Here is a 72089-nt window from a genome sequence, read left to right as displayed (position 1 = left end):
GAGGAGATGCGTGGAAAATGGGGAGCTGTGCATCGGTTTCTCTGGGTGCACACAGACGATGTGTCAATATCTTTCATGCAGCCAGGGCCTTGTGTCGATTTCCGGTGCGCGGACATGGATCCTCTTCGGGTTGCGGGGTATTTGGACACCCAGAGGACGATGCAGAGAAATCCTGGGCATGCAAGACGAAGTCACAGGAGCTGTGTCGATACGGTGGGCGATGCAGGGAAATAGCTGTCGCACGGCAGGCGCTGCATAGATTCTTCTCACAGGAAGTCGGGCTGCGTCGTTCAAGCTCGGCTATGCATTGATCCAGTGGGCCGTGCATCACAGTTCCGGTCGCAATGTGGGCGCTGTGTCGATCTCCTCTCTGGAAGCCAGCCTGCGTCATTCCGGTTCGGCGTGCAGTGATTTTCTCACCGCCATGCAGGCTGTGCGTCATTTCTGGCAGGCTGGATGTCAAATGTTCGCCGCACAAGGAGTTCTTTGCAGGATGAAGTCTTTTTGGCCCTGAGACTTCAAGGAACAGGAGGCAAGCTCTATCCAAGCTCCTTGGAGAGCACATCTCAGCAGAGCCAGAGGGCAGCATTGCAGCAGGGCAGCAGGGCAGCAGCAGGGCAGCAGTCATTTGCAGAAAAGTAGTCAGGTGAGTCCTTTGGGCAGCCAGGCAGTTACTCTTGGCAGGTTGCAAGTTCTGGTTCAGAGTTTCTTCACCAGTAGTATCTTGTCCAGAAGTGTCTGAGTTGGTAGGGTCAGAGGCCCTGTTTAAATATCCAAAATGTGCCTTTGAAGTGGGGGAGATTCAAAAAGTGGCATTTCTAAATTAGTAATATTAAATCCAACTTCACCAGTCAGCAGGATTTTGTATTAACATTCTGGCTATACTAAATATGACCTTGTTACTCCTTTCAGATCAGAATCTACCACTCAAACACTATATAAGGGTAGGCCTAATGTTAGCCTATGAAAGGAGCAGGCCTCACAGCAGTGTAAAACGAATTTAGGAGTTCTACACTGCCAGGACATATACACTACACAGGTATATGTCCTGCCTTTTATCTACATAGCACTCTGACCTATGGGTTACCTAGGGCCTACCTTAGGGGTGACTTATATGTAGAAAAAGGGGAGTTTAAGGCTTGGCAAGTACTTTTAAATGCCAACTCGAATTGGCAGTTAAACTGCACACATAGGTCTTGCAGTGGCAGGCCTGAGGCATGGTTAAGGGGGTACTTATGTGGGTGGCACAATCAGTGCTGCAGGCCCACTTGTAGCATGCATTTAATCTACAGGCCCTGGGCACATGTAGTGCACTTTATTGGGGACTTACAAGTAGATTAAATAAGCCAATTGGTTACAAAATGATGTCACTATGTTTTAAGGTAGAGAGCAAATGCCCTTTAGCACTGGTCAGCAGTGGTAAAGTGTGCAGAGTCCTAAAACCAGCAAAAACAGTGTCCAAAAAGTGGAGGGAGGCAGGCAATAAAGTTAGGGGTGATCACCCTAAGGCTGTCAGGTCTAACACATATCAAGTAAATGTTCAAGCAACTTGATGGTGCTTAGCATCTTTACAAGTCTTAAACGATCAGAAAATTAAATGCACAAATTAATGATGCTGAAAAAACATTTTTAACTGATGATACTAACAGCCACGAGTCCCTTGATGAAAAAAAAGGTAATAATGAGTGCTAATAATTCAACAAACGGTGAAAAGCCAGGACGATAATACAATATATCACAAAGGAAAAATTGTTCATCCTGGAGGAAAACCGGAATTAATTCAGAGAGAATGAGGTCCATTAGGTCCTATAGTGGTTACTTTATCTGGCACTCATCAAAGGGAGAACTCACTTTTCAGCACAGCTTCCATGGCCAACAATCAATTACAAAGCAATTTTTTTCATATCAAAACCCACAAGACCGACCACAGACTCAGAGGAAATGGGGCAGATGTGACACACAACAAGGAGCATGATGTACATCAGGCACACCTTTCAAAAGGTGCACGTGGCCAAACAGGGACAGTGAACCACATTACAAAGAATGCATTGCCCCCAGTGCATCTGCAAACTTGTGCTGATCTTGAAGCAGCATTTTCAAGTGAAAATGAATCAGCTGCTTCAAAGCAGCTCTAAGTTTCACAGTTCAGGTAGCATGCCTCCTGCACTTTGAAGAGGGATTAGTTATCCTCCTGCAGGAGGGTGCACTGAGTGACTGCACCCACCTGCGGGGGGATGCCTGAAGGGTCCAGGGGACCCCCTTACTTGCCTCCAGAGGGCTGCTTTTAGGAGACGCACTGAAAGTGTGCCATCTTTGTGTGACACACTTTCTATGCGCCTCCTAACTTCATGTTTGCCTCTGCCCAGTGGCCCTAATACAACGCGTATGCTGAGTAAAAGTTATTCCTTCATTTTCATGGGGCCACACCCCCATGCAAATGAGGTATCAACCTATCAGTATTACAGAATGTGACTCACAAACATCTGTGGGTCTTTCTGTAATACCAATGCCATTGTGCCCAGGGGCAGGGGATGGATGGGGGAGTTGGGGGCACAAACCAGGTCCACATGTGCATTGCACCCCTAAACTATATTTACGAGTGGTAACTAATGACACTAGCTGAATAAGAATACTAAATTCATTTTTAGCCCTTCCCCCCTGAGCTGTATTCCGCTGCAGGTATTTGGCCAACGTTGTTCCTTGTCCCTCCCCATTGTAATTGCTATTCTGATACCTAAAATTCTTTATTTTTTTCTCAAAAATAACAACTTCAACACTATACTCGATGTGTAAAGGCTTAATTTACCCTCAAATCCTTTACCAACCTTCCATCTTATGATCAAAGAAAAGTTGCTCACAAACACGAGGCATGTTCCTATTTTAGGACGTTCTAGATGTGGTTGATGATTTTTTACAAGTGAGTGGTACAGAATGCTGTTTGAGAAATCTTGAAAAATGCAACACATGTAATTTCATTTATTGTACTGTATGTCCCCAAGGCCTACAATATACTCCCTTAGCCGGCCTGCACCATCATGCACAATGCCATGAGGACTAGCACCCTGGCTTATCTTGCAAACAAGGTCTCCATCTTCGGTGGCTCTTGGCACATTCGGAGCCAGGATACCATCAGAAAGTATACTAAGGCCTGATGTGTAAAGTTTCCAATTTTGAAAAGTGGTTGCAAACTGTGCACTGAACTTTTGTAAATGTTCTAATAGGTCAGTTCACAAAGTTCTGAATTGTATTGAATTAATGAGTCACAATCCAAACTACCTCATCAATATTCTTGATGTAAGTCACAAATTACAACTCAATATGATTGGATTCTATCACAAGGATGGTTTTCTAAAGGTGCCAGAAGACCACCATATCTGTATTGGCATTTAAATAAGGAACACTTTTTTAATGCAGCCCTTCTTCTTTTAAAGGAAATTAGGTTTTTTTGAGGTGTGTTTAAAAGTTGACAGAGAGTTAAGAGGTTCCTGGTGGGATGCAGCCCTTTAGTGAATGTGTTAACACCCCAACGTGGGAGTCCATAACCTTTCAATGTTTTGCGACTGGATTAGAGTTGTAAAATAATAATACATGCTATAATGAATGCTACTTTGAATAGGCATATTTAGGTCATCCCTTACAAATAACGATTTCTCATGCTTTTCTAAGCCCAATTTTAATGCCGTAACATGTTCCTGAATCGCACATGTCCACAAACCCTATGGTTTTGTTAATTGGAGGCTTTGCTACTGCAAATTGACTATGTAAATCAGGCCCTAAGAAGTACAAAAAAGTCAAACAAAGTAGTAGGACTTTTTCATCTACGCCTCTAGAGTTTGGGACAACATCCCCATATACATCAGGATCACCCTAGACCTGCTCCACAAATACATTAGCAGTCTACAAAATAGCTACTTCTCCTATCCCTATTTGACTGTATGCTTGCTTTTGACCCTTTATAGTGCCTGTCAATTTACTAGATTTGTAATATAGAAGTACCACATATATGCATACTGGTTTGTTTTTAGACAACTCAATTTGTGAGACTTTTACTGTCAGTGAGCATCACTGAGTCTTGCTCACTTTAAACGCGATTGAAGTGGGTTGAGAGTACTAGCTGGCAGTGTCTGCCTTTCAAAAAGTGCCCACTGCTGTACAGTTGAAGTAAGCAGCACTGGGTTAGTTGCACATGCATGTGCAAGTGGGTTAATGTCCAGCTCACCCTGCTATCTAGGCATATGTAGCCTGTTGCAGTAAGGACCCTCCAGGAATTGTTGCTGACCTGGGGTCAGGAGGGGCTTTTCTTAGAGGTTTTCGAGAGAGGTAACCAGGCAGCTGTGGCAGTTACGAGCATGGTTTCAAGCCTCATAGAGGTCTTTCAACAGACCACTTCAAGTTGTCATTTTAGAATGTCCCAAGATGCTGTGTGGGAGGGTTGACACAGGGGTGGAATGATGATGTGTGATTAAACAGGGGTGCCTACCTTCTGAAATTTCCACCCCCAATTAAAAACTTATGCAAACGAAAGAAAAGGAGGGAAAGAATTTTTTTTGCAGCACCATCAAGAAGAGCAAACCCCTGCCTAGGATGCACCCTGGATGAACTCTGTTTATTCACCTCTCATTTGTCAGTGGTCCTGACTGGCCCTTGGTCCTGCTGGGAAATCCTAGACTAGAAAGGTTGCCCTCAAAAGTCTGATGACTGGGCCTTTACCGTGGTAACCTTCATCAGAGAACATACTATGACTTCTGTTATCACAAGGGTTGCCTTCAATGGCTATGGACACTATGGAATATCAAGAGTGCAAGCATGGAAGGGACTTTGTCTTTAGGGCAGCAGGGCGCTGCTGGAGATGCTGCTGGAGATGATCCAGGCTGAGGAGAACAGGTCCTAAGGAGTGGCAGCAGTAACATAAGGAAACCACAAAAGTAACATTTAGAGGCCAGGAGGTCTGTAGAGACCCCTCCTGGTGCCTAAAGGTTCCACCAGGAGCAGAGTAGCACCCAGCCTCCAAATTATCCAGAATATTGCTGTGCAGTCCATAGTATTATTGAAAATATTCTAAGGGATAAATAAACATGTTAAGAAACTATACAAGGAAACCACACAGGGAAACCACAAAACCTCAACTAAACCAAAGATGTATTAGTGGTATTTACTAATAAGGCCATATCATAAGGTCACCATATGGATGTCCAGAGTTATTTAAAAGGGTCACATATGATCTGTTATTGTAAGCCCTGCATTAAAATGTGCCTTAAAACTCAAACAATCTAATAAAATCCACCACATTTTGACACATTACTTAGTATTTATACTAGAAAGCAGAGTCACCTTGTTAGAAATGGGGTCTCTGGTTGGCAGTCAGTGTGCACTCTTTCCAAGCCGGGACCCTCACTCCAGTCAGGGCAAAGGAGGAACACACCTGGTTAACCCCCACTCACCCTTGGTAGCTTGGCACGAGCAGGAAGGCTTAACCCAGGAGCAATGTGTAAAGTATTTGTACCAACACACTCAGTAATGCAATGAAACACAAAATGGACACCACACCAGTTTAGAAAAAAAGGTAATATTTATCTAAATCAAACAAGACAAAAAGACAAAATCCAACATACACAAGTCAAAATATGAATTTGCAAAAGAATAGGAGCCTCACTCCATGAAAAACAATGGAAATGTTGATTTCACGCAAAGTACCTGGTTTGATTAAAAAAAAAAAAAAACGCATGGGTAAGCGTGCATCGTAAAAGTCAGTGATGTGTCAGTTCCTTACTCAAAAGTGAGGCTGTGAGTCATTTTCTTCTCCGGTCGGGTCAGCAATGCATAGTTTTTCACACTTGCAAGAGAGCGATGCGTCGATATCCGGACAGGGCACCTCGGATCTGTGCCGATTCACGATGACTTTGACGCGCAGTGACGATGTGTGAGAAATCTGGTCGCACAGTGTCAGAAAACCACGTTGCCTGGGGTTTGCGTCATTATCAGCAGCCGCAAGCGGGTGTTGGTCGTTTCTCTAGCAGCGATGCATTGATCTCCCAGTTGAGATGCAGGTGGAGCATTAATTTCAGTCACGAAGCGGGTGGCGCATCGTTTATCAGCCGCATTGCAGATGGTGCATCGATAATTTCCCCGCACAGAGTTCTGTGCATAGATTTCAGCTCTTGTTCTACCAACCTCACCTTTCAAGGGCCCATGGACTGGATAGGGCACCACTTGGCAAGGCAGGAGTCTGCCTCAGCAGAGAGTCCAGGTGCTGACAGAGGATGTCTTTGATGGCCCTGAGACTTCAAAACAGGAGGCAATTTCAGTTCAAGCCTTTGGAGATTCTTCTTCAAGCAGGAATGCACAACAAAGTCCAGTCTTTGTCCCCTTTCACAGGCAGAAGCAGCAGCTGTAGGATAGCCCAACAAAGCACAGTCACAGGCAGGGGCAGCACTTCTCCTCAGCCCTTCAGCTCTTCTCCCTGGCAGAGGTTCCTCTTGGTTCCAAAAGTTATATAAAGTCTGGGGTTTTGGGTCCACTACTTACATCCCTTTCTGCCTTTAAAGTAGGCAAACTTCAAAGGAAAGTCTCTGTTGTTCACAAGATCCTGCCTTCCCCAGGCCTGGCCCCAGACACACACCAAGGAGTTGGAGACTGCATTGTGAGAGGGTAGGCACAGCCCATTCATGTGTAAGTGACCACTCCTCCCTCCACTCTAGCACAGATGGCTCATCAGGATATGCAGGCTACACCCCAGCACCCTGTGTCTCACTGTCTAAAAGAGATGCACAAACAGCCCAACTGCCAAAATGACCCAGACATGGAATCCAGAAACAAGCAGAGTCACAAAATGGGTTAAGCAAGAAAATGCCTACTTTCTAAAAGTGGTATTTTCAAACTAACAATCTAAAAACCAACTTCACTAAAAGATGTATTTTTAAATTGTGAGTTCAGAGACACCAAAGCCCATATTTCTATCTGCTCTCAAAGGGAATCTGCACTTTCAGAATATTTAAAGGCAGCCCCCATATTAACCTATGAGAGAGATAGGCCTTGCAATAGTGAAAAACAAATTTAGCAGTATTTCACTGTCAGGACATGTACAACACATAAGTACAGGTCCCACCTTTAACATACACTGCACCCTGCCCATGGGGCTACCTAGGGCCTGCCTTAGGGGTGACTTACATGTATAAAAAGGGAAAGCCTGGGCCTGGCAAGTGGGTACTAGTAAATCAAATATGCCAATCAGGAACAGCCATTGTACACATACACTTTACACAGGAGCACTTGCACTTTAGCATTGGTCAGCTGTGGTAAAGTGCCCAGAGTACCAAAAACAGCTAAACCAGAGTCCAGCATACAGTGAAAACATGGGAAGCAGAGGCAAAAAAGACAGGGAAACCTACACTAAGGATGCCAGGTCTAACACACCTGCTAACTGGAAAAAGTGGATAGGGCAGTTTCAACTGGACATGTTTCCAAAGCTAAACATACTGAGAACACTGATGAAAATGCTACACAGTGAACAGGCAGACATAAGAACATAATGCACCTTCCGCTTAAGGCAGTAATAATTTGCCACCCCTACTGGCTACAGTGTTACAATGGAGGACCGATGTGTAATTAGCTAAAAATTACACAAGCAGCAAGTTTTAACTTAAGACATAGCAGCAACTGAATGCCAAAAATCTACTGAAGTGCACTCTACACAAGTGACATGGAACTACTTCTTTGTGGTACACTGAGGGGCCCCTTGGTTTTCCCCAAGGTATCCTGAAAACAAAAAGGTGAATGTTACTCGGGCCCCATCAGCTCCTGGTCCCTCAGGGGGACTAGACTTTGCTAGCTGCTTTCTTGGGCCAGTCATGTAGGCATGATAGGACCTTTTATTGGTAGCAGGTACAATTACAAAGAGAATGAAAGGGGTTGTGGAGGTTTGATGACAATAGTGTACATGTTCTCATAATTTGTAGGGGTCATGGATGTTATATAGACCATTGTCTGGGTTGCAACTGTATGTATGCCTGAATTCAAACTGAGGGATGATTTCACCCTATTTTGTCAACGTAAATTAGTTCTTTGTTGTGTTGGTGGTATAATTGGCAACTTGAGGGATGTATGTTTGAATACATGAACTTTTTAATCCCAGTTAATCTACTCTGTGATTCACAGTACTGTTGTCACCATGTTATGATATTTGGATAAGTGAAATTAAATTGTATGTGTTTGATTAGAAGCAATCTTTCTCATAGATGATTAGGTGAACATCAGTTGGTGTCTTTTGATGATCTGCTTAGATGTTGTTTTAAACAGTGGTTTTCCTTAATTGCTGTAAATAGTTGCTTTCTTGTGTGCCAATTACTTAAAGGCCTGTTCATAACACAATGTTTGATGCTGTTTTTTACTATCACTTTTTCAAACCACTGTACCTCTCCCAATTGAATGCTGAATTATCTAAATGGGGTAACACACCTATGTTTAGCTAGCAGACCTTTTGTTACACACACGTTTATGTATTATTTATTGTTTAATGTTTAATTTATGTTTATTTGTTTTATAATATGTGTCAGCTTCATGTGCCCTTCTGCCTCATCACTGGGCTTTTTTTTAATTGTTCCATAATATATTAGAATATCTTATTGGTATTTTTTCACATTGTCTATTCTAGGCTATTGATTATTTTATAATTTAAAGTAATTGTGCGACATTAATGATTGAATAATTATTTGAGATTATATTCCCCTGGATACCACATGTTATATATATACATTGCCTTTTCCAGCTTCCTAGTATTTTTTGGCCTGCCTTTTATTGCTAAATTATATTTTATCAAGGTGGCATAGCAGACTTCATTCTACTTTGCCTTTCACCATCTTTGACACTGTCATTCTATGTTGTTCAAAATGCTGGCAGAAATAAGAGTGAGGGGGCTTGTCTAAGACTTGCTTCACTAATGTCTAATAGTCAGGCATCAAGAAATGCTCATACTACACTTTAGAATATTAGATATTTAGTGTGTGGAGTGCTGCAGTGTTCGTCTCTCTTAGTCCAACCCCATTCAATCTCTATGTAGTTTATTTGGCTGTACTCAGGGCTACAAGAGTTCTACATGTGTCATGCAGATGATACGTAAATAATAGTAAAACTGAAAGGGGCATATGACACTACACACACAGGCTTTGCAAATGGATTAAAGGAAGTGGTAGATTGAATGTGTTCTAATTGTCTGATGCTAACCTCAGGCAAAACTGAGGTATTGATTCTAGGTCACTCTCCATTTTGCTATTCCCCTAATTGGTGGCCTACGTGTTTTGGCAATGCTCGATACAGGCCCATGATGTCAGAAATGTATGAGTTATCATGAACCATTCTCTTTTGCTTCCTTCCCAAGTTTAGAACTTTACATCCTACTGCTTGCATAAAGATCCAAAGGAAAAAACTGCTGTCTATGTATCGGCTCATTGGTCTGTTAATCTTGTGTAATTATGCCAATTTCCTATATTTGGGACTTCCAGCATACCCGCACCAATGTTTCCAATTGGTGCAAAACTTGCAACACGTTTGTCACCTAATTTGCTGTGACACATTTCTGTCTCTTGTCTTCTCCACACGTTATTGGTTACCGGTTAAAGTGTTTAATAATTCTACTTCCTTACTTTCCGGCTACATTTTCTGACTAATTTGCTATGACACACTCTGGGGGTCATTCCTACCCTGGCGGTCTATGACCGCCAGGGTAGGTGACGGAGGAAGCACCGCCAACAGGCTGGCGGTGCTTCCGGGGGCATTCTGACCGGGGCGGTAAAGCCGCGGTCAGAAAAGGGAAGCCGGCGGTTTCCCGCCGGCTTCCCGCTGCCCCAGGTAATCCTCCACGGCGGCGCTGCAAGCAGCGCCGCCATGGGGATTCCGACCCCCTTCCCACCAGCCTGGTTCTGGCGGTTTTCACCGCCAGAACCTGGCTGGCGGGAACGGGTGTCGTGGGGCCCCTGGGGGCCCCTGCAGTGCCCATGCCACTGGCATGGGCACTGCAGGGGCCCCCTAACAGGGCCCCACATAGATTTTCAGTGTCTGCGTGGCAGACACTGAAAATCGCGACGGGTGCAACTGCACCCGTCGCACCACTTCCACTCCGCCGGCTCCATTCGGAGCCGGCATCCTCGTGGAAGGGGGTTTCCCGCTGGGCGGGCGGGCGGCCTTCTGGCGGTCGCCCGCCAGCCCAGCGGGAAACTCAGAATGACCGCCGCGGTCTTTTGACCGCCCGCCCGCCAATCTAGGAATGAGCCCCTCTGTCTCTTGTCTTCTCCACACATGTTGTTGATTGCCTTTTAAGAAGTTTAATATTTTCAAAAATCTGTGTACTTGTTTCAAAACTTTGCATGATCAAGACTCTGCCTATGTTAATTATTTGATCTCATTGGACACACTCCAAAACAGGTTATTTATTGTGGAATGCAGCACAGCAAGTAACATACAGAGAGTTCTTTAGCATTTTGATTTCTCCAGGCCTAACGCGTTTCGGACATCTCCGTCCTTGTTAACAGGCTAAATGCATGGGTTCAGTAGATCAATTGCAGGCACCTGATCACTCAGTAAAATGCCAGTTTTCCCTAATGGGCCTGTGAAGTGAGTTGCAAAGTGCATCTTGGTAAAAGTATTCTGCACATTTTTATTTCATCCCCAGTGAATTGCTGAAGCCAAACAAAATGTTAATCACACTTCAGTGGGCAAATCCAAAGTAAAATTACTGGGAAGCAACACAGTAAATCACAACAGTGCAGTCTGACCTTTTCATAGGTTTGTGAAACATGAAATATACAGCCTGTGACATTGTGCATGAAAGGTAATGATATCACAAGATCATAACAGCATAGTCCACTGTGTGTCCCCTTCCTACATTCGGTTGAACTCTCCTGTCCGACTAGATCTCCTATCACTGTTCTTTGCAAGAACATTGGCAGTAGCCCCAGCAATATTGATCAACATCGAAAATAGGAGCAGTAACATAAGAACACTAAATGCTCCCATTCTGATATTCAGAACCAGAATCTCAAGTTAGGCTGCTGTCCCTCTTTCATGTGTCACACTATATGCTTTTGAAGGCATGGCGAGAGTAACTAGTAATGAAATACTTGTATAATGATGCAATGATAGATGGGCAATATTTTGGCACTCTAGCACCTCAGTGCTCTGTAAGCCGACTGGGATGATCTTCCGACTGACCTCCTACCTTATTCATTGAGTCACAGCATCCCCCCACGGTACAATCAACTTACTAGGCAGAGAGCAGCATGTCCAGTAGGCAGGTTAAAAGCCATCCGTGTAAGAGAAATCTACCTTCTTCCGTGGTCTTGGAACATGATGGACCCACGTGGTGCAGAGATCTATGGTGCACTTGGATTATGTAGCGTAAGAAGTATCCGGGCTATTGCCACTATGAGTAGGGGGTGGAGGATTAGCAAATCATGCCTCGTCATCATTCTTGTCCTATGCTGAAGTCCCACTCACACCAGAAACCTATGAAATAGTCTAAGGGCCCAAAAAACACCAAGGGCCAGATTTAAGAGCCCTTCGCGCCTCCTGAGTCACATTAGCGTCATTTTATTTTTACCCTAATGTGGCCCAACAAGGCTAAAATAGCTGCGCCAGATTTACAAAGTGGTGCAATGCATGCATTGTAACCCCTCGTGCCACATTATGTGTGAGCCAGGCAAAATGTATTTAAGCGGGCCGAAAAAATGGCACAAAGAAATCTAACAGAAATCTAAAAGATTTCTTCACGTCATTTTGTTCAGCACTTTTAACGCCTGCTCAGAGCAGGCCTTAAAAGAAGACACACTGTGTTTTCAATGGGCCTCAATGGGCTTTGCAGGATTATTACCAACATTTTTTACACTTGCTAATCCTGCAAAGCTCCGAACAAGCGTTATAATGTTTCCCTAACTACCGCCATGGTGCGCCATGTCTCAGATATGGCCCACACATGGTGGCATTAGGGGTCACTAAGGGGTGCAAGAAAAGTGGCCCTGCACTAGGTGCAGCACCACTTTTCTTAAATCAGGCCCTGAGGGTCTATGGGATGGGAGAAATGGCCCAAATATGTAATTGAATAGTTCCATTGTGCCTGACAAACCACCAGTCATTGGTGTTGCAGAACAATGATGTGTCAAAAGAAAGAAATGCCTAAAATATAGACGAAACACATAACAAAGGTGTGCAATGTGCACTCAGATCACTGAATGTCAAATCTAGACCTGTCAGCGGTAGGGTGCTCTCCCCCCCAAAAAACTTTTTTGCTTTCACTCTCCTATTGTCTTTGCTGGCTTGTACTACTATCATTCAGTGCTAAAGTGCTTGTGGTCATTTAGATGCTCCTCGTAAAGTTTTAAACAATATACTCAAGTCTTCCATTGCAGCCTCTATGTAGTTTTAAACTACAGGTGAAAAATGACAAAATAACCCCCTGGCCAAGCCTCAGACTTTCTTTTTACTACATTTAAGACACCCTTAAGGTAGGTCCTAAGTAGCCCATAGGGCAGGATGCATTGTAATTAGCCGGGTGGACATGTACTTTTACATTTTACATGTCCTACTAGTGAAAAAACTCCTAAATTAATATTTCACTGCTATGGGGCCTACCTCTCCCAGTGGGTTACCTTATTAGGTTTAATAAGTGCTGATCTAATGGATTTTTAATTCACAATTTTGAAAATGCCACTTTTGGAAAGTTGGTATTTTCTTGGCCCAGCTATTTTGTCCCCGTGTCCTATTCCTGGGTCTCTCCAATGAGTGTAGTATGCAGTTGGACTTTGTATATTCCTCACAGACAGCCACACATTAGAGGGATTAGGTTTGCCCAAATGGCAGAATGAGGGGACAGAGCTGGGCACAGCCCCACTTGCAAGTCGTCTGCTTTCACACAAAGGACTTCACACTAGCCCATTGTGCCAGGATCCTGGGCAGGGGAGACATACAATTCCAAGCACATAAAAGGGAATCTCTAGAAACGTTTCCAAATTCAAAGAAAGCACTAGGTATAAAAACCCTCAGACCCATTCTACTGTTCACTTTTTGAACCTGTGGAAGGACTCTCAGGTGACTGCCTGCTGCTGTGACCTGCTGTGTACTTCAGAAGGCTGCTGTGCTGTACCTGGAAAGACTGTTTTGCTGCCTGAAGCCTGCCTTGAACCCTCAGAGGCTTGTCCTGCCTCTTGAGTCCTGTCTCACTGTTTGAAATCAGGACAACCAGAGTGACACCAAACATCTTGATCCTGCACCTGGACCCAGCCTGAGTCTGCCTTAACCCTTGAAGTGGTGCCCCTCCAGTCATGGATGCATAAAAGTGATGCTAAAGGTGCCCAGATAGCCAAAATCTAGAATTTGGCTAAAATGTGCTATGGGAACTGAGAGGAGACCATGGCTTACCTACTCAACGATCCACCCAAGTTGCACCACCAGTCAGTCTCACTTCATGGCAGCCACCACTATGTTCTTCTCCTACGGAGGAAATCCTGTTTATTGGCTCTTCACAGAAGAGGTATCCAGTCTTATGGAGGCCTGGTCGGCTACAGACTACAGCTTCATCCTGCTGGAGATCTTTGACTTCCAAAGAAGAGACTAAGGTCCTGAATTAGATATTAGCAGACAGGTTACACCTTCACAACGGTTACGGGTTTCCCGTCTGCGGAAATCTAAATCCCATTATGGGGGTTATTCTAACTTTGGAGGAGGTGTTAATCCGTCCCAAAAGTGACGGAAAAGTGACGGATTTACCACCAGCCGTATTACGAGTCCATTATATCCTATGGAACTTGTAATACGGCTGGTGGTATATCCGTCACTTTTCCGTCACTTTTGGGACGGATTAACACTCCTCCAAAGTTAGAATAACCCCCTATATCTCTTCTAGGTCCTAAGTCTTAATGAAGAAATCTTTACTGCGACTTTCACCATCGGCTTTTAGTCATATTGGGGCTGGGTCCCTTTTCCCTGTGAGTGATTGTGGGTGCCTTAAAATAACTCTTTCCTAGTTTTTGTTAGGGTTTGTACACAGCAAAGAGCATGTCCCCTCTCACTGCACTAGTGGGTTCTGTAATAGCTCCCTTTTAAACTTACTATTGAAAGCCTTTCTTGTTATCTCACCTTCCCCCCCCCTAGGCTTCTGTGTATGTTGTTTAATGTGCTGTTTTGTTTACACATTGGGCCTTGCTTTTACCAAGGCTTCTTTAAAACACTCCTCCCTAGGCCATGTGTTAATACAACTCATTTGCATAATAACTGAAACTCTGCACACCTTTCAAGAACATGTGCAGCATGTGAGGACCACACCCAGCTCTTCAAACCACACCCAGCTCTGCACACCTTCCAAGAACATGTGCAGCATGTGAGGACCACACCCAGCCCTTCAAACCACACCCAGCTCTTCGAACCACACCCAGCCCTGTCTATAAAAGGCATCCCCCGAGCCTCACCCAGTGCTTGTGCTCGTCTACCTCCCGCTTACCTGAGAACAGATCCCTCGGCGCTGGCACTCCTGCTCTTTACAGACTTTCTTTGACTTCAATGGGCGCAGCTGCTGGCTCTTCCTTCTTCTGGTTTCCGGTTCCTCCTTGCCTCAGCCTCTCTCCTACGAGTAACCTGCAAAAGAGAAAGAAGACAAGGTTAGACTGATCAGTATCTCTTGCCAGCAACAAGTAAGTGCAAAACTTTTTATTACCTGAGGGAGCTTTGACGGCAATTTCTGGATTCGTGTATAGACAGTTTGAGGCGAAGTGCCTTCCACGAGCATTGTGATTCAGGCTCTTTGTTGCAGGAGTATTTTGCAGGACTTTGTGAAGCGGACATTGTTTTCTTTCATGGAACTTTTGGGAATCGAACAGTGGAAACCATTGACAGCAAGGCAAACAGTAAATCAAGGACTTGCACAAATTACATGCTGTATTTTGATGTAAAAGTACAGTATTTGTTTTATAAAAGATTCTGGAAATATGCGAAAAGTGAGTCTGCTATTGGGAATTTAGGCTTTAGTTATATTATGATGAATGTTTGATATTGGTAATTCTGATAATGGTATTTGTTTAATGTTTTAGAAGCTTTACAGTAATAGAAAACACATCCCAGAGCAGTAACACATTCCAAACCTGGAAACTAGAGACCAGGATCCAAGAGGTACTTTTAGAAGAGAATTTCTAATAAATAAAGGGATAGTTAGGAACCCATTTAGGAATAGGTTGCACTTATCTGTTCTTTGTTTATGTTTCATTAGGCACCAGTTTCTACAGAAGTCAGAAAGGGCCGCAGATTTGTGCAGCACTTCAACAGTGGAAACGCAAGAACGGTGTTGTCTCTTTTTTTTTTTATTTTATCCACTTCCCCCCTTCCCTTGAGCTTCTGTTCTTAGTGCACTGTTTTAAAAACTAGTGTGCTGGAACAAGCAGTTTCAGGGTGGGGTCGGATTGTCTTCAACCTCCATCAGAACTGAACAAGAACTCAGGTGAGCTGGGCTTTGACAGTTTTCCTTGCTTCCTCTTTCTTCTGATGGGAAATCTGACCAACCTTTTGGGGGTCCCCCCAGACATCACCTTGGACACTCTGCACTGGCCCAGAGGTCTGCCTCCTTAGCAAACTCAGTGGGTCTGTGAGCTTACTATCCTCTAGCTCTGCCAAACAAGTATTGAGCATGTCCTACCTAAAGATTAAGGTGTACAGCCCAACATAATTATCAACTTTGCTGCCCCTCACCCATTCAGTGCCATGCTGGAACAGTCCAACAAACCCACCTGGTTTAGGTGTTTGTGGCTGTCCTTGAACCTCTAATGGTACTTCTGAGGAGTCAACCCAAATTATGAGACAAGTATGGCTTCAATGGGTATGCAATTTGTTCACCCACCTCAAGTGTAAGAAGTGTGTCCCTATCCACAGTGGGCATGTGTTTCCATAAACTAGCCCCCCAATGTTCCGCTGGGATCCTGTGCATTCTCAAAGCTTCCTCATAGGCAGCCAACTACTTGTCTATATCATCTCCCATCACATAACTGGGCACCAGCTCTTGTGGTACGTGAAACCTACATCTCTCCAGGGGACATTGAAGGTATGCTGCCACCATCTGTGTTGGGTTCTGAAGTTTCCCTGGACTCGAGTTACACCGCTTTCATATATTTCTTATACTCCAGTGGCAGTTTTCTCTCAGCTAAGGCCCTTTCTGCCGCTGGTATTTCTTTCGTCAGGGTTCTTTCTGCCTCAGCTTTTTCTTTGGCCTGGGATCTTTGTCCCTCTGCCCTTCTCTCCTCTTCTTCCACCTTTTCTCAGGCCAAGGCTCTCTTTGCCTCATCTTTCCTCTCCTCTGCTCCCAGTTTCATCACAGCTGTAGTTTGAACTAGCTGCCTTCCTATCCTCCAGCTCCTCTCACAGGGCTCCTCTCCTGGGAGTACGTTGTGCTCCTACAGCCCATGTAGGCCAACCTCCTCATCATCCAAACGTGCTCCTCCCTCCTGAGAGTTGTTCTCCTCTGGTGTGTCCAGCAAACATTTGATCTCCACATTGGCTCTGAGAGATACCTGGAGATCCAATATTTTGGCTTTCTTACCTGCATTCAGCCCCCTTTCCTTGCAAAGCCTCTGTGGGTCAGCCTTGCTGTCAACTCCGAGCAGCTCTATCTCCATTGTAGAAAAAATGAGGTAGGGAAAATAAATATGGAAAAAAGAAAAAATATCCAATAAAAACTAAGAAGAAATGTAAAAAAAAAAAGGTCAACCCTAGTGTCAAATTATTTACATGGGATCTCTGCATTACTACACAAATACAAGTGCTGGATCCCACTGTTGCCACCAATGTCAAGAATTGGGTTGTTGGTTGAGTGGGGTGTTAACCCTGGTACAACAGAAGCCACAATTCCTTTCAGGGTGAACCACAAAAGTTACGCCTTTTCCTACTCCGTTTGCAGCCTTGCCCTGATGAACTTTACCTTCTCAGACATTTTTCAATAAAATTTCTTTTGAGTCCGAAGGTATGCGCGACCAGGCCCAATTCACTTCTTGTTTCTGACCTGTACTCCATCACAGTCAGTCACATTTATCAACCTTCACCCAGTCTCACTCGACTAGATGTCCGGCATTGGCACTTTGAGCTTTTAGGCACTCGTGTTTTACCTCAAACTTTAAAAATTCATGACTTAAGTTCTACTTATTCAATTTGTATCGTTTTGATGTCAATTCATTAATATTTACTCTATTTTCTTTTACACTGATCTTGGATTTTTTCTTCTGTTGTGTTACCACTGTATTACTGTGTGTGTGTGTGCAACATAAATACTTTACACACTGCCTCTAAGTTAAACCCAAATGCTTTTGTGTCAAGCTACCAGAAGGTTAAGCACAGGTTCTGTGCTTCACGCTGGCAGGGATTGTGTGCTGAAGCATAGTTAATCCATAACTCAAAAACAACCCAATTTCGCACTCAAAGCCTGTAAAGATATATGATCAAACGTGACTGATGTATGTGTTTCATGTATTCTTTAGTATATAAGGCATACCTATGTTTGATGCTGTCATCCTTGCAATGTAATTGATGGAATGATGTACCTGGTGTTCTGTTCCCCTCTTTACATCATTTGTATAAATTAGAAAATTTTCATGGTTTTGTGTATGTTGTGTAAGGTGAATGTTCTATTGCTGATATCTGTATCTGAATGAATGGTAGTGTGAATACAATGCTCATTATACATAGCCTTTGTTTTAGTGGTTAGTAGTAGATTTTATGCTGCATTGCAAATATATCTTAAATGGTAGAGCTAAGCAATGCTATTTATGAAGAGTCTAGTAAAATGGTGGAATAATGCAGCTGCTTTAAAGATAAGAAACAATACAAAATATTCTTAATCTCTTCAACTTGTTACAATCTTGTATTTGCTATACAAAAATAAATAATGCCATGTAAAATAAATAAAGCCATGTATGTTGCAATCTAGGGTAACCGTAGGAAGGAAATAAGCAATGGACTGCTTTTCTCTTATATGCTAAAAACCCATGTAGCTTTTTAGTCTATCAACACATACCTACTGTATACAAATACAAAATAGCAGAGCACTCAATATACATATATGTCAATCATCATATTAGTTTAAATCTATTTATATGTCCTTTAGTACTTTATAGTATACCTATTATTTGTATCATCACATACCATAATAGTTACTAATATATCCACTTCAAACATTTAGGTAAGTTGTATTTTTTTATTTACTTAGTTCCTGATATCACATATTAAAAATTGATATAATGACATATCATATCCTCAGGTCAAACTGAATTGTTAATCAGTGCCTTAATTCTAAATGTTGGTGACAGTTCATAGACACATTGCTGTTCTTTCCCCAGCAAAAACAATTTCTTAATGGCAATTTGTGGATACTCACGTGTTGTCATCCTTTCTAAGACTTTGTCAAGGCTCATGTTTAATTATCAGCATGAAGAAAAAAATATATTTTAATAGTTTGAAGATGTCCATAGGTTAGCATTGTCCAATATTAAAGTCACTGGATTTTTTGAGTTACTCAATCCAGCGCATACATCTATTAATGACTTCCGGATCAGTAATGACGGTGAATACTTTTGGTATTCACAGGGACCGTGATAAGTCCTAGTATATTCATAAATGTCAGCGTGCTGTGTAGTCTGTATCACATTCAGGAAGTCTATGAATGACTGGCCTGGAAGGTTTCTGGCTTTCAGTTTTTCACATCTTGGCAACGGATGTGTTTTAGAGTTAGAGCACTACTATTGGGCCCATATTACAGTGCTCAATTTTAAGAGGGCTGTGCAACTAAACAATCATTGTTGCCCCTTTTTTTGGACATACGAACAGTATATTATATGTGTAGTAAAACTGCTCAATAATTGTTTTCCAGGAAACACAGTAAAATAATATTGACAAATGTCACTGGCATGCAGACCTCCTTTCTGCCATACAGAACAATTTTGGAGCAATCATCACATACCTTAGGAGATGCCATTGTTTAAGATGAGCTACAAAAACTATTTATGAAGATGCAACTCTTTTCCACTTCCATAGTTTCCATGTCCATCACCTTCGTTCTGTGGGTGTCAGGAAATGCCCTTATCATTGGGTTCTTAAACCTTGACATTGAGGCGTTCGTATTTGACATCTTCCTTCCCTTTACATTGTGCTAATTGCAGTGGACGACAAATGTCCATGTGGGAGCATAGTGTGCAAGCTGAGCGATAGGGTGTTATACCTAAGCATGTTAGCAAGCAGTTCATTCTTTGCAATTATCAGTATTGACTGCTGTGTATCTGTCTACCTTATTCTGGTCTGGTCTAGGTAGTAAAGAACTGCCAGGTTGGCATACAACGTTTCACCTGGCAGGTTGCTTCTGGCAGACATCCTCAGCTGCACCTATCTAGTTTATGCTATTACTCCTACCTCATGCCTTAAAAATAATATGTACTGCATCATTAGCAATGGGGTTGAATATGAGGACTTTTCAGATGGAGCCATTGAACTTGTGCATCATCACCCCATGGTCATGGTCCTGGCTCGTTTTGTAAACATGTTCATAATGCTGTTTTCTGTGATCATCTTTTTCTATGGAGCTATCGCTATGAAGATAAGCAAAGAAAATACAATGGAAGTTCTAGTCGACCCTTCAAGATCATCTTTGCCATTGTGGTAATTTTTTTCTTCTGTTGGTTCCTGTGCCACATAGTTCTGAAATATCAGCAAAATCATTTGATTTGGATGGCCAAGTTCAGAATAATAAGTAAAGCTTTAGCAACTTGCCTGGCCAATTTCAACAGTTGTCACACCCTCATCCTATATTTTGTCATTGGCAGTCAATATAAAGAAACAGTCATAAAGGCGGTCATTACAACATTGGCGGTAAAAGCCACATACCTTTGTGCAGAAGACCACCAACACACCGCCGCGGCCACGGAAAACCGCCACAGCTATTATGACCCACAGCACGGAATCCGCCAATATTCAGACACCCACACAAGCCCGCCACACCAAAGGTCAGTGATAAACTGGGGAAAAAAAATCCTCCACCGTCATGCCAACAGAAATACGCCCACACTATCACGACACACGAATCGACGCAGCGGTCTTTCAACCGCGGTATTCCATTGGCGGTACACACCGCTGCGCTCAAAATACACATACATATAAAAAACACTACCACAATGGACAATTCGAAATACACACACCTGATACACATAAACACACCACTCCCACACACCCAATACAATATAAAACACACACCCACATCACCCACACACCCCTACGACCAAAAATCACGAACGAAGGCCAGAGAGAGACACCACCATCAACAATACTAGCATCCACAGGCACACAACACCATCACCCACATTACTTCCACGCACCTCTAACTATACACCACTACATATCAGCACACTTATCACCCCACACACCACCCCACACATCACCTACACCACCCCATGGCACGGCAAAGACACCCCAGGTTCTCGGAGGAGGAGCTCAGGGTCATGGTGGAGGAAATTGTCCGGGTAGAGCCACAGCTATTCGGATCACAGGTGCAGCAGACCTCCATTGCAAGGAAGATGGAGCTATGGCGAAGAATAGTGGACAGGGTCAACGAAGTGGGACAGCACCCAAGTAATCGGGAGGACATCAGGAATAGGTGGAACGACCTACGGGGGAAGGTGCGTTCCATGGTCTCAAGACACCATCTTGCGGTTCAGCGGACTGGCGGCGGACCCCCAACTCCTCCCCCACAACTAACAACATGGGAGGAGCAGGTCTTGGTGATTCTGCATCCTGAGGGCCTCTCTGGAGTAGCTGGAGGAATGGACGCTGGTAAGTCAAATCTTAACTATTACACCCCCCACCCTACCTGCATGCCACCACATACCCCCACCCTCACCCTCACCCTCACCCCCATCACTCTAACTCCTCACAAATGTCCCAACATCACAAACCACACATCCTAACCCCAAGCCCTGCATGCAACAACAAAGCATGGACACCCATCACTAAAGCATGCCCACTGCACATACCCATACACCCCCCTAAACCATCATCACACAAGGTCCCACACAGGAATGCAAGCACTGTGGTACACGTTCACCCACCCATTGCACACCATGGCACACACAGATGTAATAAATATCCTTTTATACCCCTGCAGGACCCCTACCCAACGTCACCGGACAGGAGGGTCCACACATGTCCACACCACCAACAGAAGAGGCCCACAATGATGACAGCACCTCTGTCCAACTGGATCTAGATGACGGGGACCTCGGGACAGTCGGTTCCCCTCACACAGTCACAGGCCACCACAGAGCTTCCCCCCTCTGGAAACACCAGCACAGCAACCACCCAGTGGGCCCATACCTCCGTCCCCAGGACACGTCAATCAGCAGTGTGTCCACCACTACAGGGAACCCAAGCTAACCCGCCACCCCAACAACAACAGGGACCTGGGGGCAGTGGTAGTGGGCACACGGTCCAGGGGACAGAGGCCCATGAACACAGGGGAACTGGGAGGGCTGCTGTGTGACAGGGGGCAGACAGGCCAAGGGGACCCACTCTCCACGAGGCCCTCTCCAAAATCATGGGAGCCTACCTCCATTCCCAGGAGACTGGCCAAGTTTCAGGAGACCCAGCACCTGCAGGAGGAACAGTATTTGGGCTTCAGGGAGGAACTCAGAACCATCAATTCCACCCTGGGCACCATCGTAGGGGTGCTGAAGGAAGTACTCAACACCAGGAGGGACACTGTAGCACTATAAGGGGCCCCTGACACTAGTCTGGATGATGAACTGCCCACCACCTCCGCCGGGGCTAGTGGACAGAAGGCACCGCCACAGGACCACCATACCAGCACCCCACCCCCTGCAGAAGGAGAACCACCTTGCAGAACAATGCCAAGAACCCCGCCAAGAAATGAGACCACCCTGATTGTCATCCTATTGTCCCACTTTGTCACCCTGTCCATCCTTAAACTGCCCCAGCTCCACTTCCTATGCCCATTTGGGCAATGCACCTGTGAGACTAATAAATTGGACTCTGCCATGGACATTCCTCCGCCATCACCCCTCACCATTTTGCTACCCCCTCCAATTTTGAGCACTAAAATAAACACCCTTAAAACACAAAACAATCTGGAGTCAGTCTGTGATTTCGGAATACTGTATTAGCAATTACTGTGGCAAAAAGCTCTTTCATTTGTAATGTCAACACACCTATGTCACACAGCTGTAGTCCATGAGGAATCAAAGCAGATGTCACACTGTGGGACCCACATCTGTGAAATGGTAAGGGAAAGGGACAACTCAGTGACCATACACTGGGTGAAAACGACAGACAGTAGAGAGGTAGTAGTGCTTAAGTACATGTAGTAGGCTGGTTAGTATTCTTACCTGTGTTTCACTGGAAATATTGCTGGATCACTGAGTCCCTGTTCTCCATGTATTCTTCTTCTTCCTTCTCGTCTTCACTGTCCATAGGCTCCACAGCTGCAACAACACCGCCATCTGGACCATCCTCTTGCAGAAAAGGCACCTGTCGTCGCAAAGCCAAGTTATGAAGCATACAGCAGGCCGCGATGATCTGGCACACCTTCTTTGGTGAGTAGAATAGGGATCCACCTGTCATATGGAGGCACCTGAACCTGGCCTTCAGGAGGCCGAAGGTCCGCTTGATCACCCTCCTAGTTCGCCCATGGGCCTCATTGTAGCATTCCTTTGCCCTTGTCCTGGGATTCCTCACTGGGGTCAGTAGCCATGACAGGTTGGGGTAACCAGAGTCACCTGCAAATGGCGAGGGACAACTGTAAGACACACACTAACCTGGAGGGATATCCCCAGACCCAGACAACCATTCCCACTGACTAGCTTCCAGGTGCTCACCTAATAGCCACACACGGTGCCTCTGGAGTTGACCCATCACATAAGGGATGCTGCTATTCCGCAGGATGTAGGCGTCATGCACTGAGCCAGGGAACTTGGCATTCACATGGGAGATGTACTGGTCGGCCAAACATACCATCTGTACATTTATCGAATGATAACTCTTCCGGTTTCTGTTCACCTGTTCAGTCCTGTGGGGGGGTACCAAAGCCACATGTGTCGCATCAATGGCACCTATGATGTTGGGGATATATCCCAGGGCATAGAAATCACCTTTCACTGTAGGCAAATCCTCCACCTGAGGGAAAACGATGTAGCTCCGCATGTGTTTCAGCAGGGCAGACAACACACATTGGAAAACATAGGCTGGGCCACTGTTGTTTGAAATGACCCACTTGCAAGGAAATGGAGCACTGACAGCACCTGCACTTGAGGGGGCATTCCTGTGGGATGGCGGATAGCTGACATCAGGTCTGGCTCCAACTGGGTACACAGTTCCAGGATTGTGGCCCGGTTAAGCATGTATGTGATGATCACATGTCTTTCCTCCATTGTACACAGGTCCACCAACGGTTGGTACACCGGAGGATGCCGCCATCTCCTCACATGTCCCAGCGGACGGTGCCTATGAAGGACAACAGTGAGCACAGAGTCAAGCAACTCAGAGGTACGTCCCCCCAGCTTACACAGAAAACCAATCATAATCTAAAAGTGGCCTGTATGTGTGTTGAGTCTAGGCCTAGGTATGTGTGACGCAGTTGAAAATGAAGCCATGTGGGCCCCTGAAATGGCGGCTGCCTGACCTGTAAAGTGGGACAATGGGATGTGAGGTAACTGTGCTTGCGTTGTACACCGTTGCGGTAGGCGGTCGAAGACCGCGGCGCAATGCTGCATTGGTTAACATTGAACCCTATGGGTCCCAGGAGCCAATGACGATGTATGCCGGTGGTAACGGTACGCACCGCCGCGGACGTGACCGCCATTTTCTATCTGTTCAATCACTCGATACCTGATCTTCGACAGGAGAGGACCTACACTGCAAGTGCTGCTGTGACCTCGGTCTGGAAGAGACAATGGCTTGAGTGTCTGGGGAAAGGGCCCCTGCCTTCAAATCAGAGGAGTTGGAGAAACTCGTGGATGAGGTCCTCCCCCAGAACACGCAACTCTACGGTCCTCCAGACAAACAGGTAAGTACACTGGGCGCATGCTGTATGGGCTATGCCTGTGTGGAGAGGGGTGGATGTAAAAAAGAAGGGGGGAGAGTGCGGCGTGCATGAAACGACGGTGAGTGCATGTGCCACATGCCAAGGGTAGGGATGGGGGCCAATGACTGTGACGGTGCAGTTGGCAATAAGTTTCTCTTCCCCCTGTACAAATCATGTAGGTCAGCGCCCAGCAGAAAAATGATATTTGGCGTGCCATCGCCAAGGATGTCCGGACCCTGGGGGTCTACCACAGGTGGAGCACCCACTGCTGGAAAAGATGGGAGGACATTCGCCGCTGGAGCAAGAAGACGGTGGAGGCTCAGCTGGGGGTGGCCTCCCAGCGTGAGAGGGGTGCCTGTCGCACCATGACCCCCCTGATGTTCAGGATCCTGGCGGTGGCGTACCTGGAGTTGGATGGGCGCTTGAGGGCATCTCAGCAGCCACGAGGGGGTGAGTACACTCTCATTCTGCTGATTTTGCGCGCAGTGGAGGGGTCTGGGTGGGTGAGGTGGGCTGTGGGTTTTCCTAGGCCAGGGCGAGTTCCGTAGGCAAGGTACCTCCGTAAGGCAAGCCATGTGGCACCCCACCGCACCTCTGTAGAGTGCCAACTACACCTAGTCATGTCCCTGTGTCATCCATGTGTGCAGATGTCATCCATAGCCTGGTAGGCCATTTCCCAGGAATTGAACAGTGGAGCCCAAGAGCATGGCGTAGTGCAGGGGGCTTCTGTGTCTGTCGTGTCCACCAACATTAGCGGTAATGCATGCACTCAACATGTCTTTCTTCTGTCGTCGTCCCCTTTTTGTGGTCTCCCTGTTCTTGTATGCATTAGCATCATCAAGCAGAGGAGCAGTGGCACAGGAGCACGAGGGGGCTGCATCACTCATGGCCATGGAGGGCCACACTACGGAATCGGACTTCACCAGTGGGACGGAGGGCGAGGGGAGCTCCACGGCGGGGACAGTGGCTGATACCAGTGACACAGACTTGTCCTCTGATGGGAGCTCCCTTGTGGTGGTGGCAACATCTGTGCCCCCCCCATCTACAGGTACAGCCACCACCCACCCTTCCAGCACTGCCCTCTCAGCAGCCCCTGAGCCTTTGCCCTGTGCCCGCTCACCCGGGAGGGTGGGCATCACCTTCACCATAGGCACCTCAGGCCCTGCCCCAGTCACCCATGCTGCCCTCAGTGAGGAGGCCATTGACCTCTTCAGGTCCCTCACTGTTGGGCAGTCTACCATTTTGAATGCCATCCAGGGTGTAGAAAGGCAGTTGCAACAAACATATGCATTCCTGGAGGGCATTCATTCTGGTCAGGCGGCCCTTCAGCGAGCTTTTCAGACTCTGGACTCAGCACTGATGGCAGCCATTGTCCCTGTCTCTAGCCTCCCCCCTCCAACTTCCTCCACCCAGACCCAATCCCCTGTACCCCAGCCTATCCCAAGCACACCTCTAGACCAGCATGCACACAGGTCAACACACAAGGGAAGCTCAGGCAAACATAAGCACCAAATATCCCACAGGCACTCATGCAAGCATCACACACATGCAGACACACCAACATCCACTGCCTCCACTGTGTCCCCCTCCTCATCGTCTCCCTCCTCCCTCCCAGTGTCGTCTACACTCACATCTGCATGCACTACCTCTACAGCCACTACTACCATCACCAGCACACCCACCACCACACCCCGCTCACGTGCAGTCACCACCCCCACTACCATTCACACGACCCCTGTGTACTCTTCCAGTGTGTCTGTGACGCCCCCTCCCAAGATGCACAAACGCAGGCACACATCCACCTAACAGCCATCCACCTCACGACAGCCTCCAGCGCATGCACCTTCATCCAAAGTCAGCAAACGAACACCTCCCACAACCACAACCTCTTCCTCCACTCCCAAACCCCCTCCAGCTATCCATCCCAGTGTCTCCAAGAAACTTTTCCTGTCCGACCTTGACCTCTTTCCCACACCTCCCCCACCCCGTCCGTCTCCTAGGTCCCGAACTAGCACCTCAGCCACAACATCTCTGGGACCAGTGGTGCCTGTAGTCACCGGAATCTGTAGTGCACTGGGCAGCAGGGCAGCCAGTGTGGCACGGAGCCACAGCATGCACAGTCCCCCACCTGTCAAGCATCAAAAGTTGGCCAGTGCCCGGCGGGAGAGCGGGAAGACTCCAGCCACCAATACCGCTCCCAGGGGTACAGGTGGGAGTGTGGAGTCAGCTGCGACACCTTCCAAGGTGGGGAAGGGGCACAAGAAACTCAGCAAGTCTGGGAAGAGCAGCACGGCGGAGAAGACTTCCATAATTCCTGCTGCCCAGGAGGCCACCGCCACCAGCCCTGCTGCCCAGGAAGCCACCGACACCAGCCCTGCTGCCCAGGAGGCCACCGCCAGCACCAGCCCAGCTGCACAGGAGGCCACCGCCATCATCCCCGCTGCAAAGGAGGCCACCACCAGCACCAGCCCTGCTGCCCAGGAGGCGACCGCCATCATCCCCGCTGCCCAGGAGGCCACCGCCAGCACCAGCCCAGCTGCCCAGGAGGCGACCGCCATCATCCCCGCTGCCCAGGAGGCCAGAGCTGGGACAGAGAGGACCGCCAGCACAAGCCCCTCTGGGCTACGGAGGACCGCCAGCACAAGCCCCGCTGGTCTAGATAGGACCGCCAGCACAAGCCCCGCTGGGCTAGAGAGGACCGCCAGCACAAGCCCCGCTGGGCCATGAAGGACCGCCAGCAGCTGAGTCACTGCAAAGGAGCCTGCCGCTCCAAGCACCGCTGAACAGGGCACCGCCGTCTCTTGCACCGGTGAACAGGGCACCGCTGTCTCAAGCACCGCTGAACAGGGCACTGCCGTCTCAAGCACCGCTGAACAGGGCACCGCCGTCTCATGCACCGCTGAACAGGGCACTGCTGTCTCAAGCACCGCAGAACAGGCACCGCCGCCTCAAGCACCGCTGAACAGGGCACCGCCGTCTCAAGCACCGCTGAACAGGGCACCGCCGTCTCAAGCACCACTGAACAGGGCACCACCGTCTCAAGCAACGCTGGCCCATGAGCGTCAAGAGCACTGACGCTACTGAGTCCGTAACGGGCAGGATGAAGCACTCTGGGCACAACATCCCCTCCAGAACCAGTGGAGACTGTCATCCACTACCTCTGTCCTTCGCAGGATGAAGCACTCTGGGCACCATGCCCCCTCCTGAACCAGTGGAGACTGTCATCCACTACCTCTGTCCTGAGCAGGATGAAGCGTTCTGGGCACCATGCCCCCTCCAGAACCAGTGGAGACTGTCATCCACTACCTCTGTCCTTAGCAGGATGAAGCACTCTGGGCACCATGCCCCCTCCAGAACCAGTGGAGACTGTCATCCACTACCTCTGTCCTTAGCAGGATGAAGCACTCTGGGCACAAAGCCCCCTCCAGAACCAGTGGAGACTGTCATCCACTACCTTTGTCCTTATCAGGATGAAGCACTCTGGGCACCATGCCCCCTCCAGAACCCGTGGAGACTGTTATCCACTTGAGAGACTGTGGCTTTGCACTCCTTAGGATGGAACAGTGGGCAACCCACCCACTGTATAGACTTGAGAGACTGTGGCTTTGCACTCCCCAGGATGGAACAGTGGGCAACCCACCCACTATATAGACTTGAGAGACTGTGGCTTTGCACTCCCCAGGATTGAACAGTGGGCAACCCACCCACTGTAGAGACTTGAGAGACTGTGGCTTTGCACTCCCCAGGATGGAACAGTGGGCAACCCACCCACTGTAGAGACTTGAGAGACTGTGGCTTTGCACTCCCCAGGATGGAACAGTGGGCAACCCACCCACTGTGTAGACTTGAGAGACTGTGGCTTTGCACTCCCCAGGATTGAACAGTGGGCAACCCACCCACTGTATAGACTTGAGAGACTGTGGCTTTGCACTCCCAGGATTGAACAGTGGGCATGTGGGCCCTTTGTGGATTTGGCATTGTGCACTCAACCGGCTGAGGTGCCCCCCCCTTTCCCTCCCCCTGAGGTGCCTGTTTTATTGCTATCTGATGCCCCTGCAGTGTTCTCTCGGTCGTGGTCGGGGATCTTGTGTGGGCCTCGCCCATACCGTGTTGGCCCAGTGTTCCACGGACTTCATTGGAGCACTACCTGGACTACTATGCTTGGTGTATATTTTGTTAATGGTGCATATATGTATTTTTGCCTACTTGATTTTAATATATTACAATGTTTACACTAATTTTCTTTTGTTTTTGCATTCTTCCGGGGGGGTTGTGGGGTGTAACTGGATGTATCAATATGGATTAGTGTGTGTGTTGTGGTGGGTGAAGGTGGGGGTGGGGGTGGGGGTGTTGCGTGTGTGTCCCTGTATTTTGCCTCCCCCCTCCCCTGTGTCGTAGGTGCAGTACTCACTGCTGTCTTTGCCGCCGGTGTTCGTGCTCCTGGTAGAGGAGCAGGCAGACTATCGCAGGGAGAATTTGGAGTTTTGGCTCCATGGTGTCCTTGTTCCTCGTGGGGTGTGTAGAGGTGAGCGTTTTCCCTTCGGAATCTTGTTTCCGCTGTGTTTTTATCCGCGGTGAATCCGCCCCGGAAAAGGTGGCGGATTGGTAGGTTGTGATACTGTGGGTGGTACTTTGTCCTCTGCCTGTCTGTTGGCGGTGACCACTGCGCTGTTTGTTTGTACCGCCGTGGCGGTCGGAGTGTTAAAGTGGCTGTCTTTGTTGGCAGTTTCCGCCACGGTCGTAATTGGAAATTTTTTACCGCCGGCCTGTTGGCAGTCTTACCGCTGCTTTAACACCGACCGCCAGGGTTGTAATGACCACCAAAGTCTTTCTTGTCAAACTTTGAAAGTGCATTTAATGGAAAATCACCCTTACATCATCCAAATCCTCAAATTAAGTGAAATGCCATATGCTCTTAAGCATTTTTATACACTAGCACACATTAACAACTAAGGGGCATATTTATACTCTGTCTGCGCCGAATGTGCGTCAAACATTTTGACGCACATTCAGCGCAAACGTTGCCCCGTATTTAAACTTTGACGCCCGAGCCCGCGGACAACAAAATTCAGCTGTGTGCGTAATTTTTTGGATGTGGCAACCCGCCTTGCGTTAATCATATGCAAGGTAGGTGTTCCCATCCAAAAAATGACTTAAACGGCCGTGCGTCGTATTTATGCTTTCGGGCAAAAATAACGCAAGGCCGGGAGGTGGAGCCGGAAAATGACGCACAGCCCGATTTGCATCAAAAATTGACGTCTGGGTCAGGGCAGGCATCAAAATGGGGCAAACACACCTGTATTTAATCAGAACACACAGAAGCAACAGCAGAGCAGCAACAGGGAGACATGGAGGTGATTCTAATCCAGCGTGCACGCAGACGCAGAGCCCAGCAGCAACAACAGCAACTACAACAACACCAGCAGGGACCCCAAAGGCAGCGCAGAAGGCAGGAGAGGATATTCTGTCCCAGAACAACCCTTCAGGGCCTCAGGGAACACGACATCATCCAGAGGTACCGGGTGAACGGGCAGGCCATTCAGCAGCTGCTGCGCAACATTGAACCGCAGTTGGCCCCCACTTTGTTGACACCCCGCACCATCCCAACAGAAACCAAGCTGCTTGCCGTACTTCATATGCTGGCAAGTGGCTCTTTTCAAACAACTGGTGCCCTGGTTGCCGGAATATCACAACCATCATTCTCTGCCTTTTTGCCCAAAGTACTGGATGCCATCATTGGACTGACACCCCGGCACTTCTGCTTCTCTAACACACTGCAGAAGCAGCAGGAAACAAAACAGGGGTTCTACCTCATCAGTGGCTTCCCACATGTATTTGGTGCAATCGACTGCACACATGCACGCCTTGTGCCACCTGCTGCAACTGAACATCTCTACTGCAACAGGAAGCACACCCATTCCATCAACGTGCAGGCCATTGTCGATCACCAGGGATTGATCACCAACATCGTGGCTAAATATCCTGGGAGTGTACATGACTCATTCATCTTCCATCACTGCACCATCAATGAGCACTATCAGGATGGACGGTATGGCAATGGACTACTTGTTTGTAAGTACAAAAACCTACTTATATACACACTGCACAACAACCCTCTAGGACACACAACACATACACCACAACAGCAACATGTGGACAGGAACACATTGAGGGAGTGACATCACTAGCCATGTTTCTTAGGTCACCATTGAACCTGTCACACATCAGAAATTACTGTACAGCCTAATGTTAAGACGTCAAAGATGACAACGTGTGGAGTGTGTTGCCTAAATGTCACCTTGCAAAATGTAAGTGTCCCAATGACGTTTACATTAATCTGTTGCATAAGTCTAAAGGTATGGGATGTCCATGGTACATTGATATGTCCCTGTTAACAACACTGTCAATTTTAACCTGTGTATGGAATTATCATCTCACCCCCAGTGAAGACACACGGACACCTGTATCACAAGTCACAATCCTAGGGAAGGCACACTGTACTGCAAATCCCAAAACATACTGCTGACAAACGGTTAGCAGACACACACTTGTTCAGCCAAGGAAACAACACAATGCACATGGTACATCCTACAAGCCTAGGATGCTACATTATAACACAAAAGAGTCACAGACAACACAAGACAACTACTGCCATGAAAGGTGATTTCAATAGGGCCAGCTACATCAACATGATCCCATTCATTTTCTCTTGCAGCTGATCAGGGGTATGGTATCCAGCCATGGATTATGACACCATTTGGCAACCCGAGTACTGCTGCAGAGCGTGCCTACAACGACGCACATAGGAGGACACGCAGCATAGTCGAGAAGACCTTTGGCATCCTCAAGTCAAGGTTCCGGTGCCTCGACATCACTGGTGGTAGCCTCCTATATTCGCCGGAGATGGTCTGTAAGATCATCCTAACATTTGCAATATTGCACAACATTTGCATCAAAAGGAACATTCCCCTCCTGGAACCAGAGCAACACATGCCTGAAGAGGAGGAAGAGGAGGATGGTGGCCTGAAACATGAGGGGAACTACAGAACACAGCCGCTGGTATACGCAGGCGGCAACATATTGTCAACAATTTCTTTTAAATATAATCACCTTCACCACTTTAGTTAACTAATTTAAATAAACACCTATAATAATCACCATATCATGGTCTGGCTATTAATTTTTGCACACCTTCATCTCTACTTATCAGAATAACAGTGTTGCCTCATGGAGCATTGCTGAGATACTGATTAGGACACTGAACATGCCAGAGATAATGTGATGCCTAAAATACAATGGTGACATACACACATACTGTTAATGACATATATCATGTACATTTCTCCTTTGAAGGCCAATAGCAGAGGACCACACCTATTTCACACATACATGTTGAAATCAAGGTCTAACGCAGCATATGGAACACAACTGAGACACCATCACTCAATAAGGGGAAAACAAGTCTCATACATGAGGTAGTCGATGTGCTTTTGCATCAGTAACAGGAATGTCTGACCAGACCCTTGACAGCAGTAAGTCGAACTGCATCCAATATTTGCAAGGACTATCTGTGACTGGAGTTCCATAGAAGCAGAACATAGACAGCACAAGTGCCACTCATACGAGCAGCATTGGACACATGACATTCCATGTACATGTCAGCCCATTATCTAACTCCTGACACACCCATGCACCTGGTCACAACCCACCTGTCTGAAGAGGTCCTTGGAATACTAAGATGTGTACCCTGATATTACCTCCTCTACACACACAGACCAACATTAGCAATCCAGTGCGCTACACTATTTCCTATGGTATGCCATTGTCATAGAACATCTGACTGCATTGACGTCAGGTTAATTTATACACTGTCTTCTAGTTTCTAAGCCCTGTTAGCACCTGTAGATTGCTTCCCATGTGAAAAAGTATGTTGGCCCTTAGAATGCAAATCTCACCTACAGGACTGGTGAGAAACAGATGCAGCCCACACCTGTGATCACCTCCATGCACACCACCCATTTAAAAAAGCACTTCCCCTGCTGATGCCTGGAACAGCATAGGAGTTGCCATTTAGTCAATTACACCGTTAAGCATTGATACTAATTAAGCTGTGTAACACAGCCCTTGGGTTCATTTGTCACCTTCAAAAACACAGGACATACACAGTTTGACATGTCAACTGTCTAGTTTGTCCTCCAAACAGTCTGAGTCAGACCACTGATTATGTAACTTGTCAAATTGCTGGATCCTGAATCACCCTGCATTCTGTCAGCCTGACTGGCATCTGTCTGTGCGTCACACTAAAGTATCCCTGTGTCTACATATGTACCACACTTGCATTAGCAAACCTCTCATTCATCAGGGGGTATTGGGCATGGGCTTCTTCAATGCATACCCAAATACATTGTATAGCATCATCTGCCTTTTAACTGTACCATTTGAGTAAAATCCTCTGGGAAAAGCAAAATTCATGGCCCATCCCTTGTCTGGGTCTCATTTATGCATGAATGACAAAGTGTGACAGTGTCCCAGGGCCATAGGCAGGGATTGGGTACGGGGCTTTCAGCACAACCAGCAACCTCTGATAATGTCCATGAAAAATACACACATGTCAGAACCGTGTGTGGTGAATAGCTGCGAGAATAATCAGCACAGAGGCTATGATGTTCCCAGATGCAGTGGGAATTGCAGAGGCTAACCTGTGTACAAATGTTGTAATGACACCGGAACATGACACCTGAGACATTATCTCACTCAGCACACCAAGGTTGCCCTGTTGACTGTCTCATTACACGTCTTTAGTGACAGGGAGGGAACATACCCAAGTAGGTTCTTATGTCCACATCCACTTTACTCCCATTGATCAACCAAGGATACTCAGTAGATACAGGAATAGCTGCCACTGACTCATGATGAGTCCTGGACCGAACTGTGACAAATTACACCCCAAACAATATACAGGATCATCATTGGACCACATACATGAACAAGACACCTATTAGCAATTGATCACTGGAAATATGTGGACACGTGCTGTCTTGTATGCTGGTCCACCACAGCTACTTGATAGTTGGGGCTCACTTCTATGGCCTCAACTGTGGTGTCATCATACATTTGAGATTCGCCCTTGTCTGTCTGTGCAAACAACATGGTACCCACTTCCTCAATGCATGTGTATGACTCACTGTAGGATTCACCAACTAGAGCCTAGCAAGCTGTTCCCAATACTCTAGGACATAGGATGTTGAAAATGTGGACCATTGACATGAACAAGCGTCTGCCATCTATCTGGTGCATGCTATGTCACATGTGGTGTCTACATTACCCTAAATCTTGGAAGTCCACATTACGGATGTTGTAACATGTATGACTAACACATGCCCTCTCTCATTTCCACAATGACTTGCATCTAAGGATTGGACACATGGACGTCACATTCATACAAGCATATGTGCAATTATGCTTCATGTGATACACACACACTTGGTCAACAAATACATTAGTTGCCAAAGCACACACTTTGAGCCAAAGGCATTTAGGTATTGTACATATGTGCATCACATTGCTATCCTCTCCTTATGCCAAACATGCACAATTTGTGCAACACTTATATGTAGGCCACAATTATGACCAACTATTGCGTCAGCCAACCGTAAAAATACTGTGAAGGGAGTAGCGGATCATGGTCCGCTGCAGTATGATGTCACACATGTGAACATACACCATCAGCACCATAGTGTCTTCAATCAGCCTATCTCTGATGTGTCCCAAATGTAACATAACAAAAAAACAGAAAAATTGCCCAAAACCAGTTAATGCACTGAAATGTTGACGTTCCTAGCGTTATGCGTCATTTTTTGTCTACCAAAACTGTGTATGCGTCTTTTTTTTTTAAGCACAGGAGTGAAAATTAGCCCGCATCCAGATATTTGTGCGGCCTTTTTGTCAGACAACCAAACAAAATAGGAGCCAATCATGTCTATATAGGGTACTATTGACAGAGAAGTAAAGATGTACCAACATATTGGCTAACTTTGTTGATGCAATAGCTAGACTGACTTTAGAATCACTACATGATGCTGAAAATGAGTGCTGCCTTCACGTCAATTGATAATAGCAAAGTGGCTTAGACATATGTCTCATGTGAGTCTGGTGAGTGTGGAAGGAAAGCGTTCACAGAAGAACTATGAATGTTTGGAATTATTGTGTTGTTGACCTTTTTGGATACTTGTCAGATCTGGATTTGAAAACATCGTGAAAAGGTGTAAGGTGCCCTCAGCTGACATCTTAGAATGTTTGTTGGAGTTAGTTGTGCCACATTCCAAATATGGATTGCAGTCCAAGTGTATGCACATGGCTTCACATCTCCATGGTTGGTGCAAATCACCATAGCTGGCCCACATCAATTGAATCAAATGTAACAACAGGGGGGCTTCCAATAGTCCCTGCCCCTCCCTCTGTACATTGTACCTATGTGTCATTAATGTGTCATGGCCACAAGGCATGTTTGACTGGTAATGCAGTCCTCAAGTAACCAGGCTTTGGAGGTCTCTCTTGGATGCACATGATGAGACGATTACACTCCATATTTGTTTCTGCTCACCAATTACGGGGCATGTTTGCAACCACATGATAGTTAGGGCCAATGTATGTGTGCAGATATGTGTGTAACTGTCACAGGAGACCCATGCTATGTACAAGTTGGCCGTGATATATCAGATGCAGTACCATCATGTCTGAATGGCTGCCATTTCCTTATTCAGCCTACACATTGTATATGTTTATGAAATTGTTGCGCTGTGCACAGATTTTGAGCACATTTCTTCCTTCCATACCTTACAGGTGGACCGGCACCCTACACTGTGGGAGAGGTGGTGACATTTGAGGACCCCAACCACTCCAGTAAGTGTTGATATGTCTGTTGTATGTTATGTTTGCTGGTTATGGATTTGTGTGTGTTGAACGCATAGCAAGGTGTGATGCATTGGGCAATCATTTCTCTTGTTCCATGAGTGGGAATTCAGTTTCTCACATGTTTTGAGTTGGCTAATGCGTATCCAATGGTATTATGTAGGGATTGTAGGCCATTCCTGTAGGCCCCACTGTGAGTACAGGGGTTAGTCATGTGGATGACACTTGTATCAACAAGAGTCGCACTGGAAGTCAGCTCCAATTTAGTCAGCCTATCAGACCCACATTCTCCAAGATTGGTACAGCAAATTGCTTTCCAATAGATATCTTCTTCCCTATTTACCAACGCAATTATGAAACAGTTGGTAGAACCTCCTAGCAGCATGTACTTCCACATGTAGTGCTACACGTATGTGGAACTTGAGTGCAATGGCCTAGGTGTGCATGCAATTCATGATCATGGGTGTTCTTGCAACTATGTGTCTGATGTAAGTCAGGCCTTACTGGAAGTATATGTTGTGTACCAAGTTCTGCATTTCCTGACATGTGTGGCCCTATGATTGGTTTAGGGTCTACTCACTCCGAATTGTTGATAGACCTTACCTGTGGTGTGTATGTAGACCCAAACACATGTGGAGTTTTCTATACACTCCTCCGTGTACATGTTGTTGGAAATTGATAGTTGTTTATCCACCCCCCCACCCTCAAACACAGGCATGGGTTTGTGAATGGGGTACCTAGTACTGATGCTACCAGTATGTTACACATACATGTGAATAAGTGACTGTTTGGTTGGAACCTAGTATACACACTCAGGTTTGGCACTTGGTACTATACTGGCAAGTCCAGTTACAACTTGCAGACCATGTGGCTTTAGTTTTGCTTTCCGTACACTGACATTTGTAGCCCAGGTCTTGGCAGAGGATATGCAGCATGATTCTTAGCTGATAACTGGCAGAACTCAGATTGCAAGTCAAAGCCAGTTGTTACCCATCTTGCAGGTTATGGATGTGCTATGTGTGATGTGACCTTTGTAGGCTGGCCTGCCATGTACTTCCTCAGGGACATTCAATGATCTGCATTGTGATATGAGCTGTTACAAGTACAGTAGATGTATTGTCTGATTAACTTCTTGTGCCATTTCACACAATGCAGTTACTAATGTAGAACTGCTTTTGTCTTCACAGCTGAAAACATGACTCCAGACCAGGTCCATGAATTCCAGCGCCGGGCCATGAGATACCAGCACATCCTGCTGGTGGAGTCGGGGTTCAGGAGGATGGCCTGGCGATATCGCCATGAACGGGCCTCTGAGGCATGGAGAGCCTTCCCACAGGGTGTTCCTACTTTGCCCACCACAGCCACCACCAGCACAGCCACCAATTCAAGCCAGGTGGCCCCACCCACAGCTGGGACTGTTGGGCCTACATCTGCTGGACTTCCAGGCCCCAGCATTGCTACCGGTGCAGGACAGCCCACTGGGCCTGGCACCACACACACACAGACCTCCTCCACCGGTTCCCAGAGTGCCACAGCTCCATCTGTTGACCCTGCAGCCTTCCACAACATGGAACGTAAGATGGACCATGTGCTGCGCAAGTTGAGCCACCTGAGCCAGGATGTGCGCCACATTAACCGGCGTGTTAAGTCTATCAAGAGGACCCTCTGGAGGGCCAACCTCTAGACATTTTTTGATGGACATGATTCCCTCCCCTCCCTCCTCTTTCCTTGTTCTTATAGTGAGTGGGCTTAGGGGGCTTAGTGTTAGGTTAGTATAGGCTGTTGGTTTAGTTAGTGTTAGTGGGAGGGGGATGGAGGGTCCTCATTCTTTATATTTTTACTTATTATGTGTGTTGGCTATGTTGGGGTTCTTGTGTGTTTAAAAAAAATATTTTAAAAAATAATAATAATAACAAAAAAAATACAAAAAAATATATATTTATTTAGGATAGTATAGTATGTCTTTAGGTTAGTATGTGTTGTCCTCCATGTGTCTGGTCTCATAAGGGGGCTGAGGGGTAGATGTTTAGAACGTTTTGTTACATGTGATAAGTAAGTGTAACTTAGGTTAGTTAGGGACAGTTGTGGGTAATGAGTAGTCAGGGTAGGTTAGGGTATGTAAGATTTTTCCCTCAGTTTCCACTTCTGTGATTAGCATTTAATAAATATTTGGTTAACCCTTAATAGTATGTGTTGAATGGTACTTGATCGTGGGTTTGGATTCAGTGTACATACATTTTGTACTGTTACATTTGTGTCCTATGCTACAAACAAATCCCAACTGAGCTGTACGATTGGCAGCTAGCCCAGAGCTACCTTGCAAAGTGTCGACCCTTCGTTGCAACCACCAATCACAGTTAATATGGATGACAATGTATTTCAGTTTATAAGTGTGTTTTCAAAGTCACAAACAGTGATTCCAGACTTGGTATTGGGGAAACAGTTTTAGGTCTGACTGCAGTGTGAGGATCAAGGACACGATTATAAGATGAGTTCTCATTGGCACTATTGTATTCTTGTCTTCATGACTCTCATACATCATTTGTGACACAGTTCAGCATGATTACCTATTTGTATGTAAACTCAGACACCTTCATTTATGCAGTTTTTGTAGTGTTTGCTTAGATTAGTGTGCACTGTTATATGTGTTATTTTTGCATGTTGACAACATTTTGCGGCCACTATTTGATGACATAGATATCCCCTGAGGAAGCATTATTCTGTCCAACACAGCATGATGGTGTATGGTTTCTCACTTCATCAGATATGTCCCTCAGGATGGGCAGAGTATGATGCAATCATGGGCACTGTGTAGATTTCTCTGACTACAAAATATCAGAAGAGTTGTATTGACAAGCTACGTAATTTGACAATAGGCACATTTCAGTTATCTACTGCACAGTTGATATGTCACATTACCCAGAGACAGATTTGTTGTGTAAGTGCTATTTATTGAAAAATGCTGTAGTGCTATCTGTACATTCTCCATGATTGTGAGTCCATTATTTGTGACATCTTACATTGTGATCCAACACAAGGGTTTAAAACAATGCTTTTGACATGCTGGGGTTGCTGTTTCAGACAGTGCAGAGGGACAGAATTTGCCAATGAGTAGGAGAGAGACAATCACTGGGTTGGGTGACAAGATATACAGTGGTTTGCAGAACAGTGCTTGAGTACAGTTGTTGCAAGACTGGCAAGTTACAAAGCGCAGGACCTTGGTAATTGTTGGCCATGTGGCAGGGACTAGTGCTTCTGGGTCATTTTCCTTGTGAATGTGATCTGTTTCATGTTTTCTTCTTCTGATGTGTGTGTTGCCTCCTCTGTCCTTGTTGTTGTTGGTTGTGAAGGGGCAACACACACCTAGGTGTTAGAAGACGTGGAGTCAGACATCCCGGTCACTGCTCCCTGTGAAGGTCTTAAGTGCAGTACTGCAGCAAGGAGTATCTGCTGGTTCTTGAGAATAGCATCCACATCACGAAGGTAGGCAGCCAGGTCGGCCCTGAGGGGTTCAATGTTGCATTCATGCACGCGTTGACAGGATTACTGTTCTAGGTGTTGAGTCAACTGTATTACAGCTGTGCTGATTTCCTTCTGGGTTTTATGCAGTTCCTGCAAGTTAGATGTTAGGGCTTGCATAGCTGCTGCCTGATCTGCAGATGACATCATGCACGAACGCATCCCCTCTAGGCTGGCTGCCATATTTTGCATCCCCACCGCACCTCCTTGGCCAGCCCCCGCTGTACTCCAACTACAGTTCTCTCAAAGCTGGTCCCAGTGTCGTCAGAGTCCTCAGCTGTATTGGAGCTGGCAGGTCTTACAATTGGGGTGGTGGGTGGACCCTCTGTGATGGCTGCTTGTTCTGTGCTCATCCTTGTGACTGAAGGTGGGGTCTGGAGGGTTTCAAGGACCTTTTGGATAGTCTCCTGGGGAATGTTTATCGGCTCGTCATCCATGTCATCAGGGTAATCTGGGACAGGCATATCCGCAGGAGATCCATCTTCCTCTGTAATGAAACAGGATACAATTAGTGTGTCTGTGTTGTGGCAATTTTTATGTGACGTGCCTGCCTTTTGATGAATTCACTTTGCTATCTTGTTTCGTGTTAATTGCTCCAGTCCTTCAGATGGGCATTCTTCCAGGCCTATGGCCCACCTGCAGGTCACATGTATGTAATTGCGTTATTAGACTTGTCAGCATCATCGCCTCTAGGTGATGGTTTAGGCCAAATAGAGAATTGCCACCTTCTTGTCCTACTCAAACCTCCGTCTACATCCATTCTCATGGTGAGACCTTTCACTGGCTGTGGGTGTTCGGATGGCCCTGGCAGCACACTTAACAATCTGGACCTGCTCCAATCTCTGATCTTTCACATCCACTTAAATGTATTTGACATGTGGCATATCCTATGCATAGCAATGTTATGATCCAATATGGATGTTGACAATGGTAATGTGTACTGCTGATGTTGGGGAATGTGTGTTACATTGGATAGCCCTGATAATCGTATCAGTGTCCTATTTCCTCCTCTGACTGTGCAGGTGTATTTCAGTGACCAGTTACATGTGCCCCCCCTCAATGCTGTTGTCTGAGCAGTATGACATTTGGGATGTTGCATTGTTACCCAGGCACAGGATGGACCCTGACGTATGCAGCATGGGTGTGTCCTTAGTGCTGTGTAGCTTCTATTGTTGTTTACATTGGCTTATGTTTGCAACAACTATGGGCATTAACAGTACTGGGGCCTTTGTCTTGTTTCTGGGGATTGTTGAAGTTGTCATCCTCACCCCCTAATTTAGGTGTGTATGATCCATGGGGAGGTGACTGCCATTGGCTACTTGAGCTGCACACAGAGCGGAGGTGGTAGTGACAACTGTTGTCACTGTTACATTCCAGTTGTCGGTATGGCTAGAGGTTGTTAATAGGGCCCTAGTTAATGTAGGGGGTATGGTGGCTGACGTGTGCCGGGATGTCAGTTTGACGTTGTGGCCTTCCCACCTGACATGGCTTTCCCTTTGCTCCATCGTTGGCATGACAGCATGCCCCCATGGGACTGTTGTTGGTGTTGTGTAATGGTGTGCCCCAGGTCTTCTCAGAACGGGCCATGCCCCCCTGCCGTGCCCATTTACCCGTGCCACTCCATGTATAAGATGACTTCCATGCATTTTGTGGTCGGTATCCTCCCCTGCTCACAGTTGACATTATTGCATTGTAATTCCCCATGCAACTTACCCTGCATGTGTGTTGTCTCCTGGTAGTCTGCGCTGTACTGTCCTTGAATCCCTGTGACGATCTCCTCAGGGATGACGGCTGCGACCATCTCCTCCATATGGTCCAGGGCCTCCTGGTGTGCTGGACTCCCACCTCCAGTCTGCAGTGCTGCCTTCCTGTTCCTGGCCATCTTTTCCTTGGTCCTGCGCTTGCAGTCATGCCAGCGTTTTTTGCACTCGAGGACTGTTCTGCGTACTTCAGTCACACTGTTAATCTTGTCGACAATTTGTTGCCATATAACCTCTCTCCTACTAATTGGCAACTTTGATGTGACAAACAGTTGGTGCTGGTGTTCCGTCACCTCTTTAACCAGAATTTCCTGCTCCTCTGCACTGAAGCGACACTTTCTTTTCTTCTTAAAAAGTGTCCTGGTTCTTGTGTGGGTCATCCTGGCTGGTTCCTGGTCTGATGTCATCTTCCTGGGGTCTGTAGTGGCATCTGGGATCCATTTTGGCTCTCCTCTGGTGAATTGGCAGTGTTCACGGTTTTTTTTGACGCTATTGCGTCAAAAAACAGCGCATATCCGGTTTGCGGGGTCGTAAATCGACCCACAGTCATTTCCGCCGCGTTAACGTTGTTTTGCTTTACGACTTGACGCTGCGGTGTGCCTCAGAAATAATGACTCCCATCTGTGGTTTGCGCCGCCGTGCGTTAAAGTATAAATTTGACTCCCGCACGGCGCACCAAAATGGCGTTAGCCGGTGGTAATATTTTTGGCGCGAAACTGCGCCGGCGCAGTTTTGCGTCAAAAAGTATAAATATGGGCCTAAGTGTTTTTAAAATTCATATGTGGTGAAATCCATGCAGTGGTGAAATGTACTCATCTTTTGAGTCACAGCCTATAATAAACTTTGGTCATATTCTAAAATTGCTCACAAACTTTGTACTTTTATTCACACTATTCCAGAGAAAGCTTTCACAAGTGTGAATCCTGCTGTGTATTTCATACCTCTGCAGACTTCAAAGTTTGTCTAAATGAGTCCTGCTTCAACAGTATGGTATAGTACATAAAGGTGTCCTGTCTAACTGTAACGAAGAGTATTTCTTTCCTGTGAAAGTCTAGTCACCAGAGACGCCAATTCAGTTAAAAGGGTCTATGTTGTGTGGTTTTCCTTCAGTAATCTGATTTTGAGACAACTATGCTCTAACCCGTAAATATCAGGATTTCTTAAAATAGCTCATTTCAATATATAGCAGGCCAAAGAAAAGCACCAATCTCTGTGTCTTGAGTCTTCTTATTAAAGAATATTAAACTCAGGATAGACTTTAAAATTGTTCCCCCTAAATAAAGCACCAAAGGGTAAGTTTAGATTAAACTTAACTGGCTATGCAAAATTCATATTCACATTAACATGACTCTGCAGAAATTGCACCCTGTTCTCATGAACATGTCACTCATGCCACTTGCTTTTATTATTTTCTTTTCATGTCCGATCAGGATGTTCATTTGCTCTAGTACAGTTAACACAGATCATTATTCTCTATTTTCTATACCCTTTTACAATGCTAACTATCATAAATGATATATCACTGTATGTTTTTTGGTCACATTTGATTTCTATATATTTGCTGTAGTCATCTTCAAAAATGTATATTTTTTAGCTGTTACATTCTGTATAGTACATCCCTTCCACTTTTAACTCTTCATGGAAATGTCAAACCTTTGTTTGAGTCCTGATTGTCCAGTTCCACTATTGCACCTTTAATTCTCATATATTAAGACCACTTGTATGGATCCAACAACTCTGTGATTTCTTTGTTTTCTTACAACATTGTAGAGTAACATGGTAGACAAAATTGCTACATCTAAGATCTCTTTCTTTGTCTCATCCAACGATACTGGCAACATATGGACATTAATATGTACATATTGCAACATATGCCACTAAGAGGCTGGTCTAAAGTACAGTGACAATGGTAGATTTTCTGGTTGAGGAAGTCACAATTTCTCATTGGAAGATTCACCGCTGGTGGCCTCCTCTAGCAGATGTACCATTATAGAGACAGATTAGCAGAAATTATGTTGGTACAAGATTCTCAACAAGTAAAGAATCCTAGAACTCAGAAATTATCACTTTACATACAAATCAGCAGATATATCTTTAATAGACAACTCATAATCAACCCTTAAAAGGTCTATATTCCATTAGATCAATCATCTGATGTTTTAGTTCTGCATTGATCCCTTGTCGTGAAATCTCTTTATATGTTCACGGTATGGCACTTAGCACATGTGAATTTTACCTTCCTGTTTTCTAAGCAGCATCAATTATTAATTTTGTTTTATAAACATTCTTAAAATCTAATTCACATCTATCACCAATAAATACATGTAACTCTTTATCATGTTTCAAAATTTATATAGACAAATTTAAAGAGCCATTTTCAATTCTGAGGTCACATGTTTAAATGGCTTGATTTCTGAAAATTTCAGTAGTTTTACAAAAGCTGAATTTACAATTGCAAATCCTTTTACATGCACCTACTATTACAGGAACAGTAAATCTATACTTACCAATGTATACTTGCCTTCATGAATTTATGGAGCTAGCAGACGGCTCGCAGTGGTACGTTTTATTCTTGAAATAGTCACCAATGCCCACATACAAACTGTTATAATAATCCAGCCAGGAGAGTATCAGAACATACACTACAGTATGTATTGTTCCTCTAGCAGAAAAGGGAGGCTCTTTAAAGAGTGGGCAGAAACAAAATACAAGAGAAATGCCCACATTATTATGGTTTGACAAGAAGGATTCCTGATTCATTTCCACTCCCAATTCCTTTACATTCATGACAATGGCCTTGCAATAGTTTGGAAGTGCCTTCGAACATTATAAATGAATAAGAATATGCAAACTACTTCAGAACAAACTTCGGGAACTAAATCCTTCCTTCCCCGTCATGTGGATTATATCTATCAATGTCCAGGCACGTTTATACCTCTACTGGAGAATGTATATACACAATATGCATCCATTGGGCATTTAAAGAGGTTAACATAAACTATCAATTTGATATCATTGCTATTTGATTTATGGAGCCGTTTGGGGCCCTGCTCACAGATAATAGCATGAAAATTAACCACTATGTCAATGATACACAACTCTTCTTCAAAGTCTCCTCTTGTTCAGTCATCCAACACCTTAAACACTGCCTTCACATCATCCAGATCCCGATGTTCAGCATCTACTTGAAGCTCAACCCAATCAAGACAGAATTCATGACTCTGCCAAGAACAACAACGAAACAGTGCAAACCTTTCTCAATGACATCAACTTTGATGGCTTTGAATCACATGTTTCACCGAACGCCAAGTCAGTTGTATTCACCCCTGACATAGGCCTCACCCTTAAAGACGGCCTGGTACCAGCTCTATCTTCGAAGGAAAGTGCAACTGTTTCTTCAAGTAAGCAACTTCAAAACTGCTCTTCAGGCCCTTGTACTATTGCTTCTAGATGGTGATAATGCCCTGTTTCACAGTCTCCAAACTCCACTTCTTAAAGGCATCCTATATGCCACAGGATCCCTCATTCAGAGCCTAACCATCACCTGCATCCTGATAAAGTTCCATTGGCTCTCTTCGCAAGCACTTGTGATTTTTAAACCTGCCGCATCATTTACCTCAACAGTCAACAAACCATGTACAGCGTTCCACTGTCTTTGGCTAGGTTTGCACTATAGAAATAGTACATACATACATTAAATTATCATGTAGCAAAATTATCTGGTAACCAACCACAAAAAAAGTAATAACCATTCCAACAAATTTCATTAATTGGTCTAGTACTTATTGATGAATGAATGAATATCACTTCCAGAGTGCAAACAAATTTCTGCCAAGATACATATGTAAGATGTGTATAAAACATCTAGGGGGTCATTCCGACCCCGGCGGGCGGCGGAAGCCGCCCGCCTGGCGGGAACCGCCAAAAGACCATACCGCGGTCAAATGACCGCGGCGGTCATTCTGACTTTCCTGCTGGGCCGGCGGGCGACCGCCAGAAGGCCGCCCGCCGGCCCAGCGGGAAAGCCCCTTCAACAATGAAGCCGGCTCCGAATGGAGCCGGCGGAGTTGAAGGGGTGCGACGGGTGCAGTGGCACCCGTCGCGATTTTCAGTGTCTGCACAGCAGACACTGAAAATCTTTATGGGGCCCTGTTAGGGGGCCCCTGCACTGCCCATGCCTGTGGCATGGGGCCCCACGACACCCGTTCCCGCCATCCTGTTCCTGGCGGTATTTACCGGCAGGACCAGGATGGCGGGAAGGGGGTCGGAATCCCCATGGCGGTGCTGCAAGCAGCCATGGCGGATTCCTTGGGCCAGGGGTAAACCGGCGGGAAACCGCCGGTTGCCCTTTTCTGACCACGGCTTTACCGCCGCGGTCAGAATGGACCTGGAAGCACCGCCAGCCTGTTGGCGGTGCTTCCGCGGTCCCCGGCCCTGGCGGTCATGGACCGCCAGGGTCGGAATGACCCCCCTAGTGCCCTACTTATGAAATTTGAAGTTTACGGTCCTGCCTTCAAGATGGTCAGTGTTTTTCTTTCCCTGTTGTAAATACCTGTTTGCACAGGAGTCAGAAATCTGAGTTGGGTGTTATTCGCCACAGCTTGTAATTACCAGGTGTGGTAAAATACATTATGTTTCACTAAATTTATCTGCACCATGGGAAAACGATCTAATATTCACCCTAACATACAGAATTTGGTGCTTTAAGTACAAAAATCTAAATTTTGATCCCTACAAACTTAGGAGAGTTACTATTTTTTGCACCTCATAAATTCTAAACTCTGCAATATCGTAAGGTAAATAGCTCATATTCCTCCAAACAACTGAGAACCAGGAACCATGTCTCTTTGAACTCTATGTTGAGCTTATGCATTAGTGGTTTATGATAATATATTGGAGCCAATGCTGCAATAATTATCTACGAAATCTTTTTTTTATTAACAAGAAGAACTAAATGAAATGAAACCCCCCATTCAAATGAGCTAAAAGTATTTCCTGTGAGAAAGTAAGTCATTTCTTATACCTTTCGAAACCACTTACAAAGTCCTATGCCCTTCCAGACCAATACAAAAGAAACGTCCCAAGGACTCAGCACCAAACCTCCTTATGTATAGCGGGTGTCACAAAAGGGTGCTACACTTCTAAGTTGCATTGTTTTTTATCTTTTGTCTTGGTACTTTCCATGCTTTGAGTTGCCATGACGTAAATAATCATTTTAATTGTTCTCTCATATGTAATATGTAAGTATCCTTTCTTTTCTTTAATTGTTGAAAATCATTACCAAATTTGCATTCTATATTATCTCAATTCTTATTCAGCTTAAGAAGACGTACACCATGGAAGTAAATATGTTTCCCTTCAAACACCATTAAAGCAGAATTGATTGTGACTTCAAAGATTAATGGGAGATTAGAATCAGTCAGGACTTACAAAGTTATAAGCATCTATTTAGCTATTCTTAGAGCTGAATTTTTTTCAGTGTTGTCTCCTAACTATATCATCTTAAGGGTACATGTACCCTAGAATGTAACTTTTAAACACTTTGAAAACATACTTTGTTATATAATCACATTAGCGGCAGAGTTTAAGCTATTCATATTGTGTATTGTTGAAAAAAACACATTGTGTAGAGTTTAAAAAAACAAACTATTCAGCGTTCCTCATAACAAGCCCAGGACCTGCTAGTCCAAATATTAAATCAGTCCTTGTGGTATATACTAACCATTAGCAGAAAACAAGAAACATGGTCGCCAAACTTTCCCACTGTTTCAAGTCACTGTATGCATTGCTAAGATCACCCAGTTCATTCTTCACCCCCCGAAAACTCTTTTTCTCCCAATACTTACTTATAGGAGGTATTTTACTTCTAACCAGGCCCACTTGCCTTAGCCAGAACCAATCAAAAAAGGCTCAATGCAAGAACCCTCCCTCCCCTTACACCCAGTTCAGTCATTACACTGGCCAACCTGCAGAGTGCAGGTTGCTGGTACCTGTATACTCTTCCTTGAATGCTTCGTCCAAATGTTTGACCAAGCAGCAAAGGAGCTGGCAATTGATGCTCTATAGGGATGACATTCATGCATTTTCAACAAAATGAGCACCTAATGTGGCAAAAAATGATCACAAACATTTTCAATGAAGGTACAATAAGTATACAGATACAGATAACGTGAGCCGGCCATTCCTGATGATAACCACAACCTCTTCAACATTTGAACATCTTACTGGTCAGTGCTTAATTTGCAAATACAAATGTGCTAGTGCCCAAAGCTTTCCTCTGAAACATGCGGCTGCTGCAAATAAATATGCAAGCACAGAATTCTGAAGCAGCGTAATCCTGAAGCCATATTGGGCCTCTTTAATCCACTTACAGCCACTCTCTGCCCCTTAAGCTCACTCTTGCAACTTTCTACTTTCTCCCTTTGTGATGCTTTTTCATTTTTAATTTCCTCCGTCTTTCCCATGTGTGTCTTTTGCTCACAGCAACTGCCTGGTGCAGAAAACTAAGGCCCATATTTATACTTTTTTAGTGCCACATTTGCATCATTTTTTGATGCAAAAGCGTTGCAAACTTACAAAATACGGTGCAAAAAAAGTATAAATATGGGCCTTATTCTCGGCCCTCAAAAACTAGTTCCAGTGCCCGCCCTGTAAACCACCGGCTCGAATTAAGCACTGTTACTGGTGATCGTGCTCGATCCTTATTTCACAGGTGCAAGTGAAACTAAAAACATCTGAGCCTTCTGTTCTTTGATCTTACTTGATGTGTCAAGTTCACTCTCTTATATGGCTAAAAAAAGGGTGACGTGTAGGTTGATACAAGGAGTTGTCCGCTTGAAAGATTTCTAAGTTCCTTTATGTTTTTGTCAAATGAGGCTCGTATTGTGATTTTCCCAACCAGGAGCCTGAAGGAAGTGTACTGCAAATTGCTTTGCCATACATCCATCAACCCCAAGAATTAATTGTTTTGTGCAAATTATTAATATCATACATACAATAAAAAGCAATAAGAATTGGTTTGCATAACCGAAAGGATGACCTCACACAGGTGATGGGTTCCAAGTCTTGTCCCACACGAAGCTGATGGCTCTCTGGCATCTGCAGCAGATAATGCTTCAGAAAGCAACACTGACAGTCACTCGCATGGAGACAACATTGGGCTACAAGTGTGAGGGTCTTCTGAAGTGAAACATACAGATGGAGTCCCTTCCTGCACAAAAACAATCCTGCATGGAACGCAAGCACCCTTACACAGTGGTGCAAGGGTGGCTGCATTGGCACTAGGAAGCCCATTGTGCACCAGCGCAAGGGAGGGGACAAGAATGTGCTATATTGCCTAAAATAAATCAGCAAATGTAATAAAAAGTCTTGTAGTGAGCAATCAATGTTGCTAGGCATCATTACATGAAAGGAAGAAAGGAGGGCATTGCATATCTACACTGTTTCTCGCTTAACATTTGCATACTTTAGGCTGCCTTGTGCCATCACACACCCTTGCAACTACAGTGCAAGAGTGTGTGAGTAATGTTTAGCATAGGTTTTGTCCCTAAAGAATAACATTAATATGCCTTGACAAAATGTAAAACACTTCCAACTTTCTATCTGTGCTTCACATTCCAGCAAATATGCAAAGTTTGAAATGTTTTGAGAAAACAACATTTATAAATACAAATATGGGGTAATTGTGATTTGAATGACATGGTGAAAGAAGTTATTTTACAAATGGGCTTTGGAGAAAAATATACAACATTCCCTGAAGATACTTAGGTAAAGGGAAGGTATGGTGGTCAAGTACTCCTTCACCATCCTCATATTCATAGGACAGATCAGCACTAATTAAAAGTCACTTTATTTGTTTGCTCTCCTGCCCAGATAATGTTGTCTGACTCTGTCTCTGGGCTAAAGGCACTTGTTCAATAAATTCAGCTGGTCCACTAGACTTTTGGTCTACACAGTTATATTACCCCTCTGAGGACCAGGTCTCATCAGTTACTTCTTAAGGATTTGTGGGGCACCGTGCAATATATTATGGGCCCTTATTTTAGAACAGCTTTGAATTTATTTGGCTCAGTTATATATAAACATTTCAAAAATGGAAATAAACAAAAACACCTGGAACCTTATGCTGCCTGATGAACCAGCCAGCTAGTGCCAAAACAAAGCTTGAACAAGTATACAAGGAGCAAATTTCTTTTTGCGCCTGAATCCAGATTTTTTTACTTTCAACAGCAGCCCTTATTTATACTCTGGCGTCATTTTGACACACAGGAGGGGGTAGGCCTTAAATAACGGCACACAGCCTGATGGGCGCTGTTTTTTAACGCCTGGGTCAGGGCAGGCGTTAAGGGACCTGTGGGCTCGGAAGGAGCGCAGAGGTGCCCTCCCCTGCCCCCAGGGACACCTCCTGCCACCCGTGCCCACCCTAGGAGGACACCCAAGGATGGAGGGACCCATCCCAGGGAAGTAAAGGTAAGTTCGGGTAAGTATTTGTTCCGATTTTTTTTGTGGCATAGGAGGGCCTGATTTGGGCCCCCCTACATGCCACTATGCCCAATGACCATGCCCAGGGGACATAAGTCCCCTGGGCATGGCCATTGGCCAAGGGGGCATGACCCCAGTCTTTGCTAAGACAGGAGTCATGTCAATGGAGGTTGGGCGTAAAACAAAATGGCGCAAATCCGGTTTGAGGCCTGAATTTTGCCTCAGACCTGACTTGAACCATTTTTTGACGCACAACCCCCATTTTCCCATACGCCGGCACTGCCTGGTGTGAGTAATTTTTTTGGACACACACCAGTCCGCAGCGCCGGCTAACATCATTCCATAAATAAGGCACCCGCATGGCGCGTTGGAATGGCGTTAGTCGGCGGTAAAAAATTTTACGCACAACTGCGTTGGCGCAGTTGTGCGGCAAAAAGTATAAATATGGGCCTTAATGTCTATGCTTCTTTTAATCCTGAAATGCAGCACTCCTTTGAGAATCAGAATGAATGCTGTCATTTTCTCATGGCTGTCATCAGGGTGGCAGTCTGACTATAGTATTAACTATGCCATTCTTTAATGTTTGTTTTTCACCACGAATTGTAGAGTTTGAGTTGGCTTTGGAATGCTCAGCAGAAATTGCACTGATAGCCATGTATGCAGTTTGCTGTGTGTTTTCCTTTGTGCCATTGTTCCACTGAACTTCCAGAAGGAGCCTCTACTGTTTCCAGTGATGGCAAGTGATCTGTGAAAATGTTGGGATGTAATGCTTGCCCAGAGCGACCATCTACTACCAGATCATTAAAGGTACTGTTTCCTGTCCTGGACTTTTGCATCACAGCTAATGCATTCTGGGTAGTAGAGTCATTTTTTTCCATCCACTGTACTAATAAAAATAGCACACCTAAAATCAATGTTTTGTTATTGAAAAGTTCAGGATTGGAGATAGTGTCCGTAATGACCTAGAGTTAGGTGCTCCGTCCATACTGCCCCCCAATGCTGCATGAGTGAGGTGAGTGAGAACAACTTTCTACATGTATCCTGAAGGGTTTAGGTAGCTTACCTACTGGCCTTGTTCTCCTAAGGAGACTGAGTAATAGCCCCGGGCAATCCCTAGAGCAAAATCACACAACAGCATGGTTGTTACACTAGTACTGTGGAACAGTGTCATCTTAAGGATGTTTCAGACCCCAACAAGACATGAAGTGGGGGCCCCTATGCAAAACGACTTTGAATGATTCTTTCATCTTTCTTTGTTTCTCTTTCTTCCTTTATTCCTTTCAACCTTTCTTTCTTTCTTTCTTTCTTTCTTTCTTTCTTTCCTTCTTTCTTTTTTTCTTTCTTTCTTTCATTCTCTCTTTCTTTCTCTTTTCCTTTTTTCTTTCATTCCACAGTCTCTCAAGTCTCTACAGTGCGTGGGTTGCCCACTGTTCCATCCTGGGGAGTGCAAAGCCACAGTCTCTCAAGTCTCTACAATGGGTAGGTTGCCCACTGTTCCATCCTGGGGAGTGCAAAACCACAGTCTCTCAAGTGGATAACAGTCGCCCAGAGTGCTTCATCCTGCCAAGGACTGAGGTAATGGATGTTATTCTCCACTGGTTCTGGAGGGGGCCTTGTGCCCAGAGTGCTTCATCCTGCCAAGGACTGAGGTAGTGGATGTATCTCTCCACTGGTTCTGGAGGGGGCCTTGTGCCCAGAGTGCTTTATCCTGCCAAGGACTGAGGTAGTGGATGTTTCTCTCCACTGGTTCTGGAGGGGGCCTGGTGCCCAGAGTGCTTTATCCTGCCAAGGACTGAGGTAGTGGATGTATCACTCCAATGGTTCTGGAGGGGGCCTGGTGCCCAGAGTGCTTCATCCTGCCAAGGACTGAGGTAGTGGATTTATCATTCCACTGGTTCTGGAGGGGGCCTGGTGCCCAGAGTGCTTCATCCTGCCAAGGACTGAGGTAGTGGATGTCATTCTCCACTGGTTCTGGAGGCGGCCTTGTGCCCCAGAGTGCTTCATCCTGCCAAGGACTGAGGTAGTGGATGTATCTCTCCAATGGTTCTGGGGGGGGCCTTGTGCCCAGAGTGCTTCATCCTGCCAAGGACTGAGGTAGTGTATGTATCACTCCACTGGTTCTGGAGGGGGACTGGTGCCCAGAGTGCTTCATCCTGCCACGGACTGAGGTAGTGGATGTCATTCTCCACTGGTTCTGGAGGGGGCCTTGTGCCCAGAGTGCTTCATCCTGCCAAGGACTGAGGTAGTGGATGTATCTCTCCACTGGTTCTGGAGGGGGCCTTGTGCCCAGAGTGCTTCATCCTGCCAAGGACTGAGGTAGTGGATATATCACTCCGCTGGTTCTGGAGGGGGCCTGGTGCCCAGTGTGCTAAATCCTGCCAAGGACTGAGGTAGTGGATGTATCTCTCCACTGGTTCTGGAGGGGGCCTTGTGCCCAGAGTACTTCATCCTGCTCGTGACGGACTCAGTAGCATCAGTGCCCTTGGCGCTCATGGGCCAGCGGTGCTTGTGGCGGCGGTGTCCTTGGCAGCAGTACTTGTGGCGGCAGTGTCCTGTTCAGCGGTGTTTGTGGCGGCGGGGTCCTTGGCAGCGGTGCTTGTGGCTGCAGTGTCCTGCTCAGCGGTGTTTGTGGCGGCGGGGTCCTTGGCACCGGTGCTTGTGGTGGCACTGTCCTTGGCAGTGACTCAGCTGGTGGCGGTCCTGTCTGGCCCAGCGGGGCTGGTGCTGGCGGTCCTTTATGGCTCAGCGGGGCTGGTGCTGGCGGTCATTATGGCCCAGCGGGGCTGGTGCTGGCGGTCCTGTCCTGGGCAGCTGGGCTGGTGCTGGAGGTCCTGTCCTGGGCAGCTGGGCTGGTGCTGGCGGTCCTGTCCTGGGCCATGATGGCAGTGGCCTCCTGGGCAGTGGGGATGATGGTGGTGGCCTCCTGGGCAGCAGGGATGATGGCAGTGGCCTCCTGGGCAGCGGGGATGATGGTGGTGGCCTCCTGGGCAGTGGGGATGATGGCGGTGGCCTTCTGGGCAGCAGGGATGATGGCGGTCTTCTCCGCCGTGCTGCTCTTCCCAGACTTGCTGAGTTTCTTGTGCCCCTTCCCCACCTTGGAAGGTGTCGCAGCTGACTCCACACTCCCACCTGTACCCCTAGGAATGGCTTTGGTGGCTGGAGTCTTCCCCTTCTCCCGTCGGGCACTGGCCAATTTTTGATGCTTGACAGGTGGGGGACTGAGCGTGCTGTGCCACACTGGCTGCCCTGCTGCCCGGTGCACTCCAGATTCTGGTGACTACAGGCACCACTGGTCCAGGAGATGTTGTGGCTGAGGTGCTAGGTTGGGACCTGGAGGGTCGGGCCCTAGGAGACTGACGGGGTGGGGGAGGTGAGGGAAAGAGGTCAAGGCTGGCCAGGAAAAGTTTCTTGGGAACACTGGGAAGGGTAGATGGAGGGGGTTTGGGAGTGGACAAAGAGGTTGTGGTTGTAGGAAGTGTTTGTTTGCTGACTTTGGGTGAAGGTGCATGCGCTGTAGGCTGTTGTGACGTGGATGGCTGTTGGGTGGGTGTGTGGCTGCGTTCGTGTATCTTGGGAGGTGCCTTCACAGACACACTGGGAGAGGACACAGGGGACGTGTGAATGATAGTCGGGGTGGTGACTGCACGTGAGCGGGGTGTGCTGGTGATGGAAGTAGTGGTTGTAGATGTAGTGCATGCAGGTGTGAGTGGAGACAAGACTGGGAGGGAGGAGGGAGACGATGAGGAGGGGGACACAGTGAAAGCAGTGGATGTTGGTGTGTCTGCATGTGTGTGATGCCTGCATGAGTGCCTGTGGGATCTGTGGTGCTTATGTTTGCCTGAGCTTCCCTTGTGTGTTGACGTGTGTGCATGCTGGTCTGAAGGTGTGCTTGGGATAGGCTGAGGTAGAGGGGATTAGGTCTGGGTGGAGGAAGTTGGAGGGGGGAGGCTAGAGACAGGGACAATAGCTGCCAACAGTGCTGATACCAGAGTCTGAAAAGCTCGCTGAAGGGCCGCCTGACCAGAATGAATGCCCTCCAGGAATGCATTTGTTTGTTGCAACTGCCTTTCTACACCCTGGATGGCATTCGAAATGGTAGACTGCCCAACTGTGAGGGACCTGAGGAGGTCAATGGCCTACTCACTGAGGGCAGCAGGGGTGACTGGGGCAGGGCCTTAGGTGCCTGGGGCGAAGGTGATGCCCACCTTCCTGGGTGAGCGGGCACGGGGCAAAGGCTGAGGGGCTGCTGGGAGGGCAGTGCTGGTAGGGGTGGTGGCAGCTGTACCTGTAGATGTGGGGAGAACAGATGTGGCCGCCACCACAAGGGAGCTCCCACCAGAGGACGAGTCCGTATCACTGGTGTCAGCTCCTGTCCCTGCCGTGAAGCTCCCCTCGCCCTCCGTCCCACTGGTGAATTCCGAGTCCGTAGTCTCTCCCTCCAGGGCCATGTGGGATGCAGCTTCCTCCTGCTCCGGTGCCACTGCTCCTCCGCCTGATGATGCTGATCCACACAAGAACAGGGAGACCACAAAAAGGGGGGGAACGACAGAAGAAAGACATGTTGAGTGCATGCATTAGCGCTACAGTTGGGCGGACACGACAGACACAGAAGCTCCCCGCACTACGCCGCGTACTTGGGGTCCACTGTTAAATCCCTGGGACATGGCCTACAAGGTTATGGCCGACATCTGCACACATGGATGTCACAGGAGCCTGACTAGGTGTAGGTGGCACTGTACACAGGTGGGGTGCCACAGGGTCTGCCAGAACAAGGGGACCTAACTAGTACACTCGTCCTAGCCTAGGGAAACCCACAGCCCACCTCCCCCACCCAGACACCTCCACTGCGCACAAAATCAGCAGAATGAGAGTGTACTCACCCTCTTGTGGCTGCTGTGATGCCCTCAAGCGCCCATCCAACTCCGGGTACGCCACCGCAAGGATCCTGAACATCAGGGGAGTCATGGTGCGATGGGCACCTCTCCCACACTGGGAGGCCATCCCCAGCTGGGCCTCCGCCGTCTTCTTGCTCCAGCGGCGAATGTCCTCCCATCTTTTACGGCAGTGGGTGCTCCGTCTGTGTTAGACTCCCAGGGTCCGGAATTCCTTGGCGCTGGCACGCCAAATATCCTTCTTCTGGTGGGCGCTGACCTACCGGAATAGTACAGGGGAAAAGGAGATGACATAACCATCTTCACCGTCACAGTCATTGGCCCCCTTCCCTACCCTTGCCATATGGCACATGCAATCACCGTCGTTTCATGCACGCCTCAATCTCTCCCCCCATCTTTCATCCACCCCACTCCACACAGGCATAGCCCATACAGCATGCTCCCAGTGTACTTACCTGTTTGTCTGGAGGACCGTAAAGTAGCGTGTACTGGAGGAGGACCCCATCCACGCGTTTCTCCAACTCCTCCGATGTGAAGGCAGGGGCCCTTTCCCCAGACGCACGAGCCGTTGTCTCTTCTAGACCGAGGTCACAGCAGCACTTGCAGTGTAGGTCCTCTCCCGTCGATGATCAGGTATCGAGTGATTGAACAGATAGAAAATGGCGGTCACGTCTGCGGCGGTGCGTACCGTCACCGCTGGCGTACATCGTCATTGGCTCATGGGATCCATAGGATCCAATGTTAACCAATGCAGAATTGCGCCGCGGTCTTCGACCGCCTACCGCGACGGTGTACAACGCAAGCACAGTTACCTCACATCCCATTGTCCCACTTTACAGGTCAGGCAGCCGCCATTTCAGGGGCCCACATGGCTTCATTTTCAACTGCGTCACACATACCTAGGCCTAGACTCAACACACATACAGGCCACTTTTAGATTATGATTGGTGTTCTGTGTAAGCTGGGGATACATACCTCTGAGTTTGACTCTGTGCTCACTGTTGTCCTTCATAGGCACCGTCCGCTGGGACATGTGAGGAGATGGCGGCATCCTCCGGTGTACCGACCGCTGGTGGACCTGTGTACAATGGAGGAAAGACATGTGATAATCACATACAGGCTTAACCGTGCCACAATCCTGGAACTGTGTACCCAGTTGGAGCCAGTGGCACATGCAATCACCGTCGTTTCATGCACGCCTCAATCTCTCCCCCCATCTTTCATCCACCCCACTCCACACAGGCATAGCCCATACAGCATGCTCCCAGTGTACTTACCTGTTTGTCTGGAGGACCGTAAAGTAGCGTGTACTGGAGGAGGACCCCATCCACGTGTTTCTCCAACTCCTCCGATGTGAAGGCAGGGGCCCTTTCCCCAGACGCACGAGCCGTTGTCTCTTCTAGACTGAGGTCACAGCAGCACTTGCAGTGTAGGTCCTCTCCCGTCGAAGATCAGGTATCGAGTGATTGAACAGATAGAAAATGGCGGTCACGTCTGCGGCGGTGCGTACCGTCACCGCTGGCGTACATCGTCATTGGCTCCTGGGATCCATAGGATCCAATGTTAACCAATGCAGAATTGCGCCACGGTCTTCGACCGCCTAACGCGATGGTGTACAACGCCAGCACAGTTACCTCACATCCCATTGTCCCACTTAAGAGGTCAGGCAGCCTCCATTTCAGGGGCCCACATGGCTTACTTTTTCACTGCGTCACACATACCAAGGCCTTGCCTCAACACTCATACAGGCCAAATTTCGGATTATGATTCGTGTTCTGTGTAAGCTGAGGGTACGTACATCTGAGTTGGTTGACTCTGTGCTCGCTGTTGTCCTTCATAGGCACCATCCGCTGGGACATGTGAGGAGATGGCGGCATCCTCCGGTGTACAGACCGCTTGTGGACCTGTCGACAATGGAGGAAAGACATGTGATCATCACCTAAAGGCTTGATCGTGCCACAATCCTGGAAGTGTGTGCCCAGCTGGTGTAAGACCTGATGTCATCTATCTGCCATCCCACAGGAATCCCCCTCTCGTGCAGGTGCTGTCAGTATTCCATTTCCTTGCAAGCGGGTCATTTAAAAAAACAGTGGCCATAGCATCAGGGATGTCCCAGCCTATGTTTTCCAACGTGTTGTCCACAGTGTTGTCTGCCCTGCTGAAACACATGCGCAGCTACATCGTTTTCCCTCAGGTGGAGCATTTGCCTACAGCGAAAGGTGATTTCTATGCCCTGGGACATATCCCCAACATCATAGGTGCCATTGATGGGACACATGTGGCTTTGGTCCCCCCCGCAGGAGTGAACAGGTGTACAGAAACCAGAAAGGTTATCATTCTATGAATGTGCAGATGGTATGTTTGGCAGACCAGTACATCTCCCATTATTAGGTGAGCACCTGAAAGCAAGTCAGTGGGAGTGGTTGTCTGGGCCTGGAGTTGTCCCTAAGGGTTAGTGTGTGTCTAACAGTTGCCCTCGCCATTTGCAAGTGACTCTGGTTACCCCAACCTGTCATGGCTACTGACCCCAGTGAGGAATCCCAGGACAAGGGCAGAGGAATGCTACAATGAGGCCCATGGGCGAACTCGGCGGATTATAGAGCGGACCTTCAGCCTCCTGAAGGCCAGGTTCAGGTGCCTCCATGTGACAGGTGGATTCCTATTCTACTCACCAAAGAAGGTGTGCCAGATCATCGTAGCATGCTGTATGCTTCACAACTTAGCTTTGCGACAACAAGTGCCTTTTCTGCAGGAGGATGGTCCAGATGGTGGTGTTGTGGCAGCTGTGGAGCCTGTGGACAGTGAAGACGAGGAAGCAGAAGAAGAGGACATCGACAACAGGAACTCGGTTATCCTGCAATACTTCCAGTGAGACACAGGTAAGAATACAAACCTGCATACTACATGTACTTTAACACTACTGCCTCTCTACTGTCTGTCGTGGTCACCCAGTGTATGGTCACTGAGTTGTTACTTCCCTTACGATTTCACAGATGGGGGTCCCACTGTGTGACATCTGCTTTGTTTCCTCATGGACTAGAGCTGTGTGACATAGGTATGTTGACATTACATTTGAAAGCGAGTTTTGTCACTGTAATTGCTAATACACTAATTCGAAATCACAGACAGACTCCAGATTGTTTTGTGCTTTAAGGGTGTTCATTTAAGTGCTCAAGATTGGAGGGGGTTGTAAAATGGTGAGGGCTGGAAGAATGTGGAGCTGGGGCAGTTTGAGGATGGTCAGGGTGACAAAGTGGGACAGAAGGATGACATTCAGGGTGGTCTCATTTCTTGGCAGGGGTCCTGGCATCGCTCGCTGTCTTTGTCCTGGATCTCAGGGACCATTTTCGGGGTGGTTCTCCATCTGCAGGGGGTGGGGTGCTGGTGTAGTGGTCCTGTGACGGTGCCTCCTGTCCACTAGCACCGTCGGAGGTGGTGGGCAGTTCATCGTCCAGGCTAGTGTCAGGGGCCCCTTGTTGTGCCACAGTATCCCTCCTTGTGTTGAGGACTTCCTTCAGCACCCCTAAGATGGTGCCCAGGGTGGAATTGATGGATCTGAGTTCCACCCTGAAGCCCAAATACTGTTCCTCCTTCAGGCGCTGGGTCTCCTGAAACTTGGCCAGTACCGTTGCCATCATCTCCTGGGAGTGGTGGTAGGCTCCCATGATGTTGGAGAGGGACTCGTGGAGAGTGGTTTCCCTAGGCCTGTCCTCCCCCTGTCGCACAGCAGCCCTCCCAGTTCCCCTGTGTTCCTGGGCCTCCGTCCCCTGCACCGTGTGCCCACTGCCACTGCCCCCAGGTCCTTGTTGTTGTTTCGGTGGTGGGTTAGCCTGGGCTCACTGTAGTGGTGGACACACTGCTGCTTGACGTGTCCTGGGGACAGAGGTATGGGCCCGCTGGGTGGGTGCTATGCTGGTGTTTTCAGAGGGGGGAAGCTCTGTGGTGGCCTGTGACTGTGTCAGGGGAACCGACTGTCCAGAGGTCCCAGATGGGCCGGGCTGGTCATCTAGATCCAGTTGGACAGAGCTGCTGTCATCACTGTGGGCCTCTTCTGTTGGTGGTGTGGACATATCTGGACCCTCCTGTCCGGTGACGTTGGGTAGGGGTCCTGCAGGGGTATAAAAGGATGTTTATTACATCTGTGTGTGCCATGGTGTGCAATGGGTGGGTGACCGTGTACCCCAGTGCTTGCATTCCTGTGTGGGTCCTTGTGTGACTTTGGTTTAGGGGGGTGTATGGGTATGTGCAGTGGCCATGCTTTGGTGATGGGTGTCCATGCTTTGTTGTTGCATGCAGGGCTTGGTGTTAGGATGTGTGGTTTGTGATGTTGGGACATTTGTGAGGAGCTGGATTGATGGGGGTGAGGGTGAGGGTGAGGGTGGGGGTATGTCATAGCATGAAAGTAGGGTGGGGGATGTAATAGTTAAGATTTGACTTACCAGAGTCCATTCCTCCATCTACTCCTGCGAGGCCCTCAGGATGCAGAATCGCCAATACTTGTTCCTCCCATGTTAGTTGTGGGGGAGGAGGTGGGGGTCCGCCGCCAGTCCGCTGAACCGCAATGTGGTGTCTTGAGACCACGGAACGCATCTTCCCCCGTAGGTCGTTCCACCTCTTCCTGATGTCATCCCTATTTCTTGGGTGCTGTCCCACTGCGTTAACCCTGTCCACTATTCTTCGCCATAGCTCCATCTTCCTAGCTATGGAGGTGTGCTGCACATGTGATCCGAATAGCTGTGGCTCTACCCGGATGATTTCCTCCACCATGACCATGACCTCCTCCTCAGAGAACCTGGGGTGTCTTTGCCTTGCCATGGGGTGGTGTGGGTGATGTGTGGGGTGGTGTGTGTAGTGATAAGTGGGGTGAGATTTAGTGGTGTGTTGTGTGAGGTGCGTGGAAGTTATGTGGGTGATGGTATTGTGTGCCTGTGGATGCCTGTGGATGCTTGTTTGTAGTGTCTCTCTCTGGCCTTCTCTCTGTAATTTTGTCATAGGGGTTTGTGGGTGATGTGGGTGTGTGTTTAATATTGTAATGGGTGTGTGGGAGTGGTGGGTGTATGTGTAGCAGGTGTGTGTATTTGGAATTGTCAAATGTGGTGGTGTTTTATATATGTGTGTATTTTGAGTGCGACGGTGTGTACCGCCAATGGAATACTGCGGTTGAAAGACCGCCGCGTGGATTCGTGTGTCGTGATAGTGTGGGCGTATTTCTGTTGGCGTGACGGTGGAGGTTTTGTTTTTGCCAGTTTGTCACTGAACTTTGGTGTGGCGGACTTGTGTGGGTGTCTGAATTTTGTCAGATTCCGAGCAGTGGGTCATAATGACTGTGGTGGAATTCCGCTGCTGCGGCGGTGTGTTGGCAGTCTTCTGCATGGCGGTAAGCGGCTTTTACAGCCAATGTTGTAATGACCCCCTTAATGACTTTGTTTATGGCCCACAATATGGGTGTCTGAACTAGGAGAGGCAACATTCCCAGAAGCTATATAAAACATGGGGCTATCACCATTTTAACTACTTGTATTCTCACTCACAATGATAGATTAAGATGGTGCCACTTCGGGTAGTCAGCATTGGTCTTGGCAATGAGGAGGTCTAGGTTATCAGAGGCCAGTCCTTGCAGCTATCTGTTCATAAGGATGCCCAGATATTCGAGTCTTTGTTGTTTCCACTGAAGCAGGTACCCAGTAATGACTGCCTTCATCCGATGTACATCACTTTTGTCCCAATTGATTTTATAGCCTAAGATCTCAAAGAATATAAGACATAAGGCAGATCAGAGCTGGGCGTCAAAGATATCATCTGCATACAAGAATGTTTTTGCCACTCCGACAGGTGTAGATCTTTACTATCTGGGGGATTGGCAGATAACAGTGCCAGAGGCTCCATAGCCAGAAGAAACACCCGTGGTGGCAGGGGACCTGAGCAGTAGTTGCTGTGTAGAGCCTATATACATTTGTGATAAAATCCTCCCCCATTCTGAAAAGGACCTATGATATATATCCCCAGTCTATGCAGTCGAGCGACTTTCGGCTTCAAGGGATACGGCTATTCGGACCTCCAGAGAATCCTTAGACATCCACATGACGGGGGCTAGGGAGTGAAGGTGATTACGGGAGTATCATCCTGGGACAAATCCTCCCTGTGTGTTATAATTCAGCCTTGGAATGGCCAGTTTGAGGCAGGTAGCCAGGATACTCACCAGGATCCTAATGTCCATATTCAGAAGGGAGATTGGATAGTAACTAGGGGATCCATGCACAGCTCCAGCTGGACTGTGATCATGTCCTTATTGGACATGAGGGAGATGGACCCTATTATCTCTGCCTCCTGAAGTGGTGTGAAATTGGTCTATTAAGTTGTCCCTGACCAATCGGTAAAATACTCCAGTTAACCCATTTTCCCCAGGGGCTTTGTTATATGGAAGTTTGGACGGCTTCACCCTTAGTGAGCTCCCCCTCCAAAAGGGTTCTGCCATTATTGAGACTGGGCAGATAAAAGGTTAAAGAAGAAATCCTCACACAGTCTCCTTCTTGGATTTCGGTGCTGTAGTAATTCATCTAAAAAGCCCCAAAGGCATTGGTAATGTTCTGCAGTTCTTAGATAAGTCACCTTTAGATATCTCTGGTGGCTGGCATGGCTGCAGGGGCTTCCCGTTGTTGGAGTGGTACAGCCAAGAGTCTGGCTGCTTTCTCTCCATTTTCATACTGGTTGGCTTTTAGTCTATGGAGCACAAATTCTGCCTTGGACATGTATTGGGAAGTCTGAATTATCTGAAGTCTGTGTGTTACACAAGCTGTAAAGCCTAGATAAAGGCTATAGGTGTAGTCCAATTGAGAGGTTACTATTGAGTGGACTACAATTTTACAAATTTATTTCTTAAGATTAAGGTTCTAAGTTTCAGGAAGCAAACCAATGAAATCTTTCTTATTTGAGCAGAGGAGAGGGCAGAGTCAAGCATAACACTTAGATTCCTAGCAGAGGAAGTAGGGATCTGGGGGGGGTTTAATCCTTCAGGCCACCAGAAGTTCAACAGGGGGAGCATCCGCCTTGGCTGAAGAAAAGGACTTCTATTTTGTTGGAGTTTAATTTAACTCCCTTAAGGGAATTCTTCAAATGATGTAGTGCTGACTCAGAGCAATCCTGAAATAAGAATAGAAGTGGGTGTCATCTGCACATGAGACCACCTTCTCACTGCAGGTTTTGATCAAGGCAGCCAAAGAGACAAGGTATAGATTAAGCAAAAGCGGGCTAAATGATAAATCCAAACTCGTACCTGTATTGGATTTTTTGCAAAATGTACCCAAAGGTCGCCTAAGAGGTGCCCCCTGCTAAAGATAACTACCCTGGTATGGTTGCTGGCCAGTCTCAAATAGCCTGACACCACTAGCCAGGTTTCTGGAACCCTGGGGTGAGAGGCTGTGCTCTCTGGGTCCAGAGAACAAAGCCCTTCCTCGGCAGAAGTGTTACACCTCCTTCCTCAGGAATGTATACAGCCTGCCTAAGAGCCTCAAAGGGCTTACCAGCCTTGGAACTCAACCCCAACCCTGCTTCTAGCAGATGGTTCCCCTTCTTCCAAACCCCCATTTTTGTCAGGAGCAATGGTGGGAAAATGCACAAAGGACAGGAGGAGTGGTCACCCCCCCCCCCCAGATTGCACCACCCCTAATGTGTTGCATTCGAGGTTACCTCTCCATTTTGCATGGTAGACAAATAGCCTATCAGGGACAGTGAAGTGAGCTCTGCCAACAGGAAGTGGTTACATTGTGGGTGTAGCCACTCTAAGATAGATGACTCATTAGTCACTACTAGGTACTTCCCTAACCCCCCACTTAATAGAGTAGTTAGTGGGCACCAAACCCTGCCTGCTGCACCCAGGACTTGACAATTGCAGCTGAGGGGTTGCTTGAACATCAGGCGGACTCTAAAAATCCCCAGAGAACCTCTACTCTTCTGAAAATTGCCAAAGCTCTCCATCCAGAATGAAGGCATCACTCTTCTGCAACAAAGAACAAAAGACCAGTGAAAACCAGCTCACTGATCGGCTGCTAACCAAGGAACTGGATGCTGCAGGTGGACCAAATATCACCCAATGGACTGGGAGAACTAAAACTGCAAGAATGTCAAGATTGGTTGCACTGCAACCTCCAGTGGCTGAACCGTGCAATAGTCCAAGGTAGGCAAGTCCACTCCTGACTTGAAAAGGACCAGGAGGAAGCCCCAGTTGAGTGACTTCAGGAACCACCAGAAACACCCACCAGAGTGGCCCTGCTGACCTGCAAGTGACTCTCAAAGTGACCTACCTCCTGCTTCCAAGGGCACAGCTCTTGGCTCATCTCTCTGCTCTGCACCCGGCCTCCCTGGGCCTTGCACTGGAGACCCTGCTGTGCTCTGAGGGTCCCCCCACCCCTTGCGACCTCTACACTCCAAGGTGACCCACCAGACTCACATTTAAGTTCATCTCTGCATTGATTTTCCAAGTGGTCCCCTGCACTGGCCCTGCACCAGCTCCAAAGACATTTGAGCATCTCTTCCCGCCAAAACCAGGAACAGCCCAAACTCGTCCAGCTGACCTACAGGACTTCTTGACGATCTCGACCTATATAAAAAAGGATCCATTGGTAATGCATTGTGTGATTTTATTTGTATTTTTAAAGTTTTCTCCCATTGATTCCTATGTTGTGTAATTACACACACAAAAAGCCTATTCTTGCTACACTTTCAAAAATCATAATTTAAAAAGTACTTACCCAATTTTGATAATTTTGATCTTCAAAATGTTATTAAAATCCGAAGATTTTTTGTAAATTGGTCTCAAGTTATTCCTTTGAGTGTGTGTCTTGCTTTATTGATACTGTGAGTACAAGAAATACCTTGCACTTATCCAAGGTAGGCCTAACTGCTCAATCAAGCTACTATAAGAAATAAAGCATTACGTGGTCTAGTTTTTACCTCTACCTGTGTGGTCGTCCGGACTATGTGCACAGTGTGCCTGGTTTTACATACTACAAAGAGAGCCAACCTCCTACAGATGCTGTTAGAAATGACAATGTATTTCCAACAATAAAATTGTACATAAATGAAGGATGGCTGTAAGAAAAAAGACTGAGTGAAGCACTAAGACCATATTGGAAAAAAAAGATGACATCACCATTGTTGATGAAGTCATTCTCCATGGTGAGACGCTAATTGCACCCACATCCTTAAGTGGAAGATTAATATCTTTCTCACTTGAGGGCCACATGGGGATGACAGGAACAAAACAAAATATCAGGGAAAGATATTGGTGGCCATCCATGGACCACAATGTTGAGGTGTTTGTTAACCATTGTTCTGTCTGTGGCAAGGTAGATAAAACCATGACCACACACCAATGCCCCATGTCATCTGTAGAGTTGCCTGAAGTTCCTTGGATAAAAGTCAGCATCAACATTATTGGACAAATTAATGTTTTGCCCCTAGAAATGAGTAACGCCATTGTTGTAGTAGACTACTTCAGTAAGTGGATTGAGGTAAATTTTGTGTCACAACCTGCCACATCCAAGGTGGTAAAATTCCTGACAGATTTGTTTTGAAGGGAGGGATTCCCTCATCAATTAGTCTCTGATAATGTAGTGCAATTTGTGTCCTGAGAACTAGCAAAACATTTTTAAATAAAGGGCATAAAACATGTAAAGTCCTTCCTGTACTACCTCCAAAGCAATGGACAGGTTTAACGGGCCAATCACCTAATCAGGGAAAACATTCAAATGGCATTAGGGTCTCATATTTCTTAGGACCAGACTATGGTCGTATTGCACCACAGGAAGAACTCCCTTTGGGTTGCTCAGGGGTAGATTACCCATCACACAGTTGCAATCATACTGGACTTTAGAATGAAAGAAGCGGCCAGCACCCTAAAACATAGCACACTATGTAAACAAGTGAAGGTGTCACCATTAACCCATGCACCGTTCTTTCCTGTTTTCTCTTTCCACTCTTGTGTGTGTGTGCACGTGTGGCTAACACCGTGCGTAGTTTTAGAATGTTGGAGGTTGCGAGTGTTGGCAGTTATAGCTATCATCCTGTGAGGAACTGAAGATGAATAAAGAAGCATTTCACTTGGCTCTTGCCTCCTCATCACTAGAACAGCCTTAAATGTATCCATACTGACATGGAACATATGGACAGTTTGTTATAGGAGCTTAAATTTCAAATACAAACACATAGTTACTTGAGAGATAAGAGATTTATAAGGAAAATAGTAATTTTAGCAATGAGCCTGTGAGTCAGATTTTCATAAGACTGGCATAATTTTCCATCCTCACGCTGACAAAAGCCAACTGTATATAAAGATGTCTTCTATACATGATCTTCTCACACCCTAGAGGGTAGGCTACCCTCCATTCTTTCAACCACTGAATTGCAGAGAGAAACAAGTATGATCACATTGCCCCAGTTCTAAAGGATATACACTGGGTACACTTAGAAGTGTGGATAATGTTTAAAACCTAGTGCTTCACTTACAAAGCACTGTCAGACTACCCTATGCAGCCAATGTCCAAACATTTCAGGTGGCTTGTGACTTTCTAGGAGAAAGAATTCTGGCCCGTATTTATACTTTTTTAGCGCTGCATTTGCGTCGCTTTTTGACGCAAAAGCGGCGCAAACTTGTAAAATACAATTGTATTTTGCAAGTTTGCGCCGCTTTTGCATCAAAAAGTGACGCAAATGCGGCGCTAAAAAAGTATAAATACGGGCCTCTGTTCTTTTGGAAAACCCATAATGTCGAACTTTGCAAGCTCTAAAGCAATTTTTTTCTGGCTTTGCTACTACTACCACTACTACTACTACCTATTTTCTTTTTATTTTATGTAAAGTGCTCTAAAATCATTTGGTGCAATGGTGCTATATTTAAAAAATTCAAAAATCTTCAACAAACAAAATTTTACAATGGGCCTGGTTCTTCAGAAATGTTACCAGGGCTGGGCAAATGCCGTCACAGAGGACTCCTCACATAACACTTGACTCTCCCCAGCTCATCTGGCCTTTCAGAAGTACAGGTCCTGGTAAAAATCCACAGGACCCGCTACTTGTGAAGCTGTGGACACATCTGTGTTTACAGTGTGATGGTGAAATATATTAGATATCAGCTGTGAGCAATTCCCAGATGGAATATGATTTAAATAGGGAGACTGAGGTCAGAGAACATTTTGTGTGGAGCGGAAGGGGGTATATTATCCTACTTCCACACGTCATTGGAGACTACTTAACAATCTGGAGAATGTCAAGTCATTGTCCGTAATGGCCAGCTGGCAACTGCCTGAAAGGGCTAGCCTAAAAAAGCCTAAAAGAGGTATGGCCTATGACCATTTCTCTATGTTTTGTATATGCATATTCTGTGTGCTTGCGAAATGTGTCTTGTGTATTATGTGGCAATGTGATGTCAGCAAGACAGCTAAAGCTATCTCTTGTCAAATTTAAAAGTGTGTGCTTTTTAAGGAAGCCTTTTCTATGCTTGAAATGTTATTTCTGTGGATGCAAATGTTTAGTGCAGCAAATTCACCCTGTAAAATTCTAATATAATACTATTTTTTTTAACTTGTGTTGTTTTGACAGTTCTCATCACAAGACATCTCTCCTCTCAGTGTTATCAGCCTTGCGCTACAAACTTGTAATTGTTGGGCCAGGCACATCCGATGCTTCGAGGTATCTTAGCAGGAGATCACCAACTGTTCCTGAGAGGCAGATAGCAGTGACCAATCAGACTCATGCACTGCTGAGTTTGTGGCCCAAGTAAAGAAAGTGAGAGAGAAACAAGCATTTGCAAAGCAATATATTTAGCATTTGTGAGAGTTAGAACTATTGGCGTTGTAAATGACAATGTTTTTTTACTTATGTGTTTTAGTTTGGAGTGTAGTTGATGTATGTGGTGTGGAGTGGAATTATGTGGGTTGTATTAGAGTTGTTAGTTGTGGAATTGTGTGAGGTGGAATTGCGTGGTGGTGGGTGTATTTTTGTAGAGGAGTTATGTGGCACAGTAAAAAGATAAAGGTGAGAGCTGGTCAGAATAGATAGAAAGGAAAATAGTGATGGATAGGTAATTTGTGCAGAATGAGATGAATGAACTTGAGACAGAGAAGTAGAAAGAGTTTGCGAGAAAGAGAGAAAGAAGGGGAGAGCAGGCCACAAATGCATAAAGAGGGAGAGACTGCGTATGTAGGAGACACCCTAAGAATAGGAGGAGAGCGTGAATTTGAGGGACGGAAACCTTGAAAAGGCACAGGAAAGAAACTGTGGGCCATATTTATACTTTTTGACGCACAACTGCGCCAACGCAGTTGTGCGTCAAAAAATTTAACGCCGGCTAACAACATTCGAAAGCGCCATGCGGGTGCCGTATTTATTGAATGACGTTAGCCGCCGTTAGCCGGCGCTGCGGAGTGGTGTGCATAAAAAAAATGACTCACACCAGGCAGCACCGGCGTAGGGGAAAATGGAGCTTGGGCGTCAAAAAATGGGGTAAGTCAGGCTGAGGCAAAATTCTTGCCTCAACCCGATTTGCGCCATTTTTTTTTGATGCCCCGACGCCATTAACATGACTCCTGTCTTAGCAAAGACAGGAGTCATGCCCCCTTGCCCAATGACCATGCCCAGGGGACTTATGTCCCCTGGGCATGGTCATTGGGCTTAGTGGCATGTAGGGGGGCACAAATCAGGCCCCCCTATGCCACAGAAAAAAAACGGAAAAAATACTTACGAGCACTTACCTTAATGTCCCTGGGGTGGGTCCCTCCATCCTTGGGCGTCCTCCTGGGGTGGGCAAGGGTGGCAGGGGGTGTCCCTGGGGGCATGGGAGGGCACCTCTGGGCTCCTTCCGAGCCCACAGGTCCCTTAACGCCTGCCCTGAGCAGGCATTAAAACATTACGCAAACGCAGCTGGACGTCATTTTTTAAGGCCCGCCCACTCCTGTGCGTCATTTTTGCACGGGAGTGTAAATAAGGCGCACAGGCCTGGGAGTCATTTTTTAGACGGGAACGCCTACCTTGCATATAATTAATGCAAGGTAGGTGTCCACGCTAAAAAATGACGCAAACTCCAAGAACTTTGGCGCCAAAGTATAAATATGGAGTTAGCTTTGCGTCGGATTTGCGTAAAAAAAACCAGAGTATAAATATGGCCCTGTGTTTGAAGACCACATGAATGTATTATTCACACTCGGCAGGGATGAGAGGTAATGAGGGGTGTGTATCTTAAAGTAAGAGAGACAACGAGCTGGCAGACAGAGAGCTTTTTTCCATTTTTGTCTGCACCTCTAGGAAAGTGGAGGCGAGGTGGAGGTGGCCTAAATTCTGCTGATCTGCACTGATTCGCAACAAAGAGAGGGTCGCAGGTACAGGGGAAGGGTATCATGCACCTAGCTTTTGTCTCAGAGAGCATTGTGCTGAATCAACTCATTATAATTGACTGCTACATGAGTATAATGAGGAAAGCATGCTTTCCCATTAAATATAATGTGATACATTACTGTTGTTTCTCTAGCAGCGTTGTTGATATACCATTCACCGGTTAAAAATGACAAGTACTTGAAGGCTTGCTTGATGAATCAGCCATCTTGGAATCACATGCTAAGCGGTAAATGTATGGATAGCATGTCAGGATTAAAGAGCTGTAGAAGCAAATTCAACAAAAGTAATACTTTAAAATAATATTGTCAAATTGTTGCACAAACATTTGAACAGCTAGATTATTTTGAAATGTATTTTGATGTGTAAATCACCATGACATTTAAAGTGTTGGATAAATATTGTTTCCATTCAATTCACATTTTCAAAACATGGATATTTGTACCTATCTTAGAAAGTTTCCCACACTCTTAGTGAAATCCCTTCTGCTCAAGGCGGCCATTGTGTTCTCAGTCGTTTCCCATTTTTAGGTTTGGCCTGCACAGAGAGTGTGCTGTGCTTGTGAAATCTATTGTATCCAATATAAATCTTAAAAGGGGCTTACATCCTGCCCCCCTTGCTTTCCTTGCTTTTCATTTGTTCCTGTGCTTGCCACGTACTTTTGCTCCATCTCTATTGGCTCTAGCACTATTTTCTGCATTTACCAGTGCTTGCTCCTCATGTGCTTGCTCTTATCAGTTTACCGAGGGCCAAGTACTGTGTTCATTCGCTCTGGTTTCTCCTCCGCTGCTTGTCTTTGAAGGGTGGAACTTTTTTAATTTGCTTGTGTTTTATTAGCTTCCCCTGGCTGAACGCATTTAAAGCGTGCTTTATGATACCATTTGGTTGCCTTTGCCTGTTGATGATTGCACGCGTTTAAAGTGTGCTTTATGATACGAATGGGTTGCCTTTGCCTGTTGATGATTGCACGCATTTAAAGCGTGCTTTATGATACCATTTGGTTGCCTTTGCCTGTTGATGATTGCACACGTTTAAAGCGTGCTTTATGATACCAATGGGTTGCCTTTGCCTGTTGATGATTGCACGCATTTAAAGCGTGCTTTATGATACCATTTGGTTGCCTTTGCCTGTTGATGATTGCACGCGTTTAAAGCGTGCTTTATGATACCAATGGGTTGCCTTTGCCTGTTGATGATTGCACGCATTTAAAGCGTGCTTTATGATACCATTTGGTTGCCTTTGCCTGTTGATGATTGCACGCGTTTAAAGCGTGCTTTATGATACGAATGGGTTGCCTTTGCCTGTTGATGATTGCACGCATTTAAAGCGTGCTTTATGATACCATTTGGTTTCCTTTGCCTGTTGATGATTGCACGCGTTTAAAGCGTGCTTTATGATACCAATGGGTTGCCTTTGCCTGTTGATGATTGCACGCATTTAAAGCGTGCTTTATGATACCATTTGGTTGCCTTTGCCTGTTGATGATTGCACGCGTTTAAAGCGTGCTTTATGATACCAATGGGTTGCCTTTGCCTGTTGATGATTGCACGCATTTAAAGCGTGCTTTATGATACCATTTGGTTGCCTTTGCCTGTTGATGATTGCACGCGTTTAAAGCGTGCTTTATGATACGAATGGGTTGCCTTTGCCTGTTGATGATTACACGCATTTAAAGCGTGCTTTATGATACCATTTGGTTGCCTTTGCCTGTTGATGATTGCACGCATTTGAAGCGTGCTTATACATAGTAGTTTGTTTGCTTTGATTCTTCTGTTTGAGCACACTCCTTTTAATTAATGTTTATCTGCTTTCCTTTGAAGTGCACTCCTGCCCTCCGTCCACACCCTTTTGTTGCGGAGGTGGTCACTTGCTATGATACCTATAGGTCTAAAACAATCTCTCTGACCATGCCCTAAAATAGCACTTTCGAAGCTTACTTTATTCAGCCCACTACACTCCATGTAACGGATGCCTGGATTAATTTGGAAATTATAACATTGTGCTTTTATCATGGAAACATCAGTGAGCAACAAAGGCAACTACATTATAAATGCTTCTAAAACCAGGAAATACAAGAACGCCGACGGTAGATATCAGAGAAGCATTGTATTATATGCTTAGTAGTCTGACAGTGGCGTGGTATTTCATTTCACACATTGTGTATCCTTTGGAAAGACCAACTAGGACACTTAACATTTGGCTAATGTCCGATGTCATCAGAATGTAAGCCCCAGGATCCCCTGGCCCTTTCCTGTTGCCTCACGCGACCAGGGTAAACCCAGCACGTATTCCGAGGAAACGTTATAACCCCAACTATTGTCTGTCAATTGTAAATACATATTAATTCATATGTTCCATAATTGCGTATTTCAATTGTTAATATTTTTAACTTCACAGTATTTTATAAAAGCGCTTTGTCAAAACTGTTTTGAGACATTTTTTGTAATTATTTCCTTTTCATCGTATTTAAAGGAAACTCTTAATTAGTGCGTGAAACAAAAGGCGTTTCCCACAGTTTTCTCACCTTCACAAGTGACCTCTGTCGCACTCCAGCCGTTCTGTTATTTGACTGAAAGTTATGGTAGTTTCAACACATTATACTATTTCACCATGCACCACAAAAGACTAATAAAAACAACAGGAAATGCATTGTTTGCTCATAACTGACGCGTTTTACCGCTATTTTCCTAACCGTCTGATATTTGCCCGTTTCTGAGACAGTGATGATTTTACTAAGACGGAGCAAGGTGCCCTCTAGTGGTTTCGATGCGGCAAAACAGGTATAAAATCAAGCCTAGGAACAGAAATATAACAATCCAAAAGCCCATGACGTCTTCGTAAAAAAATGACTATTTCCTTTGAAATAATATTCCATTATAATAATTAGTTGGATGGTTGGACTGACGGGCTCCTTGTTTTGGTTTTTGATTTCTGAACTGAAGAAATAGCTTTTATGGTGTGTCTGTATTTTAGTGATTAAAAAATATACTTTACAACATTGCATCTCTAATCATAAATATTACTGGCCGAACTTACCATTATTTTATGCAACACAGCAAGACACCTTGCTGGGCTGTGTGGAAGAGAGAGGGCAGGAATAAGCCATATCTTTTAAGATATGGGGCATTCCTGCTCCCTCTCTGCGCAGGCACACAACCTGGTACCAAGCACCCGCAGACACCCTTGCACTATGGCTCTCAGTTTTAGGCTACCTTAGTGAAATGTAGTTTAAACAAACCATCATGTAATCACAGCATTATTGTGCTGCAGACAGCATCCTGGCAGCTTACCCCCAGCAGCAGAACCTGATTAGGATGGGCAAGGCTAAATCAAGTCAAAAAATACTTTCTGTCAACACCACTCACTGCTGCCACTCTTATCAAAGATGCACACGGTTATAGTTAATTCGCTTCTGCATGCATACACAAACTCACACACATCCAGCTTATAGTTTGATGCATTGTTACAGGTGATGCAGAGATTTGTTTCAGTTTCTTCATAGCAGTCTTATTTATGTATTCATTTATCAAACATGGTGTTTTCTTCCATAATAATTAGTGGCACATCGCACTGAGTCATAGTTGAAAAAATGTACCTGTCTCTAGGGCTTTATTTTGTTTGGCTCATAACTGGTGTGGATAAGTATAATGGATTAATCTGTAAACTACAGCATACGAAGACTTAATTTGAATCCTGCACTTGTTATCCATCTTTTTTCATCTTGTGTGCATCTTTAACTATACAAGATGGCTGGCACTCCTTTGGAACACACAATTAAAATGCATTCCCATTATGCGTTCCCATAATCTTCCCCTGACAGCATGCATTTCAAGCGTGCTTGTTGGCTGCCTTTTTTTGTTTGTCCGATGCTTTTATTTTATGCTTCGCGTATCAGCATGCATTTCAAGTGTGCTTGTTTCCTGAATGTTTTTTTTTGCCCTCCACCTTTTACCTAATCTCCCTTCTTTATACTACCACCAGTTGCTGCTCAATACATTGCTTTTCTAAAAAAACAAGTCATCACATTTTTACAGAGTTTCAGTAACTTATTTTGCACAACTGCTCACGAATCTACAACTCACAACAAAAAACAGCATATTATTAATCACATAGGTGAAACCCAATGCATTTAACAATGCTTGTTATCACAGCAATGCCATTCTCGTTTCCACGTTTCTGCCTCACTCAGGCTCTCACCTGCCCTTTGCTTCATCCCCTCCTCTTCGCCTCTCCTTTAAGGATGAAGTTTATTGTGAATGGACGCCACCTTTGGGGGGAGTGGGGAGAGTGGGGGGGGGGTGTTGTCAACATGTAGAGGAGGTGTGAGGGCTCACTGCTGCATTAGCAGTCAGGACTGAGGTGCACTGGTGGAGCGGTGTGTGAGTTTCAGTGTTGCCTTAGGGGGAATGCTGCCGCTTGCCAGGCCTGTGGTGTCCTGGTGGAGCTGAGTTAGCAATCAGAACTGAGGTGTTCTGGTAGAGCAGTGTGTGAGTTTCAGTGTTGCATGGGGGTGATTCTGCTGCTTGCCAGGACCGAGGTGCACTGGTGGAGCAGTGTGTGTGTTTCCGTGTTGCCCTAGCAGGGGGTGCTGCTGTTTGCCAGGACTCAGGTGCACTGATGGAGTGGTGTGGGGGTTCACTGCTGCAAAAGGAATCAGGTCTGAGGTGTTCTGTTAGAGCGGCGTGTGTGTTTGTGTTGCATTGGGGGATGCTGCTGCTTGCCAGGACTGAGGTGTGCTGTTGTAGCGGTGTGTGAGTTTGAGTTGCTTTCAGGGTAGTGCTGCTGCTTGCCAGGACTGAGGTGTTATATTCTAGCGGTTTGTGAGTTTGTGTTGCATTAGGGGGATGCTGCTGCTTGCCAGGACTGTGGTGCACTGGTGGAGCTGTGTGTGAGTTTGAGATGCTTTAGGGGAGTGCTGCTGCTTGCCAGGACTGTGGTGCACTGGTGGAGCTGTGTGTGAGTTTGTGATGCTTTAGGGGAGTGCTGCTGCTTGCCAGGACTGAGGTGCACTTGTGGAACAGTGTGTGAGTTTCAGTGTTGCATTAGCAG

The sequence above is a fragment of the Pleurodeles waltl genome, chromosome 7 (genome assembly GCF_031143425.1).
Source record: "Pleurodeles waltl isolate 20211129_DDA chromosome 7, aPleWal1.hap1.20221129, whole genome shotgun sequence".
Taxonomy (NCBI): Eukaryota; Metazoa; Chordata; class Amphibia; order Caudata; family Salamandridae; genus Pleurodeles; species Pleurodeles waltl.
The sequence above is the reverse complement of the archived record's forward strand: the minus strand, read 5'-3'. Positions refer to the sequence as shown.